Source organism: Acipenser ruthenus, chromosome 52 (assembly GCF_902713425.1).
Source record: "Acipenser ruthenus chromosome 52, fAciRut3.2 maternal haplotype, whole genome shotgun sequence".
Lineage (NCBI taxonomy): Eukaryota > Metazoa > Chordata > Actinopteri > Acipenseriformes > Acipenseridae > Acipenser > Acipenser ruthenus.
The window spans coordinates 6,449,301-6,521,389 of record NC_081240.1 but is presented as its reverse complement, the minus strand read 5'-3'; the positions used below and the strand labels follow the sequence as shown (position 1 = coordinate 6,521,389).

Sequence of the window (72,089 nt, the reverse complement as noted above, 5' to 3'; positions counted from 1 at the left end):
GTAAAGTACCTTGCTCAAGGGTACAGCAGCAGTGTTCCCACCTGGTATTGAACCCACAACCCTCCGGTCAAGAGTCCAGAGCACTATCCACTACTCCACACTGCTGCCCACAATTAATCATAAGCTTTCAGTCCTTCAAAGGTCTCTTCTTCAGATGAAAGTAGGACACTGATGTTTACATTCAAAGGTGGCATCAGAATTTTAACAGAAAAGAATCCGTTTTGAATCGCTACTAATTATAATGCAAGGGGAAAGAAGTTGTGATGAAAAAAAAACAGGATTAGTGGCTGCATAAAAAACAATGACAATAACAAAGACTAAATTAATAAAATTGCTGCGATTTACAGCATTTTGAAAGCTTCCCAATCAATTTTTAATTGTAATACTATGGTTTTTCCTTAATGTGTATATAATTTTGGAAATTTTTAAATTTCGTTTGCTTTGCATTTCAACCCCGACAGTTACAGTTCCTACCAGTAGATTATGTTGGTTAATTCAGTTAGCTTTAGCTGAAAAGCGTTTGGAGGAAATACAAATGTCACACCATAACTGTAAAAAGCAACGTACATGCTTTGAAGTTAATGTACTGTAGATTATTGTGAGTGTTTTGAAAGTATGTAGTGTGAGATTTTTAAAAAGCAACGTACATGCTTTGAAGTTAACGTAGAAGTAGAATGGTATGATCAGTGTTTTGAATATACGGTTTTTTTTTTTGTTTGTTTTTTGCGTGAGTGATATGAGCGCATTACACCTGTATTGTAAAATATCGCTGTGATGTATCTTGACGTCACGTCCCAGCTGCCACATCCATGCTTTTTTTTACCTGTCTCACACTTCCTCATTTGGAAAAGCGTCGTTAAAGCGCCATTGTACTGGAGAGGTGGCTGCAGTTTTCATCCCGGTGCCGGTGAGTTGAAAACATTACTGTTTTATTAAGGTATACGGCGATGTGATAAATACCAGACTGTATCGAAATAAAAATAAATAAAGTTTTATTAGGTTGTCAAAGAAAATAAAAAAAAGTTTACTTTCGGTTTCAGGTGCAAAAGAGCTGCACAAACCCAGTTGTTACAAGTCGTAGTTTTTATAAACTTATATGATAAAATAAAGATGTTTAAAAAAAAAAAAAAAAAAAAAAAATCTCGACGTTGCCAGCTTTGTTCAATCGGTTAGTCTGTATTAGTAACCTTGTCCGCGGCTCATTTACATTTGCCAGGAGTATCTAAATACGATAAAAGTGCACTGAGAATCAAAAGTGTATTCTGACAGTCGAACTTGACTGTTTCATATCGACCCCTTCTCCAGACTGGTCTTTGATTCTGTGGTGGAAAACATTCTGTCGTTTTCCGACAGGTGGAAAGGGTGAAATGAACATGAAAGTGGCGGAGAAACGAACCTATATGTAAATGAGGAAAGTCGTATGGTAATGACGCAAATAACAGTTGTTAATCATTCCAGGATGTCAAACAAAATGCACATCTTTGAAAGGTAGAATAGGCAGAGTAAACGGAACAGAGGTGCTGGGTAAGGAGAAAGATAGATTGAAGAGCAGGGCGAGTAATGGAAGAAATAAATGAAGCATCAGAACAGAGAGAATCAAATACACTGTACACACTACAGAACAGAGAGAATCAAATACACTGTACACACTACAGAACAAGAGAATCAAATACACTGTTCAGACTACAGAACAGAGAGAATCAAATACACTGTACACACTACAGAACAGAGAGAATCAAATACACTGTACACACTACAGAACAAGAGAATCAAATACACTGTACACACTACAGAACAAGAGAATCAAATACACTGTTCACACTACAGAACAGAGAGAATCAAATACACTGTACACACTACAGAACAAGAGAATCAAATACACTGTACACACTACAGAACAAGCGAATCAAATACACTGTACACACTACAGAACAAGAGAATCAAATACACTGTACACACTACAGAACAAGAGAATCAAATACACTGTACACACTACAGAACAAGAGAATCAAATACACTGTACACACTACAGAACAAGAGAATCAAATACACTGTACACACTACAGAACAGAGAGAATCAAATACACTGTACACACTACAGAACAAGAGAATCAAATACACTGTACACACTACAGAACAGAGAGAATCAAATACACTGTACACACTACAGAACAAGAGAATCAAATACACTGTACACACTACAGAACAAGAGAATCAAATACAGTGTACACACTACAGAACAAGAGAATCAAATACACTGTACACACTACAGAACAAGAGAATCAAATACACTGTACACACTACAGAACAAGAGAATCAAATACACTGTACACACTACAGAACAAGAGAATCAAATACACTGTACACACTACAGAACAAGAGAATCAAATACACTGTACACACTACAGAACAAGAGAGTCAAATACACTGTACACACTACAGAACAAGAGAATCAAATACACTGTACACACTACAGAACAAGAGAATCAAATACACTGTACACACTACAGAACAAGAGAATCAAATACACTGTACACACTACAGAACAAGAGAATCAAATACACTGTACACACTACAGAACAAGAGAATCAAATACACTGTACACACTACAGAACAAGAGAATCAAATACACTGTACACACTACAGAACAAGAGAATCAAATACACTGTACACACTACAGAACAAGAGAATCAAATACACTGTACACACTATAGAACAAGAGAATCAAATACACTGTACACACTACAGAACAAGAGAATCAAATACACTGTACACACTACAGAACAGAGAGAATCAAATACACTGTACACACTACAGAACAAGAGAATCAAATACACTGTACACACTACAGAACAAGAGAATCAAATACACTGTACACACTACAGAACAGAGAGAATCAAATACACTGTACACACTACAGAACAAGAGAATCAAATACACTGTACACACTACATAACAAGAGAATCAAATACACTGTACACACTACAGAACAGAGAGAATCAAATACACTGTACACACTACAGAACAAGAGAATCAAATACACTGTACACACTACAGAACAAGAGAATCAAATACACTGTACACACTACAGAACAGAGAGAATCAAATACACAGTACACACTACAGAACAAGAGAATCAAATACACTGTACACACTACAGAACAAGAGAATCAAATACACTGTACACACTACAGAACAAGAGAATCAAATACACTGTACACACTACAGAACAAGAGAATCAAATACACTGTACACACTACAGAACAAGAGAATCAAATACACTGTTCACACTACAGAACAGAGAGAATCAAATACACTGTACACACTACAGAACAAGAGAATCAAATACACTGTACACACTACAGAACAAGAGAATCAAATACACTGTACACACTACAGAACAAGAGAATCAAATACACTGTTCACACTACAGAACAGAGAGAATCAAATACACTGTACACACTACAGAACAAGAGAATCAAATACACTGTACACACTACAGAACAAGAGAATCAAATACACTGTACACACTACAGAACAAGAGAATCAAATACAGTGTACACACTACAGAACAAGAGAATCAAATACACTGTACACACTACAGAACAAGAGAATCAAATACACTGTACACACTACAGAACAAGAGAATCAAATACACTGTACACACTACAGAACAAGAGAATCAAATACACTGTACACACTACAGAACAAGAGAATCAAATACACTGTACACACTACAGAACAGAGAGAATCAAAGACACTGTACACACTACAGAACAAGAGAATCAAATACACTGTACACACTACAGAACAAGAGAATCAAATACACTGTACACACTACAGAACAAGAGAATCAAATACACAGTACACACTACAGAACAAGAGAATCAAATACACGGTACACACTACAGAACAGAGAGAATCAAATACACTGTACACACTACAGAACAAGAGAATCAAATACACAGTACACACTACAGAACAAGAGAATCAAATACACTGTACACACTACAGAACAAGAGAATCAAATACACTGTACACACTACAGAACAAGAGAATCAAATACACTGTACACACTACAGAACAAGAGAATCAAATACACTGTACACACTACAGAACAAGAGAATCAAATACACTGTACACACTATACATTTCAGTTATACTGTCCGGGAGCCAATTGAGCATTTCCAATCAGTCCTAATCAATAGATAAGTAAGATGCAGAAGCTTGAGATTATGCATGGATACTAAAGGGAATGTGTCTTGTGGGATGCAATGCCCAGTTTGTATTAAAAAAAAACCGTATATGACACACCGAGTGTACTAAAAGAGTCTTTATTAAGCACAACTGAACAAAATTACAAAAACGTTTAATAACGCGAGTTAACAAAAAATATGCTGGAGTTTCACAATACTTGGTCAGAAAGGAGAGCCTTAATGTTACATTAACTCCAAATAAACTGTACAGGAATAACAGAAAGAGGGGCGTTTGATTCTTGTTTTTAAAATGTCTTTACTTACCTTCTTATTATTATACTTACACTTGTTCTACACACAAAACATTGACTGTGCTAATGGAACAGCGGATTAGTATACAACTGAACAGAATCTTAATAATGGGATTAATAACTGAACAGAACTAAGCTTGGAGAAAGAAACCATGCCTAGGTTTTCGGATATGGTGTTACCTGAACCCTGTAAAGTGACTCATTCTTTTTCATTGACCGGAACGCCTTAGCCCTGACACTACATCGATTCTCCAGCTAATGACCTCACTTCTGTCAGAACACATTCAAAAGAAAATAAACAAAACATGTACAGGGCTCCTCACCCTGTTACAGCCTCTTTATTATTATTATTATTTATTTATTTAGCAGACGCCTTTATCCAAGGCGACTTACAGAGACTAGGGTGTGTGAACTATGCATCAGTTACAGAGTCACTTATAACTATGTCATGCTGTAAATGGTTCATGTTCAATCAGAAAGTATCTGAGTTTTTTATAAGCACAAGTTTCAAACGCCAATAAGACCACATTTAATGGGTAGAATATATTAATGTCGATTACAGCTGCTTGCCTAACAATAACTTTAATATATATTTAAGGAAAAATTACTATTTAATATTATTTTTAATGTAAAAAAGTAAACTACTGGTCCATACTTATTTCTTGTTTTTATCCTTATATACAACACCATCTCAAATGTATAGCCTTCAAGAACTTGAAGGATATACATGGACTTCAATTGCCAGCATCTTAAACATAAGTGTTTGCACTTTGTTTAACCACAGGGCACAGCTTGGTCTCTTGGCAAATGAGTCATTTAGTAATATTTCTGATGATGAGCTGGACTCCCTTATCCAACAAGTGCTTTCTTCAACGGCCAATGTTGGTGAAACCTATGTTTCTGGAAGCATTCAAAGTCATGGTCTAAAGGTTCAGAGACGAAGAATACGCGAACGCCTCCGTGTCATAGATCCAGTTGGGAGAGCAATTAGATGAAGACAGGCCATTCGAAGGATAATTTACAACATTCGCATACCCAGTCAACTCTGGTGAGAGCTTTTTTCTTAACAGACATTCTGCTTAGGCCTGGATTTTTATCAAAATTAGTATTGCCCAATATAAAATATTCAAATATTTAAAAAAAATATTGACAGCGGGGAATCCTTGGGCAGACCCCATAAGTATATAGCAGGCAGGCTGAGGGAGCCATGAAGTGTAGGATGGGGACCCGGGCCGTGCAGGTAGTGACGGTCGGGGTAATGCTGCCGAGTGCAGCACCTTTTCTTAGTAGTTTTTGATTACTGTGTTTTATTTTCTCTTTTTGATTTCGCCTTTTGTTATTATTATTATTTGAGAGCACCTGTGAGTGCGTCAACGGGACTGTTTACCTGTGGGTATTTCTGTGGTCCTGTCTACCATCGCTGGTATTCAGGCCATGGACAACAGACAAAAACCCCAAGGACAAAAAACCCAAAAGTAATAAATAAAACTAGGCACCTGTGCGGTGTTGTCAAATACACTTCTGTCTCTCGTGTCAGTGAATACCCACACCCTTCCACAGGGAACGAGAACCAGTTCTTTACTAAACATGGGACTTTCCCTGCTGTTTTTCCACAATGCTGAACTCGAACTATGACGAAAGAAAAAATAATTTGTATTTTTAGAATTAAAATACACCTAACCCTGTGAGGCTCGCAAACATTTCAAGAGATGAGACATTGGTGTTTGGGATTCTCTGCTATATAGGGTTATATGATTTGTGCCACAAACCACATGATATATTATTAATGATGCTGGTAATAACATTGCTTACAGAATTAAGATAATTAGTAGGTAGGGACTTTTGTTAATAATAATAATAATAATAATAATAATAATAATAATAATAATAATAATAATAATAATAATAATACACACAGGAGCGCACCTGCACTGTATGCCATTCTGTTTCAAAGACACCTTCCTCACTTAATAGCATTGTAGAGTTTTGTATAAAATAAGATGTATGATGAATTTTCTGACACACCGTTTATTTGGGGAAATGTTGTGAAAGTTTCTAATTTGATTGGAACAAATCTGTCATTTCATTCTAAGTTAGCTTTCATTTATTAAAGAGATAAGCTAAGACTGCTATTTATGGCTATTACTGAGTGTCCTTAAACTTTGATATTTTTTCAGAATATTTGAAAAGTACTGGAAATAGTTGTTAAACCTCAGATTTCTTGGGGGTCTAAAACTGAATAAATAATTTGTGTGAAGAAATCTAGTTCTGAGTGTTCTGAGCTTCTCTGGACAAATTATTAGGACACTGTTACACAGCACATGAAAGAACAAACAAGAAATCAAACTGCTAATGCTACAAACATGCTGACAAGCAATTCAGACACTTCACTGATTCTCTTTATTAATGTGCACTATTTATTTGAAGAGCTTGCTAGTTGTGTCTCTGTACAGCAGCTCCACACATACAGGAACATGCCAGTGCTGTGTGTGACAGAGAGTGTTCTTTCAGCACAGCATGACAACAAGAGGAGAAAACGAATCCAGGGCTTCACATGGAAGGCTTTCATTTCTAAGAGGAACAAACTGTTCTTTGTCTTTAACAGGGCAGGGAATCATGGCTGCAAAACAAGAGGCTGAAGAAACTGTTTCTAAAGATCTGCACAGCCCCTCTGAGCTGAGGATCGTGCTGCTTGGGGGACGCTGGGCTGGGAAGAGTGAAGCAGGAAACACCATCCTGGACAGAGAGGAGTTTAGATCTGGATTCAGCCGCTCTGCAGTAACTAGGAAGTGTGAGAAGAGAACAGGAGAAGTGGCTGGGAGACGGGTCACTGTGGTCGACACTCCAGACTTCTTAGACACAGACCGGGTCGAGATTGACAGATGTGTGTCTCTGTCTGCCCCGGGACCCCACGCTTTCCTCCTGGTGATACCCGTGTTTCCAAAAGAAACTAATGACACTCACTGTGAGTCTATATTAATAAAGGATTGCAAATCATTTGATAAAGTCCAGCAGCTGAATAAAGTGCAAGAGCTGTTTGGTGAGGGAGCTGTGAGGAACATGATGATCCTTTTCACCCGTGGGGATTATCTGGAAGGCAGGTCGATTGAGCAGTACATTTATGAAGATGGTGAGGAGCAGCGTGTTCAGAAATGTGGGAACAGGTATCATGTTATCAGCAATGTGGACAGGAGCGATCACACTCAGGTCACACAGCTCCTGGACAAGATAGACAACATGGTGAAGAGAACTGGAGGCTGCTACCTCCCAAATGAGATTTACCAGGAGGTAGAAGAAAGGATTAGACTAAAGGAACAGGAACTGAATGAGAAACACAAAGAGGAACTGAGCAAAAAAGAAGAGGTGATGTATGAGAAATATGAGGAGGAACAGTGTAAGAGAGAAAAGGAAATGAAAAAGAAATATGAGAAGGATAAATGTAGGAGAGAAGAGGAGATGAAACAGAAATATGAGGAGGAACAGAGTAGGAGAGAAGAGGAGATGAAACAGAAATATGAGGAGGAACAGAGTAGGAGAGAAGAGGATGTAAAACAAAAATATAAGAAGGAACAGAGTAGGAGAGAAGAGGATATAAAACAGAAATATAAGGAGGAACAGAGTAGGAGAGAAGAGGATGTAAAACAAAAATATAAGAAGGAACAGAGTAGGAGAGAAGAGGATATAAAACAGAAATATAAGGAGGAACAGAGTAGGAGAGAAGAGGAGATGAAACAGAAATATGAGGAGGAACAGTGTAGGAGAGAAGAGGAGATGAAACAGAAATATAAGAAGGAACAGTATAGGCGAGAAAAGGAGATGAAACAGAAATATGAGGAGGAACAGAGTAGGAGAGAAGAGGAGATGAAACAGAAATATGAGGAGGAACAGAGTAGGAGAGAAGAGGAGATGAAACAGAAATATGAGGAGGAACAGAGTAGGAGAGAAGAGGAGATGATGGAGAAGCTGAGGAAGCAAATGAAGGAAGAAGAGCTGGAGAAAGAGCCAGAGGACTCCAACCTTCCTGTCAGGAGAAGGACAAGCAATGAAATCTTACCTCCCAAGAGTAAGTTTGTTTAAAATTGTTCTACAGATACAATACTGTACAAAATTTCACTGGCTCTCACAATGCCACCATTGAACTGAAAGAGTCTTACAGTTTAATAACATTTTGAAAACCTTAACTGAGTTATTAAGTTACATGTATACATATTGTCTTGAGTGGAAATTGACCTGTCTTCCAGTAGCTAATAAGAACATAAGAACATAAGAAAGTTTACAAACGAGAGGAGGCCATTCAGCCCATCTTGCTCGTTTGGTTGTTAATAGCTTATTGATCCCAGAATCTCATCAAGCAGCTTCTTGAAGGATCCCAGGGTGTCAGCTTCAACAACATTACTGGGGAGTTAGTTCCAGACCCTCACAATTCTCTGTGTAAAAAAGTGCCTCCTATTTTCTGTTCTGAATGCCCCTTTATCTAATCTCCATTTGTGACCCCTGGTCCTTGTTTCTTTTTTCAGGTCAAAGAAGTCCCTTGGGTCGACATTGTCTATACCTTTAAGGATTTTGAATGTTTGAATCAGATCACCGCGTAGTCTTCTTTATTCAAGACTGAATAGATTCAATTCTTTTAGCCTGTCTGCATATGACATGCCTTTTAAACCCGGGATAATTCTGGTTGCTCTTCTTTGCACGCTTTCTAGAACAGCAATATCCTTTTTGTAACGAGGTGACCAGAACTGAACACAATATTCTAGTTGAGGTCTTACTAGTGCATTGTAAAGTTTTAACATTACTTCCCTTGATATAAATTCATCACTCCTCACAATATATCTGAGAATCTTGTTGGCCTTTTTTTATAGCTTCCTCACATTGTCTAGATGAAGACATTTCTGAGTCAACATAAACTCCTAGGTCTTTTTCATAGTTCCCTTCTTCAATTTCACTATCTCCCATATGATATTTATAATGCACATTTTTATTGCCTGCATGCAATACTTTACACTTTTCTCTATTAAATTTCATTTGCCATGTGTTTGCCCAGTTCTGAATGCTGTCTAGGTCATTTGAATGACCTTTGCTGCTACAACAGTGTTTGCCACTGCTCCTATTTTTGTGTTGTCTGCAAATTTAATGAGTTTGCTTACTATACCAGAATCTAAATCATTAATGTAGATTAGGAATAGCAGAGGACCTAATACTGATCCCTGTGGTACACCACTGGTTACCTCGCTCCATTTTGAGGCTTCTCCTCTAATCAGTACTTTCTGTTTTCTACATGTTAACCACTCCCTAATCCATGTGCATGCATTTCCTTGAATCCCTACTGTGTTCAGTTTGAGAATTAATCTTTTATGCGGGACAATGTCAAAAGCTTTCTGGAAATCTAAATAAACCATGTTGTATGCTTTGCAGTTATCCATTTTCAATGTTGCATCCTCAAAAAAATCAAGTAGGTTAGTTAGACATGATCTCCCTTTCCTAAAACCATGCTGATTGTCTCCCAGGATATTGTTACCATATAGGTAATTTTCCATTTTGGATCTTATTATAGTTTCCATAAGTTTACATATAATAGAAGTCAGGCTTATTGGTCTGTAGTTACCTGGTTCGGTTTTTTGTGGATCGGTATTAAATTTGCTATTTTCCAGTCTGTCGGTACGACCCCTGTGTCAAGAGACTGTTGCATGATCTTGGTTAGCGGTTTGTAAATAACTTCTTTCATTTCTTTGAGTACTATTGGGAGAATCTCATCCGGCCCAGGGGATTTGTTTATTTTAAGAGCTCCTAGTCCCTTTAACACGTCTGCCTCTGTTATGCTAAAGTTATTTAAAATTGGATAGGAACAGGTCGACATGTGGGGCATGTTGTCCGTGTCCTCCTTTGTAAAAACCTGTGAAAAGTAATCATTTAATATATTTGCTATTTTTTTTTCTTCATCTATGATTTTGCCATTTGTGTCTCTTAGACATTTAACCTCCTCTTTGAATGTTCTCTTGCTGTTATACTATTTGAAAAACATTTTGGAATTGGTTTTAGCCCCCTTAGCAATATTGATTTCTATCTCTCTCTTGGCCTTTCTAACTTCCTTTTTGACTTGTGTTTGCAGTTCCAAGTACTCTTTCTGTGTACTTTGTTTTTAGTCCCTTTTTTCGCTGAATATTTTTTTAAATTGATCTATTAAACCATTTTGGCCATTTTGTTTTAGATTTACATTTGTCTACTTTTGGGATGTAATTGTTTTGCACCTCTAGTACTACATTTTTAAAAAACAGCCATCCTTTTTCTGTGGATGTTTTATCTATTTTACTCCAGTCTACTTCTGTTAGTCTCTGTTTCATACCTTTATAGTTTGCTTTTCTAAAATTGTAAACCTTAGCTTTAGGTTTAGTCATTACTTTTGGGGTTTTAAAAAATACTTCAAATGAGACCATGTTGGGGTCTGAGTTTGCCAATGGTTCTCTGACCTCTGTTTTAGTTATTCTGTCTTCATTATTTGAAAAGACTAAATCAAGGCATGCCTCCCCTCTAGTCGTTGCCTTGACAAATTGCATTAGGAAGCAGTCATTTGTCATTTCCATCATTTCAATTTCATCCATCGTGCCCCCATCGGGTTTTCCCCTTTTATATGGGGGAAGTTGAAATCCCCCATTAGTATGGCTTCTCCTTTTCTACACGCATTTCGAATGTCATTGTATAACAGATTATTTTGCTCAGCATCTGAATTTGGCGGTCTATAGCATGCTCCTATTATTATGCCCTTTGAATTTGTGTCCATTATTCTGACGTATATTGATTCTGCATTGTTTTCTTTGTCCTGATTTAACACCTGGGCTTCAAGACTCTTTCTTATGTATAGCGCTACCCCTCCGCCTCTTATGTCCTGCCTGTCTTTCCTATACAGTGTGTACCCACTAATATTATATTCGTCTCCATCACTCTCAGACAACCAAGTTTCTGTAACACCTATCACATCGTAGTTACTTGTGAGTGCAGTAGCTTCAAGTTCTAACATTTTGTTTCTGAGACTTCTAGCATTAAGATAAATACATTTAATAGTTGTCTTACCTGAATTGTTGCCCTTGTTTTGATGTAGTCTCCCTTCTGTTTTTTTGTTTTCTACCCTCTTCCTTTCTAGTTTAAATGCTTCTGGACCTCTTCAAGGATCCTTTCTCCGAGTAGATTGGTTCCCTTTTTGTTTAAGTGCAGTCCGTCCCGCCTATATAGATAGTCCTTGTTGTAGAATGTGCTCCAATGTTCAAGAAAGGTGAAGCCTTCTTGTGTGCACCACGATTTCAGCCATACATTTTGATTTTGTATTTCCAGCTGTCCATATGGTCCTTTGCAAGATGCCGGCAGTATCCCAGAAAATACCACAGTTTTGGTCTTGTCTTTTAATTTCCTTCCTAGCTCTCTGAATTTGTTTTGCAGGGATCTTGGTCTGGCTCTTCCAATGTTGTTTGTACCTATGTGGATGACTACTACCGGGTCGTCTCCTGTTCGTTCTAGGAGCCTGTCCACATTCTCAGTGATGTGCTTGACAGAGGCTCCTGGAAGGCAGCACACTGTTGTAGTAAGGGGGTCCAAACTGCGAACTGAACTTGCTGTGTTTCTCAATATGGAGTCCCCAACAATCATGACCTCCCTTCTTTTTGCTGCCTGGCCAGCACTGTTTATAGGGTCCGGGATGTTGTTTCTTTCATTCTCTTGATTTTGGTTTTGGTCATCTAAATGTTGAAGTGGCTCAAATTTGTTGGATGTCTGGATTTCTGGTGGTTGTGTTTTACTAAGTTTCTTTTTTTCCCTGCTTCTGCCTATCTGAGCCCAGCTGTTTCGACTCTCTTCCATCTCCGTGGTGGCTTTCAGTCTGCTAGGGGTGCAGACTTCCATGAATTGTGGGTGTGTCAGCTCCTCAAGCTCCTGTTGCTGTCTCATTTCCTCCAGCTCCTTTTCTAGCAGGCTTAATCGCTGAAGCAAGTCCTGGATCGTGCGGCACTTTACACAAACTTGATAGAGCTCTGTTGGGTTTTCTTGGATTTCCCACATCATGCAGTTGTCACCATTTTTTTTTTGTGTGGAAGTTTAGTTTAGCTTCTGCAGCTGTCAACCTGCTTTCAACTGCTTCTAACTGCGTTGTACTTGTCCACTCGTACTTCTCACACGATGTTGCTTCCACACGCTCTAATAATGACTGCTATGTATATACAGTGTATACTGTGTGAGGTGGGAATGGACCTGTCTTGTTCTTTTGCAGTGTCTGAAAGCAAAGTGGAGATTGAATTAGAGGAATTCAAGCTGCCTGTCAGGAGAATAAATAGTAAGGAGTGTGACCTCACCTGCAGTGAGTGAAATTGAAATTGTTCTTCTATGGTAGAAATGAGTTTGTTCCATCAAGGTGAAATAATACAGAACTGAGACCTAATTGTAAAGTTTCAGCAGATGCTTATTCTGGTGGCAAGTAAGTTTGTTTCTCACTTTGATTATGATATATATTGTTTTGTTTTTTTCAGTGTCTGGAGGTGAAGGAGAGGCTCCCCTTGCAGATATCCAAGCGCCTCCCAGCCCCCCTGAGCTGAGGATGGTGCTGCTTGGGAAGACTGGGGCTGGGAAGAGTGCAGCAGGAAACACCATCCTGGGCAGAGAGGAGTTCAGATCTGAAGCCAGCTCCTCTGCATTAACGAGGGAGTGTGAGAAGAGAAAAGGACAAGTGGCTGGGAGACGTGTTGCTGTGATCGACACTCCAGAGCTCTCTCAGGACAAACTCCAGATTAGGAGCTGTGTTTCTCTGTCTGCCCCGGGACCCCACGCTTTCCTCCTGGTGATACCGGTGGGCCGATTCACAGAGGAAGAGAGGAGAGCAGTGGAGACAGTCCAGGAGATATTCAGTGAGGAGACTGTGAGGAGGTATATAATGCTACTTTTCACACATAGTGACACACTGAAAGGACAGAGCATTAAGAAGTACATTAAGAAACAGAACAGGGACCTCCGGCAGCTGCTTCAGAAATGTGGGAACAGGTATCATGTTCTCAACAATGAGGACAGGAGCGATCACACTCAGGTCACACAGCTCCTGGACAAGATAGACAACATGGTGAAGGGAAACAATGGCAGGTACTACACCAGTGAGATCTACTGTGAGGGGAAAGAAAGGGCCAGGGTGGGGTATGAAAAGAGCAAACTGCTAAAGGAGAGGCCAGGAGAGCTGGAGCTACAACTGGAGCTGAGGAGAAAGAGGGAGAAATCCAATACTGGAGCTGAAGAAAGAGATGGAGGGGGAATAGCTGAAGAGAGAGAGAGAAAGAAAAGGCGAGAGAGTGAGAAGAGAGAAAGGGGGGAGCAGAAGGGAAAGTTTAGCTGGCAGAAGTACAAGGAAAAGCCAACTGAAAATCAGTATCTAAGGCCATCAGTAGTAGTTACTGGAGGATCAGTAGGGGCAGCAATAGGGGCAGTAGCTGGAGCCATCACAGGGCCAGTAGGAGCTGTAGCAGGAGCAGTTTTAGGAGCTGCAGCAGGAGTGGTTATAGGAACTATACTGGGAACAGCAGCAGGAGCAACATTAAGAAGAGTGACAGGAAGTGAGGTAGGAGCAGAGGCAGTAAAAGAGCCATACAAAACACAGTGATGATAACATGGACCACACTGATGTGAAAACTGCACCAGGCTTCTAATGCTGAACTATTACAGCCTTTACTTGCTCTGAGGTTTGTCTTCTCTCTTTTCTATTTTCACCTGAAGAAGAGACCTTTTGAGGTCTTGAAAGCTTGCGATTAATTATTGTTTAGTTAGTCCAATAAAAGGTATCACCTCTCCTTCTCTTTGGCTACCATTCCATCTATAAACACAGTTTGAAAGATAACATTCAAGGTCCTTTATCAGAGATTTAAGCCCTCATATTGACCAATCAGGTTAAAGAAAATCTCTGATCCATTTTCTAATATGCTGTATATTATATATAATTTGTTCAATGGCTTCACAGATTCTACACAACTTTAATATACTGTATATTATATCTGTATTGTGTAAATTCCATATACTATATAAAAACTGTAATACTGAAATATATTGTAGCTACAGCAAAGTAATTAAAATGTTCAGTCCACTCAGGAGCTGTGCTTTCAAAATTAAGAAGTAAAACAACTAAATTATAATTACTCAATACTCAACTGTCAAGCTCTATTATATCTGTAATGGATTACTATAGATATAATAATGTACCAGAATGCAATGTGATTGATCAATATAAATGTCCCTGCTGATCTCACCAGGTAAATCACTAGAGACACAATAATGCTTTCTAAATAGGGACTCAATATCAACACCTCCTCGCTCTGTTTCACCTGTAACAATATAAACACTGAGGAACACTAACAAGCTGTTAAATAGGGACTCAATATCAACACCTCCTCGCTCTGTTTCACCTGTAACAATATAAACACTGAGGAACACTAACAAGCTGTTAAATAGGGACTCAATATCAACACCTCCTCGCTCTGTTTCACCTGTAACAATATAAACACTGAGGAACACTAACAAGCTGTTAAATAGGGACTCAATATCAACACCTCCTCGCTCTGTTTCACCTGTAACAATATAAACACTGAGGAACACTAACAAGCTGTTAAATAGGGACTCAATATCAACACCTCCTCGCTCTGTTTCACCTGTAACAATATAAACACTGAGGAACACTAACAAGCTGTTAAATAGGGACTCAATATCAACACCTCCTTGCTCTGTTTCACCTGTAACAATATAAACACTGAGCAACACTAACAAGCTGTTAAATAGGGACTCAATATCAACACCTCCTCGCTCTGTTTCACCTGTAACAATATAAACACTGAGGAACACTAACAAGCTGTTAAATAGGGACTCAATATCAACACCTCCTCGCTCTGTTTCACCTGTAACAATATAAACACTGAGGAACACTAACAAGCTGTTAAATAGGGACTCAATATCAACACCTCCTCGCTCTGTTTCACCTGTAACAATATAAACACTGAGGAACACTAACAAGCTGTTAAATAGGGACTCAATATCAACACCTCCTCGCTCTGTTTCACCTGTAACAATATAAACACTGAGGAACACTAACAAGCTGTTAAATAGGGACTCAATATCAACACCTCCTTGCTCTGTTTCACCTGTAACAATATAAACACTGAGCAACACTAACAAGCTGTTAAATAGGGACTCAATATCAACACCTCCTCGCTCTGTTTCACCTGTAACAATATAAACACTGAGGAACACTAACAAGCTGTTAAATAGGGACTCAATATCAACACCTCCTCGCTCTGTTTCACCTGTAACAATATAAACACTGAGGAACACTAACAAGCTGTTAAATAGGGACTCAATATCAACACCTCCTCGCTCTGTTTCACCTGTAACAATATAAACACTGAGGAACACTAACAAGCTGTTAAATAGGGACTCAATATCAACACCTCCTCGCTCTGTTTCACCTGTAACAATATAAACACTGAGGAACACTAACAAGCTGTTACAATAGGGACTCACTATCAATGAAGGTTTAAACACTGCTGTCATTGTTAATACTGGACTGGACCACTAGATGTCAGTATACAACCAAATAATAATATACATGAGGCTGCAGGGGGTTATGAAGGCATGTACCTGGATTTAAAGAAACAGCACCCTCTTCTCTGGTCTCATCCAATTGCACTGTAACGTCCATATTCAGAAACCACACTTGAGGGTGAGTTTTCACTTCAGTGCACATGGCCAGTAGGAGCCACACTTGAACACTTCAGTGACACAAACAAATAAAAAACTCCACCGCTGCTGCTGAAAGACGAGTTTCAACAGCAGCTTCAGTTGTTGTTGTTGTTAAAAAATATATTTTTCAGTCTTTCACTATATTACTGTATCTGATACACACCGGGGCCAGGTGAAAGCAATAAAGAAAAAAACCTTAATTTCTAAAGGAATGTCCCTGAAATGAAGACGGACACATTACTAAGAAAGATTTCTGAAAAGACTGAACAGTAACATTTTCAGGTAAGAATATTATTATTATTATTATTATTATTATTATTATTTTTATTATTATTATTATTATTATATAATAAAATGTTATTCATATAGACCTATAGCTATATTTATATCTCTATCTCTATATATCAGTTATAATAGCAATTAATAATAACAGTGTTAATTAAGACACAATTAGGACTAATGTAAAAGGCTAATTTGGCTGGTGGCACTACCAGGATAAAATGCACCTGGTCCAGGAAGTTAAAAAAGCCTAAGCCAGTCTTTAAGTACATTAACAGCCCATGCTGTCGTTTTTTTAAAAATGTTTTTTCAATCTTTGTTTTCTTCTATTTCATTTAGCTGTTATTATTATTATTATTATTATTTATTTCTTAGCAGACGCCCTTATCCAGGGCGATTTACAATCGTAAGCAAATACATTTCAAGTGTTACAGTACAAGTAATACATAACGTGTGTGTATTGTTTTGATTTCTTTACATTTTGACCACTTTTTATATCATCCTCCTGCTCACATATGTAACTGAGATGGATTTACCAGTGAGTAGGAGGGTGATGGGAAATGTCGTTCTGAGAGGTCCATGTGGGTACATGTGAAGCCATCTTGAGGCAGGGAATTTAAAAGTTCAAAAAAGTGATCAACATGTAAAAAAAATAATAATTAAAATAATACACACACCTTACGTAAACAGTTGTAGCAACACATGGGAACATGTAACACAGTAAAATAAAAAGGTCCTTATGTACCCTTTAACCAATCAGAGGTTGTTATTATTCAAAGCAGTGTATATGTATAATAGAGGGGCTTCAGTGAATTACAGGAAAATAATTTCATCTACGGTTTCTGTGATGGTATAAACTACGAGAGTGAAGGTGGAGTTTCTAAACTGTCACAGAAACCTGAGACGGAATTGTTTTCCTGTGACTCACTGAAGAGACCCCTCTATTATACACATACACGGCTTGAAATAATAACAACCTCTGATTGGTTAAAGATAAAAAAAACTATTACATATTTTTTGTCCACTACAATTACACACATATGTAGTATACAGAAATGAATTCAAATGTTTTTATGTACATAAAAGGTTTCAATGATTAAAAAATAAATTAAATAAATTATCCTTTTTATCATTTAAACTTTCTGTGTAAATCTAAAAAAAAAATTTCATCTATGTATTTTGTATCTCTGTCTCTATATATCAGTTATAATAGCAGTGTTAGTCAAGACACAATTGGGACGAACTTAAAAGGTTCATTTGGCTGGTGGCATCATGGACACACCCTAAACAGTGTAAGGAAATCAACACATTCTTCAGAGATCGGAGCCACAGCAGGTCTTAACAAAATGTTAACACAGTGTTCCCATCTAGTCTTTAAAAAGCCATTACAAAGTGAAAGGAAAAGAAACACTCCATTGCTTCTGGAGCAGCCAAACAGGTTTGAAACCCGATCCATCCACTCTGTGTCTTTACCTGTCTGTTATGCTGGGCTCGCAGTGTTCCCATCTAGTCTTTAAATAGATTACAAAGTGAAAGGAAAAGAAACACTCCATTGCTTCTGGAGCAGCCAAACAGGTTTGAAACCCGATCCATCCACTCTGTGTCTTTACCTGTCTGTTATGCTGGGCTCGCAGTGTTCCCATCTAGTCTTTAAATAGATTACAAAGTGAAAGGAAAAGAAACACTCCATTGCTTCTGGAGCAGCCAAACAGGTTTGAAACCCGATCCATCCACTCTGTGTCTTTACCTGTCTGTTATGCTGGGCTCGCAGTGTTCCCATCTAGTCTTTAAATAGACATTACAAAGTGAAAGGAAAAGAAACACTCCATTGCTTCTGGAGCAGCCAAACAGGTTTGAAACCCGATCCATCCACTCTGTGTCTTTACCTGTCTGTTATGCTGGGCTCGCAGTGTTCCCATCTAGTCTTTAAATAGATTACAAAGTGAAAGGAAAAGAAACACTCCATTGCTTCTGGAGCAGCCAAACAGGTCTGAAAAAACTATTTGAACAAAACATGTTAAATGTACAAAAAGCCAGGTTAGAAAAATTAGATCAGCTATTACCATTTAACACCCGATACGCATGCCAGCGTCAGTGACACACTGTCGGTTGTGGTGAAAAGCGTACAGTGTTCACTGGTGCTGATGCCTAACACCTTTAATATGCATACCAAACTTAAACCAACGATCAGTGTAGCACCGTCGCTGATCAGCAGCCAACAGCAAGCTAGCAAGGGCCATACGTCAGTAGTTCATGTGATGTTTTCACTTACTGAATTGATCTACTTGAGATCATTATTATGTTCCCCAAACTTTAAAAGTCTATACAATATGTTGACATCGTTTTCGTTCCATTTACATTGCTGGATTATGTATTTAGTTATGTGTTAGTATTAAAGATAGCTTTCTTTTCACGGCGCCATGAAAATAGTCACTTCGTATTTATTGTAGGACTGTACAGTTTAGAGCAGCAGTCTGAATTTTGTCCCTTTAAACATATATTGTGTTGTGGTTGACCTGAGCAAGCCAAATTAATTAGTCAGTTTATAGTATAGCGTGGTGAGTATCTATCTATCTATATATCTGTCTGTCTGTCTGTCTATCTGTCTGTCTGTCTATTATGTAATGTAATTATTACAAATCTGGAACAAATATTACACCAGGTTGCACAAAACAAACCATCAATGAATAATATATGGAATGGATAGATTGTGTAAACCTTTTCAACAGATAAAATATTACAAACTTATTATTATAAGGAATTCTACGTCCCTTCAATAGTAAAGCCACCTCTGCTATTAAGGCCAGATTTTGTCGCCCCCTTGAATGTCCTTAGTAGCACTGTGTAGGACCATGAGAGGGTTTAAAGGGTTAAACTTTGCTGTAATGATATAGCACAAGAAATAAAGCCGAGGAAGAGTGCAGGTTGGAAAGAAATAGGTCCCTGGTCACCATAGTAACATCTGATAAGTTATATATACACTCACAACCACGATTCATTTACTCCTCCTCTCTAGCAGGTTTGGCTTGTTCTAGTCATTTGTAGTAATTACCCTGTAATGTACAGTATTCCATTTCATTATCTGTATTTCTCAATCAGGAATGTGCAGGCGATGTATTGAACTGTGATTAGATCAGTCTGCAGCAATGTGAATTACGTCTTGTAATATGAGCTGAGTATTGTAACTCAATCAGCCTCTTGTAACTTTGGCGTCTCATGTCTCTCATATGAGCAGCAGGTATGTTCTGTGATTTTCTTTGGCATCTCACTGTCTCTCATGTGAGCAGCCGGTATGTTCTGTGATTGTTTTAGATACAATCAAGTTGAAATGGGGGAGGTTTGGGGAGGGGGAGGGGTGTAGAAAGTTAAAGTCAACATGATGCTCAGGATGAGGAATGAGGGATGGCAGAAAATCAACAATTACAAAACAAATTAAAAGCCTAGATCTTGGTGTTGTGTCTTTTTCCCCCTTATTATTCCTGTTATGCTTATATTGTTTTGTTTATTTTCCACTGAAATATAACACTAGAACTGCCAGGCCGGTCACAGTTTGACCGGTTTGGATTTAAAATGTAAGCGACTCTGCGTTTGTGAATGCATCGCGCTTGTCCTTTTTTATTTCGTTTTTTCGTTTTTAAACGGACCACCACATTGCATTCACAAACGCAGAGTCGTTTGCATGTTAAATCCCATTAACCCTGCAGTGGTTACCGCGGTAAAGTTAGCTTGACTTTCGATATTCGTTTGATATTCGACGCTAACCCGACATGAATGAAAATGGCTTTATCTCCCCAACCACAGAAGCTAAAGTGCTCAAACCAACTTTAATTTAAAGGAGACCAGTTGTGAATTGTTTCACAGTCTCTGTTTTACATGTGAAGCCTAAGAATAATGTGTGAAAAGCAATGACATACAGCATATATACACCCCGGTCCTGGCATCAACCACAGCAGCTAGCGTTTCCAAACCAACTTTAATTTAAAGGAGACCAGTTGTGAATTGTTTCACAGCTTCTGTTTCATATGTGAATCTAACAATAATTTGTGAAAAACAAATGGTTGGGGATATCAAGCCATTTTACACATGTCAGGCTAAGTGTGTGTGCATATGCGATATGTTTTGTTTTTTAGGATTCCCATGTAAAACAGAATGTGCACCCAATTGTACAAAATATAGATCGAGTCTTGATATATTTTATAATATATGGTGACATAATTTAAAAATGCTAAGCGGGTCTGTCCAGATTTCTTGTGCACCGTGTGTTTCATCAGCTTCTCTGAGGTCATTTCTTACTACATGTCTGTGATTTATCGTTCTTCTTTTAATAGTACTTGCACAAACGTCTCCCTCAGACACAACTATTAATGTGCAGGCCATTGTTGTTTGTTTTGGTGGCGATGTTGTTTTATTGTGTGCTTTGAAAAACTGACTTCAGACAGCTGGACGTTTTGTGTTTGACGAGTGTTTGAAGTGCAAGGGGCGCATGCAATCTTACTATCAGCGAGTAGTAGACTGTAAAGTAGTAGACTGTAAAACTCAGGAGTGTATAGGAACATTCGAGTTTACCATGTATTATAAAGCAGGAATTGACTCATACTGCAGTATGCATCAATGTGTAATTACTCAAGAAGCACTACAGTATGTGACACTGAATGAATGTTATTGCATGTTTTGTGGCTCAATACATCTTTGGACTTAATGAGATGCCTGCTAGTCTGCTCTTTGTTTGCATAGGTAATGAACACATTCAGTGTCACGGCAGTCCGGTTGAGGGCGGGGCCTCTAAAGGGCAGGGTTAAGGCCGGCCCAGCCTGCTTGTCTCCTCTCTCCTGAGCTGTTTTGAAGATGCTGAGAGCTGCTGTGGAAAGTTAGCTGTAAAACTAAAATATCTGTGTGCAAACAGGAACAGAAAGAGACAGAGTAACTCTACAGATTGTGCAGCCTCCTCATTGGAAATGCAGAGCACCTCTCCATGCATCAGCTCTGCTCTTTATATAGATTGCATCACGCAGCCTCCTCATTGGAAATGCAGAGCACCTCTCCATGCATCAGCTCTGCTCTTTATATAGATTGCATCACGCAGCCTCCTCATTGGAAATGCAGAGCACCTCTCCATGAGGCAGCTCTGCTCTTTATATAGATTGCATCACGCAGCCTCCTCATTGGAAATGCAGAGCACCTCTCCATGCATCAGCTCTGCTCTTTATATAGATTGCATCACGCAGCCTCCTCCTTGGAAATGCAGAGCACCTCTCCATGCATCAGCTCTGCTCTTTATATAGATTGCATCACGCAGCCTCCTCATTGGAAATGCAGAGCACCTCTCCATGCGGCAGCTCAGCTCTTTATATAGATTGCATCACGCAGCCTCCTCATTGGAAATGCAGAGCACCTCTCCATGCAGCAGCTCTGCTCTTTATATAGATTGCATCACGCAGCCTCCTCATTGGAAATGCAGAGCACCTCTCCATGCAGCAGCTCTGCTCTTTATATAGATTGCATCACGCAGCCTCCTCATTGGAAATGCAGAGCACCTCTCCATGCAGCAGCTCTGCTCTTTATATAGATTGCATCACGCAGCCTCCTCATTGGAAATGCAGAGCACCTCTCCATGCATCAGCACTGCTCTTTATATAGATTGCATCACGCAGCCTCCTCATTGGAAATGCAGAGCACCTCTCCATGCATCAGCTCTGCTCTTTATATAGATTGCATCATGCAGCCTCCTCATTGGAAATGCAGAGCACCTCTCCATGCATCAGCTCTGCTCTTTATATAGATTGCATCACGCAGCCTCCTCATTGGAAATGCAGAGCACCTCTCCATGCATCAGCTCTGCTCTTTATATAGATTGCATCATACAGCCTCCTCATTGGAAATGCAGAGCACCTCTCCATGCATCAGCTCTGCTCTTTATATAGATTGCATCACGCAGCCTCCTCATTGGAAATGCAGAGCACCTCTCCATGCATCAGCTCTGCTCTTTATATAGATTGCATCATGCAGCCTCCTCATTGGAAATGCAGAGCACCTCTCCATGAGGCAGCTCTGCTCTTTATATAGATTGCATCACGCAGCCTCCTCATTGGAAATGCAGAGCACCTCTCCATGCATCAGCTCTGCTCTTTATATAGATTGCATCACGCAGCCTCCTCATTGGAAATGCAGAGCACCTCTCCATGCGGCAGCTCTGCTCTTTATATAGATTGCATCACGCAGCCTCCTCATTGGAAATGCAGAGCACCTCTCCATGCATCAGCTCTGCTCTTTATATAGATTGCATCACGCAGCCTCCTCATTGGAAATGCAGAGCACCTCTCCATGCATCAGCTCTGCTCTTTATATAGATTGCATCATGCAGCCTCCTCATTGGAAATGCAGAGCACCTCTCCATGCATCAGCTCTGCTCTTTATATAGATTGCATCACACAGCCTCCTCATTGGAAATGCAGAGCACCTCTCCATGCATCAGCTCTGCTCTTTATATAGATTGCATCACGCAGCCTCCTCATTGGAAATGCAGAGCACCTCTCCATGAGGCAGCTCTGCTCTTTATATAGATTGCATCACGCAGCCTCCTCTTTGGAAATGCAGAGCACCTCTCCATGCATCAGCTCTGCTCTTTATATAGATTGCATCATGCAGCCTCCTCATTGGAAATGCAGAGCACCTCTCCATGCATCAGCTCTGCTCTTTATATAGATTGCATCATGCAGCCTCCTCATTGGAAATGCAGAGCACCTCTCCATGCATCAGCTCTGCTCTTTATATAGATTGCATCACGCAGCCTCCTCATTGGAAATGCAGAGCACCTCTCCATGCATCAGCTCTGCTCTTTATATAGATTGCATCACGCAGCCTCCTCATTGGAAATGCAGAGCACCTCTCCATGAGGCAGCTCTGCTCTTTATATAGATTGCATCACGCAGCCTCCTCATTGGAAATGCAGAGCACCTCTCCATGCATCAGCTCTGCTCTTTATATAGATTGCATCATGCAGCCTCCTCATTGGAAATGCAGAGCACCTCTCCATGCATCAGCTCTGCTCTTTATATAGATTGCATCACGCAGCCTCCTCATTGGAAATGCAGAGCACCTCTCCATGCATCAGCTCTGCTCTTTATATAGATTGCATCACGCAGCCTCCTCATTGGAAATGCAGAGCACCTCTCCATGCATCAGCTCTGCTCTTTATATAGATTGCATCACGCAGCCTCCTCATTGGAAATGCAGAGCACCTCTCCATGAGGCAGCTCTGCTCTTTATATAGATTGCATCACGCAGCCTCCTCATTGGAAATGCAGAGCACCTCTCCATGCATCAGCTCTGCTCTTTATATAGATTGCATCATGCAGCCTCCTCATTGGAAATGCAGAGCACCTCTCCATGCATCAGCTCTGATCTTTCACTTAGTTTCGATAGCTCTGTAGATCTAAAGCAATGACTCTGGCAATACTGCATACATCTGATTTAGAATTTCAGCCGGGTGGGGGACAGGAGAAATATCACCATAAGATATTGCCTTGCTTTTAAATGCTGCTATTGAATCTACATGTATAGTATGCTGTGTTAAATTGGAATACAGGCAGAAGAACGTGTTTTAAAATCACAAGGCCAACACTTTAAATGTGATATCTTTCCCCCTTTCTCTTCCCTGGACAAAATTCTGCTCTAGTGGCTGAAACACAGAGACAATATTTTAAAAAGAAGGGGCTTGTATAAAGAGAACACTTTCTCTGCAAGTGATGTTTTCATATGTGCGCAGAGCACAAGAGATCTCAGAGAATGATAAACGCTAACAAACATCTCAGTTTCTGCTCAATCTGTTTATCAAAACCTCAGCCCAAAACCCACCTCTTAGAGGTTATATAACTCCTGGAGTTCAGAAGCACAGGTAAGTTTCATTTCTTGTGAAACCCATCCCTGTCTGTGTATCATTTCAACAGAAACAGCAGAAGCACATATTGTGATTCCAGCCCAGGATCACACTTCATGCTGAATCGAGGTTTTAAATCAGAAAGAGATGGTTTTACACAATCTGCATTGGAATCTGGCTGCATGTGTGATAATGCACATCTGTATCTGAAGAGTAACTCTCCTGTTAAGCCTGTACTATATGTGCTACCTGAGCTCCATAAATCACTTGATAATCCACCAGGTCGTCCCATAGTTTGTGGTCTTGGTTCTCTCATTGAACCTCTCTCAAATTACATTGATTTGTATTTCAGACCACTAGTGGTGGAGTTACCCTCATCTCTAAGGGATACAGGTGCGTTCATAAGCCAACTTTATAAAATGAAGTTACAAAGTTAGAACGTTATCCTTATTTCCCTTGATGTAGTGAGTTTGTACACCAAAATCTCACATGAAGATGGCTTAAATGCTTTGAGGTTCACAATGATATGCCTGACTTCATTGTGATGCTCCTCACTATAAGAGCACAGCAGATGCACTGAGAGGCTGCATGAGGTGGCTGCAGAATGCAATATATTGTGCAGTTATTTCTGCTGCTTCTCCCTCTGCTATAGACAGGAGGCTGGACACTGTCCTGAGGGCTCTGAGCACCTGTGTGACCTCACAAGTAAGGGGTGTGGTGCAAAATGACATCACACACCATGACATCATGTGTAGAGTAGTGGTTAGGGCTCTGGACTCTTGACCGGAGGGTCGTGGGTTCAATTCCAGGTGGGGGGACACTGCTATTGGAGCAAGGTACTTTACCCAGATTGCTCCAGTAAAAACCCAATCATATAAATGGGTAATTGTATGTAAAAATAATGTGATATCTTGTAACAATTGTAAGTCGCCCTGGATAAGGGCGTCTGCTAAGAAATAAATAATAATAATAATAATAATAATCATAGTGAAGTCAGAGAAAACTATCATGCAGCCTCTTAGTGCATATGCATATCAGGGACTCAGCATCAGGACCAATTATTAAATCAAGATTAAAATCCTATTTGTTCAACAAGGTATTATTATTATTATTATTCCATGTACAGTGCTTTCAGGTGTTTCACAGAAGGCTCTTTATAAATCCCTATTGTATTGTATTAGTGTATTGTTTCCTAATCTTTGAAATAGTATATCCCTGTTAACCCATTCCAGCATCCCTGCACTGCTCCTAGATTCACTCCAGCTTGATATTTCTCTTGAGCCTGTTAGAACACTCCACTATGGTGTCTTTTTCTTATAAAGTTCTGGTAGACGTTCCAGCTGAGATTCTGGTCTAGTGTCTTAAACACACAGCTGCTCACAGTGTGGAATGCATGGCTTGTGTGCACTGAAATCAGAGAGCTGAGCAGGAGAGATCTCAGGAAATGAAACATTCTTGAGACATAAGTCAGTTTCTGCTCAACCTGTTTATTAAAACCTGGCCTCAGACCAAAACCTCACCTCTTAGAGCTTTAAACAGTTCTGTTTTTTGTGAAATCGTCAGTCTCTCTGCCTCACTGAAGCAGGAATGGCTTCAAACATGTGGTCAGAGGAGCACTTGATCTGTCCAGTGTGTCTGGATATATTGAAGGACCCAGTCACTACAGCCTGTGGACACAGTTACTGTATGAGGTGTATTAAGAACTGCTGGGATCAGACTGATCATACAGGTATCTACAGCTGTCCCCAGTGCAGAAAGACCTTTACCCCAAGGCCTGATCTGGGCAGAAACACAATTTTAGCTGAAGTTGTGGAGAAATTAAAGAAGACAGGACTAAGTCCTCCACCTGCTCAAAGTTATGCTGGACCTGAAGATGTGCCATGTGATTTCTGCACTGGGAGAAAGTTCAAAGCTGTGAAATCCTGTTTGACGTGCCTGGCCTCTTACTGTGAAACACACGTCAAACCACACAGTGAGGTTACTCCATTAAAGAGGCACAAGCTGGTCAATGCAATTGGAGATCTGGAGCAGAAGCTTTGTGCTAAACACCAGAAGGTTTTGGATATCTTCTGTAGAACTGATCAGACGTGTGTTTGTGCGTTATGTATTGTCAAGGAACACAAGAGCCACGATACAGTCTCAGCTCAGACACAAAGGAGTGTGAAACAGGTAAGAGTCTGAATGATTTCCTTGTAGCTATCCTAGAAAATAAGAATTCACAGGCATATTTAACATGTCTGTATACTAGGTTATACAGTCAAACATCAGATCAGTTTTTTATATATATATGTGTGTGTGTGTGTCATGGATTCAAATGTATTTCAAGCTAAGTTGGGTAGTTTGTGGTACATTGGAATTGAATGTAAAAATAGTATAATTTATATTCCTAGTATTTTGGAGTAGTGTGGAGTAGTGGTTAGGGCTCTGGACTCCTGACCAGAGGGTCGTGGGTTCAATCCCCAGTGGAGGACACTGCTGTTGTACCCTTGAGCAAGGTATTTTACCTAGATTGCTCCAGTAAAAACCCAGCTGTATAAATGGGTAATTGTATGTAACAATTGTAAGTCGCCCTGGATAAGGGCGTCTGCTAAGAAATGTAATAATAATAATAATAATAATTTTGTATATTTGGTTATTTTATAAAATCATAGCTCAGTTTCATTGTTTAAGATAGTATAGTTTAAATGGTTAAACTGTGTAAACATAAAGTTCTCAGCAAAGCCAAGCAGCTATTTTAAAACTCTTTAAGGTCCGAGCCAATTTTTGCTTGTTTTCAAATTTGTGCGTACATAACTGTAGGGGTGACATGCAAGTGTCTCACATCAAATGAAAGGGAACAAACTGGGCTTGCAAGTAAAATAACGCTCAGCAATCTCACACTCACCCTCTTTGTTGTAGGTAACTGTGACAGAAATATAATGAATCTTGGTGGTAAATCTCCCTCCCGACCTGTGAGGGCGCTAAGCAACCAAATCAGAAACTCAATATTTGGATTTTTAATACGGAATGGAAGGGTGAAACCCATTGTCACCAAAATCCAGGCTTTGGTAGATGTGGCGATCCCCAAAACCAAGACTCAGGTGAGGTCGCTACTGGGATTAGCCGGTTATTACCGCCGCTTTATCCCCGAATATGCCACAGTGGTTAACCCTTTAGTAGACCTCACCAAAAAGAGTGCTCCAAATTTAATTAACTGGTCAGCTGAGTGTCAGGGGGTGTTTGATACTGTTAAGCGAAGACTCTGCCAGGCCCCTATTCTCATCACACCAGATTTCACCAAGAGAGTGGGTTTGGGTGCAGTCTTGTCTCAAAAGGTAGACGGAGTAGAACACCCGATACTGTATCTCAGCACAAAGATGCTACCTTGGGAGTGCAACTACTCCATATTCAAAAAGGAGTGTCTGGCCATTAAATGGGCTACTCACTCTTTACGATACTACCTGCTTGGACATTTATTTGATCTTGTCACAGACTACGCCCCACTCAAGTGGTTAAGCACAATGAAGGATAGTAATGCCTGGAGAACTTGGTGGTATCTTGCACTGCAACCCTTCATGTACCACATGGTACACCGTGTGGGGAAAGACCATCAAAATGCGGATTATTTTTCCAGAGAGGGGGAAGTAATGGGAAAGATAGATTCAGCCGAGTGTTCCTTCATCTCCACTCTGAGCGGTGGGGTATGTGACAGAAATATAATGAATCTTGGTGGTAAATCTCCCTCCCGACCTGTGAGGGTGCTAAGCAGCGAGGACATAGTTCTTTTGACGGGCTGGACTGACAGTTCTTTCCCGGTTCGGGGAGTGGGCTAGTCTGGAAGAAGGTGAGACTCTGTTGCAAGAAAGTATTGACCCGGAAGGTAAACAATGTAGCAGCCGCAGATTGTAAAGGCAGCTGCATTCGTTTATCAAGGGGTCATGCGTGACAGCATAAAAAGGGGACAGAGACTCGTAATCAGTTACTTCGCTTGGTTTTTATTGAGAGACTGGAAGGACCATGTGAGACGCAGAGAAAGCGTACAGGAAAATATTCGTGAGTGTTTTGTTTGTTTGTTCATGTCCGTTTAGTAACTGTCTGTGTTTTTGTTATATAGCACTAGACAGCTTACACATTCTGGAGCAGTCGCCAGAGGTCAGCACAAACCCGGAACAGCACTGCACTCGTATCACTATAAACTGTATTTTATACCAGTAGCACTAATTCACGCACTAACGGACTTGTGTATGTGTTTTGTGTTTTGTGTGGGTGTATAATAAAAACAGGACTATTATTTGCGGGGCAAACCCGGGGATTATAAATGAAGTAACACACGCTGCTGTATTACTTACCTTCATTATTATTTACTGTTTGTGTTGCTGTCAGAAACGGGACAAAAACAAATAAAACGAACCTTTTCACCTGGATTACAATTGTCTGTCTGTTCTTTAATCACCTGCACCTGCACACTATTAACCACTTCACCACAGTAACAGAAAACCCCAAAAAACACTTTAGAAAAAATCTTCATTTATTGTTTATTAAAGAAATCAGCAGTACTGGCTACAATCTAACACTGCTGAATGAAACTTGAACTTGAAATGAACATTGGGTACATTCTGAATAGATTGAGCTGAAAACAAAGAAAAATATGAACATTTTACAAAAGGGCTGCTTGTTGGTCAGGCTCTGCTTCTGTGTTCCTCTTCTCATGTGAGAGAGCTGCTGTGGGGGTGGGAGGGGAGGGTGTTCTTTTGGGTGCAGATATGCTGGAGCTTCTGCACTGTAATTATAAAATAAAACACAAATACATACAATGCTTACGTCACCACTCACCAGAAGCCTGTAACTCGACACCAAGATCAGCTGACAAGCTGCTGCAGAGAAGTGTGTCTTTCAGTAAACAAGCACAGACTTACTGTTGCACACACACACCCTCATTCACACATTAGAGAAATAGCTACATTCTACGACACTTGAAATATGTATTTACAAGCTGCAGCAGATTTGAGAAGTGTGTCTTTTCAGTAAGCAAGCAAGGCACGAAATAAAAATACTTTTCACGCACACTCACACACACAGAGAGACACACACACACACTGACACACACTCTCACAAATACGCAGAGATCAGAAGAATAGCTAAAAGATTTCTACTACATTCAAAATATTGATTTTATAACCTGGAAACAAGGCAAAAAAGAAATGGTAACAATGCCATAGACACACATACTTTATTACTTCAAAAAATATGAAAAATATTAAAAAAAAAATAAAAATAAATAAACAGTAAAAATTTTAATTTTTAAATAATATATATTTACATCATATAAAGAGAAAACAATGCTATGCTTATAAAGGACCTCGTCCTTGTACAAAGCCCATCTCCTTCAGTATCATAGCTCTCCAAACACATCCATCACTGTCACTACATGCCTCAATCTTCTTCCAACCTCCTCTGCACTGAATCGGTTTGTTTTTTGTTAGCTCTGAAGGTTCATTTTCATTTCAAGTAGCCATTTCTTCTCTATATTTTAAATCTACGATGTCTGCACCATAAATCCAATGCAGGCTTGCAAAAGCCAGAAATGCAGGAAATGTACAAGGCTGCTGTTTAAAAAGATATAGGACTTGCAAGGGTGTCCATAATACTGCCTGATTAAAATGCCTTTAAAGTTATGACTGCCAACAGTGATTTTCTCATTATTTACCTAGTTGCTTGACAACAAAAAGTGACAGATGCTAGATGAGCCATCACTCACTGTTACTAGTACGAAACAGTGCTATCTAGTGGACAGCTGCTGTGGATCAAGTATCCTTTTGTATTGCTGGCAGCTGTGCACTAGATGGTGTTGTATCTTACTACTATACACACGTTGTCTGATCTAGCCTGTGCTACAGATGTCTATGGCGTGTAACTAGAACTGAAGAGCAAAATATATTCAAGAAGCACTCAGAATTATTACAAACATTGTAGAGATAATGGAAGAAGAAAACAGAAAAATATATTTGAGCTAAAATTATTCTGTCAATTTCAATAGCATACTTAAACAGGCCTGTGCTGGGTGTGACAGGATATCACTAAATACCTCATCAGAAATGTCACTGTGTTTCTACACAGAAGCAGCTGAGAGCGACACAGACAGAAATACAACAGAGAATCCAGGAAAGACTGAAAGAAGTGGAGGAGCTGAAACAGGCTGTGGCGTCACTGAAAGTGGGTATTGACAAGAGGGTGTTATTATTATTATTATTATTATTATTATTATTATTATTATTATTATTATTATTATTATTAACAGATGGAGTGGAACACATCTACAGAAGTTTACTGTCTATGTAACAATCTGTGACTTAGTGAACCATTGTTTGGGTCTCAGTTACCTAAGTAGATTAAACAATCAGTGTATTCTACAAAAATATTAACCGTCCCCCATCATAGAAATGTTTTATCTTTTACCCAGGGTGCATGTACTGAAAATGTAATTAGTATTAAAACACGAGCAGGGAGTACACTGAAGAGTATTACACAAAACCCTTCATTTCATCAACCTGATCATATTGAAGTAGCTGTTGATGAGGGTAATAATAAAATTGAAACCCTTATTGCAAATTGTAGGGATTATTCTGTTAGATCTATCCGCACCCAGGGGCTGATTTCCAATAATCTTTATCTCAGTGCAATAAAATACACGTAGTTCTACTTAATGTGCGGTCCCTATCTAATAAAGCTCTTTTAATTAGTGATCTCATCACTCGCTATAAACTTGGATTTTTATTTCTGACTGAGACCTGGCATAGTGTGGATGATAATACTTCTTTAATTGCAGCCTCACCCTCCAGCTATACTTTTACCCAGCAAGCACGTGCTGGGGGGGAGGGACTAGCTAGCATTTTCCTTGATATCTACAATTGGCAACATAATAGCTTTGGAGAATATTTATCCTTCATACTTGGTAGTCGACTTCCTGTACTTATGGTAAATATCTATCGCCCACCTAAACCAAGACAATCTTTCTTCCTACAATCTTTCAGTCTATAATTTCCACTAAATATGATAGGATTCTTATGCTTGGAGATTTTAATTTGCACACTGATATTCTATCTGATTCGACAGCTATGGACTTTTTAAGTCTATTAGATTATTTTGAGTTTACTCAGCAAGTAACAGGGCCTACACATAACCATGGTCATACTTTAGATTTAGTTATATCTCGAGGACTAGAAATGATCATGTCCCCAACTATCAACCCTGCATTATCAGAACATTTTTTAATTTCATTTGAGGCTATATTACCTATATGTAAAAAGACTGTAGTGAGTTCTGTTAAAAGGTGCATTATAAATCCTGCAGTTGTTCAAAAGTTTTCTGAAGTAGTTAGTCTATGTCCACCCATCTCAACAAGTTCTCTATCAACTGATGAGTTAGTTGACAGATACAACCATCAACTAAAAACTGCTCTTGATGCTGTGGCTCCAGTAAAAATTAAAACAGTCTCTGTAAATGTAGGACACCGTGGCTGAATAATGATATCATCAAATAAAAAGAAATTGTCACAAAGCAGAGCGTAATGGAGAGATACAAAATTACAAATACATTATGATATTTTAAAGCACTGCCTATCAAAGTATAATGCAACATTAATATCAGTAAGAAGTGCTTACTTCTCCAGTCATATTGCAGAAAATAATAACAATGCTACAGTCCTTTTCTCAGCTATTGATAGATTAGTAAACCCATCTCCTTCACCTGAATATTGCATTGTGGCCTCACCTATCAAGTGTGAAGAATTCTGTGATTATTTTGATGGAAAAATACTTAGTATTAAGGATCAAATTCCACAAAATGATTTTGAGCTCTGTGTACCACCAAAAACAATCGAAACAAAATTACATTATTTTTCTTTGATTAACTTACAAGACTTAAATAAAATAGTTATGCACATTAAATCTTCTACGTGTCTTTTGGATTCTATACCAAGCAGTCGCTTGAAGAAGGTGTTTAGTAAGCTGTCCAATGATGTCCTTGATATAGTTAATAGCTCTTTGTCATCAGGAAGGTTTCCTTCTTCTTTAAAAAACACTTTAGTGAAACCTTTACTTAAGAAATCTAATCCGGATAGTTCAGTTCTAAGTAATTTTAGACCTATTTCAAACCTTCCTTTTTGAGCAAAGGTACTTGAAAAAGTCGTTTTTAAACAAATTAATAGTTTCTTTGGAAATAATAACATCTTTGAGAAATTTCAATCAGGATTTCGCGCTAACCATAGCACTTAGACTGCACTTGTCAAAGTAAATGATCTACGTATAAGTACAGATTCTAAGTGTTCATCTTTACTTATCCTTTTAGATCTGAGTGCTGCTTTTGATTCTGTGGATTACAAGATTTGAATTAATCATCTTAGAGAATTGGTGGGCCTTTCTGGTAGTGTCATAACTGGTTCATATCCTATTTAATGAATAGACAGTATTTTGTTGCCTTAGGAGAATCTACATCTGGACTAGCTAATATTACATGTGGTGTCCCGCAGGGCTCCATTCTTGGTCCCATGTTATTTTCTTTATACATGCTGCCTCTTGGGGAGGTTATTCGTAAACATGGGGTGAATTTCCACAGCTATGCAGATGACACACAGATTTATATATCTGTTAAACCAGGTGAATCAATGTCCTTTTCAAATGTCTAGCCAATATTAGAAACTGGATGTCTCAGGATTTCTTACAGTTAAATTCTGATAAGACAGAAGTCTTACTTTTAGGCTCTAATCAACATATGGACTCGTCAAATATTGATCTAGTTATGTTAAAATCAAATGTAAAATCTGAAGTGAAAAACCGGGGGGTTATTTTTGATTCTGCACTTTCTTTTGAACCACATATAAAATATATTACTAGAGTGTCCTTCTATCATTTAAGAAACATTGCAAAATTAGGTCATTCTTGTCCTTGGATGATGCAAAGAAATTAGTACCTGTTTTTATTTTTTCTAGGTTAGATTACTGTAACGCTTTATTCTCTGGACTTACAAGTCATGCTATATCACGTCTACAGCTAGTGCAAAAAGGTACTGCTAGAATGCTAACTAAAACAAAAAAAGGGCTCACATTACGCCTGTGTTGGCATCATTGCATTGGCTTCCTGTGCATTACATAATTGATTTTAAAAGTCTATTACTAGTTTTTAAAGTACTGAATGGACTAGCTCCACAATATCTAAATGATATGCTAATTCCTTATCAGCCTGAACGCACTCTGAGATCTGCAAATGCTTGCCTTTTATGTACTCCAAAGGTGAATAGTAAAATGATGGGAGAGGCTGCTTTCTGTTTTAATGCCCCCACACTCTTCTATCAGAGATTCACCTTCAATTGCAATCTTCAAATCTCAATTAAAACATACCTTTTTAATATAGCTTTTCCATAACATTTTATGTTTTATTCTGTGTTTTATTTATTTTTAAATAATTGTACTCTTTTCTTACTGTTTATTATTGTATTTTTTTTCAGTATGTAAAGCGGTTTGAATTGTATTGTATATGAATTGTGCTATATAAATGAAAGGTTTATTATTATTATTATTATTATTATTATTATTATTATTATTATTATTATTATTATTATTATTATTATGCCTGATGTGTTTTTTATTTCAATTCTAACCATGTCTCCTCTACTGTGTTCTTTCAATCAGAGATCTGCATGCATAGAAATAAAGGAAAGTGAGAAGATCTTTACTGAGCTGATCCGATCCATTGAGAAGATCCACACTGAGGTTATTGAGCTGATTGGAGCTAACGAGAAGGCTGCAGTGAATCAGGCTGAAGGACGCATGAAGAAACTGGAGCAGGAGATTGCTGAGCTAAGGAGGAGAAACGCTGAGCTGAAACAGCTTTCAGAGACACAGGATCACATCCATTTTCTACAGGTAACATCACTGCTTGTTAGAAAATCTCAAGTACATAACTGGGACGGTTTCAGACAGACCTCTCCAATTGAATGAATCCTTGCTTTTCCCCAGGAATGTTTTGGACCCCATTCTGTTTCACTGAAAACTCCTTTTCTCCACTTTCCTGTTGTAGAATTTCCAGTCTCTCTGTGCCCCTCCTGAAGCTGGAGACTTACCCAGCGTTACTGTCAACACAGACATCTCTTTTGGGGCTGTGAGGAAAGCTGTATCTGAACTTAAAGACCATATTGAGGACTTCTGGAAGGGGGAATTAGTCAAAATAACCACACCAGGTTGGTGTGAAATAGATTCCTTTGGTAGAGATTTCTCAAATAGACCATGGCTTGAGGAGGGACAGGACTTGTAAGACATTAATAAAGACCTCTTGCAGATTTGTTGGCTATATGAATATTGCAGATGTTTTATTTCAAAAGATTTCCCCAGGTTGAAATGCCCCACCTCATTTACAGTGACATCCCGAGTGATGAGAGCAGGAAGGAAGAGAGTTTCTAATGCATTACATGACAAAACAACACAATAGCATTCAAACAGAGACAGAGGGATTCACACATTAAATAACACATTCATTCCATATAGGATGTTAACTTATAGTCCTGCACTTTCAATTTCAAAGATTTATAGGAGTTGGAGGTCATGTTTGTATTGCAAATCCGCTACAGTAAAGTCTTTGGTGTAAAACAGTTTTCTGTATTTTATTTAGTGAATGAAACACCAGTTTATACCCTGGGGTCTAGGAGCCATGACAGACGTTTCAAAGGTAAGGCTTTTCTTCTAATAAAGCATTTTATCTCTAGAGACATTCTCCCTTTTTGGAAGGCCCTAACACCTCAGTGAAAGAGTGGCTGGAGATGTATTAGATTAGTTCTTGGGTGAAAGATTCCTGATGAGGGTGGAGTTAGCTAGGTTGTTTGCTACACCGATAAACTGAACAGATGCACTTTGTGTTTAAAGATTAAGAGCATGGAGGATTGCTGTTTGGAGTCTGTGTGTGTTGTGTATTAATCCACATGTTTCAATTCTGTTTCTCTCTTTTTTCTGCCCAGTGAATAAAGTTGCAGTTTACAGTCTGCAGGCTCCAGAGCCAAGGAACAGAGCTGAGTTTCTAAAATGTAAGTCTGTTTTCACTGAAACATTTCATTGAAAGATGTGTCACTCCATTGTGAGAAGAGCTAACATTACAGAACAGGGAGGGGTGGAGCTTGAGGGCAGCAATTATTATTATTTATTAGTAATTGTGAAGCCATTAATCTACACTCCTCTCCAGCAAGTATTGGTTCAGATGAATACATGCAGAATGACTGGGGGTGGGGCATTTGTTGCCTGTTTTTCCACTCAGACCTTTCTCTCCCTAAATATCCTGGTATCCCTGAATCGATAATCATCCCATCTTTTAATACATGTACAATGCATGTGAAACCAGTTGTGGGGTAAAATGAACAGCTATCCCTCCCAGTCATCCTGTGCTCGTAGTAAATGTATATTGCAGTATCACTGCACTTGTGGGATGGATTGCTCATTATATTAGACAGATATTTGAAGAGTGGACAATACTCTATTGAAGATATTTAGTAAGCAAGGGGTCTGTGTGGGTAAAATGACAACACATACCCTGTAGGAACATTAAGTGAAATGTAATTGTATGCAGAGTTGCATTTGATTGGTTCCGATTCAAGAAGTTTGATAAGATCGATTAATTATAATGAACAAAACAATCAAACAGCACTTTATTGAAGACAGAAAACTAAAGAGAGAGAACTCATCTAAAGTCAGAAATCAATCTCAAGTAAGAATTATAGATGAAATATATTGATTACACTGTGTAACAATTTTTTTTTTTTTTTTGTTCCTGGGTAGTAAGTGTTATTTCCTAATTGCTTATGCCTCAAAAGTATACAAAATGGCTATTATTCCCCACAAACTTTGCTTTTGTGACCAGGACAGCGATATTTTGAAATTTACCTATTTTCCAGAACATTCCAGATAGATTCAGTGCTGAGTAAACTTGGAGTAACTTCTAGAACTTTCTAGAACTTTCCAGTAATATAAATAGTAGTATAAATACAGGGGCCTTAAGCCCACCAGTTCAGTTTAGTTCCAGCTGCCTAAGTGGATACATATCTGCATTTTTCTGAGATGGCATCAAGGTCATAGGAGACTTCAAAATGGTGGCGTTCCTGATGGGTCTCCAAGGCGGTTTTACCAAGTTTCCCTGCTATCTTTGCCTTTGGGACAGCAGGGACACCAAGGCGCACTACCACAGGCGGGACTGGCCACAGCGGACTGAGTTCTCTGTGGGGAGGAACAACGTCAAGTGGGAGCCACTGGTGGACCCCCGGAAGGTGCTGATGCCACCACTGCACATCAAATTGGGCCTTATGAAACAATTTGTCAGAGCTCTAGATAAGGAGTCGGCAGCCTTCAAGTACCTTCAAGACTTCTTCCCTAAGCTGTCTGAGGCAAAGGTCAAAGCCGGTGTCTTCGTCGGACCACAGATAAAGAAGATCCTGGAGTGCAATGAATTCCCCAAGAAGCTCACTAGTAAGGAGAAAGCGGCTTGGAACAGCTTTGTCGCAGTGGTTCGGGGCTTCCTGGGCAATCACAAGGCCGAAAACTATGTGGAGCTGCTTGAGACTCTGGTGAAGAACTACGGCACAATGGGCTGTAGGATGTCCCTCAAAGTCCATATCCTTGATGCTCATCTTGATAAATTCAAGGAGAACATGGGAGCGTACTCGGAGGAGCAAGGCGAGCGCTTCCACCAGGATATACTGGACTTTGAACGCCGCTACCAAGGACAGTATAACGAGAACATGATGGGAGACTACATTTGGGGGCTGATTCGTGAAAGTGATTTACAGTATAATCGTAAATCTCGAAAAACTACTCACTTCTAAATCTTCTGTAGTCATTTTTGTATTACTTTAGTATAAATACATGTTAATTTGGATTCATATGTTGTTTTTTCTGACGAAAAGACACAAATTTGCCCGTTTTCTCATTGGAAATAGGTACATTTCAAAATATCACTGTCCTGGTCACAAAAGCAAAGTTTGTGGGGAATAATAGCCATTTTGTATACTTTTGAGGCATAAGCAATTAGGAAGTAGATGAGTACATGAGAAAGTAGGGAGGAGGGAGTAAGGAGGAGGGATCATGAAGGAGGGAGCAGGGAGCAGAGATTTTAATGGATTATATGCTATTCAAGATATATAGTAAGCAAGCGTTCTGCTTGGGGAAAATGGGAACAAATGCGGCACCCCCAGTCATTCTGCATGTATTCATCTGTCCCAATACTTGTTGGAGGGGAGTGTATAATATTTAACAATGAATTGCATCATTAATTTGTGCATTGATTGCCAGCTGCAAAATGAATTCTCACAAATTCATATAATAATATAATAATATATCACAAATAATCATTTTACACCCTTCTATACCTTTGTACCTCAATGCCTCTTCTGTTTTCAAGTTGTAGCCTTATGTCAGAAAAAGCCATTAAAAAAAGAACCTGCTGTAATATGTATGTATCAGTCTTTTTGTTGGTTCTGTACCATTCAAACCTAGTGGAGATTTTTTCAGTGACTTGACTTTTCCAACCATCTCTCCTCTAACAGTTCTCTTTTCTTCAATCAGATTCCTATCAGCTCACACTGGACCCCAATACAGCGAATATAAACCTCTGTCTGTCTGAAGGGAACAGAAAAGTGACATACACTAGAGACATCCAGATATATCCTCATCACCCAGAGAGATTTGAGAGCTATTCGCAAGTCCTTTGCAGAGAGGGTTTGTCTGGGACTCATTGTTACATGGAGATTGAGTGGAGTGGTGGATGGGCTGATATAGGAGTCACATATAAAGGAATCAGCAGGAAAGGAGTGGATCGATCCTGTGGCCTTGGATACAATGACAAGTCCTGGAGTTTGTTCTGCTCTGGTTACAGTTACACTGCCAGGCACAATAACAATGAAACTGAAATAACTGGCCACCGCTCCCCCAGAATAGGAGTGTATCTGGACTTTAATGCCGGCACACTGTCCTTTTATGGCGTCTCTGACACAATGACCCTCCTGCACAGATTCCAAACCACATTCACTGAGCCGCTCTATCCTGGGTTTAGACCTGGTTATGATTCCACTGTAACAATCTGTCAGCTGAACTAGACTGTTTTGTGTTGTAAGAAACCCTTTGTATTGAACTCCCTGTCTGTCCTCTCCACTCCTCGGGTGAAGGGAATGTTCAATCTGACACAACTTTGGATGAAAGTTAGGGGGTAAAATGGCGCTACCTGCAGAGCGAAACAAGGTGAATTATTTGTTTTTACACTTGGGGCCGAGGCAGCCTCATTTTTACAGTTTAATCTGTCAGGTTAGTGTTTTTGTAATTGTAAACACTCACAACTGGACAGCTGTTTCAGCATAAAATGTTCAATATGTCCTGCGTATTTATTGATTACAAATACATAAATAGCACCAAGTGGCAGACTTAGTTGGCATCTCTGCACAGTGCTAGAATTCCACAGCATGTACTGATAAGTATCTCTTAAGGTGATTGTAGCTCACTAAATAATTCCACAATGTGTTCCTATATTGCACTTCCATTGGCTCCATAGGACTCAAATGTTCAGCTTTGAAAAGCATGAGATCTGGTGTTACTTGAGGTTAAATAAAGTTCTCAGTTTCTATGCCTTATTCTCAGGGTGCATGTTTACTATAGCAGGTGTTTCTTTCAACACAAAGGATCCTTCAGGCGGTCCAGAAGCATTTAAACTAGAAAGGAAGGGGGGAGATAACAAAAAAACAGAAGGGAGACCACATCAAAACAAGGACAACAACTCAGGTAAGACCACTATTAAATGTATTTATCTTAATGCTAGAAGTCTCAGAAACAAAATGTTAGAACTTGAAGCTACTGCACTAACAAGTAACTACGATGTGATAGGTGTTACAGAAACTTGGTTGTCTGAGAGTGATGGAGACGAATATAATATTAGTGGGTACACGCTATATAGGAAAGACAGGCAGGACAGAAGAGGCGGAGGGGTAGCGCTATACATAAGAAATAGTCTTGAAGCCCAGGTGTTAAATCAGGACAAAGAAAACAATGCAGAATCAACATGGGTCAGAATAATGGACACCAATTCAAAGGGCATAATAATAGCATGCTATAGACCGCCAAATTCAGACGCCAAGCAAAATAATCTGTTGTACAATGACATTCGAAATGCGTGTAGAAAAGGAGAAGCAATACTAATGGGGGATTTCAACTTCCCCCATATAAAATGGGAAAACCCGATGGGGGGCACGACGGACGAAATTGAAATGGTGGAAATGACAAATGACTGCTTCCTAACGCAATTTGTCAAGGCACCGACTAGAGGGGAGGCATGCCTTGACTTAGTCTTTTCAAATAATGAAGACAGAATAACTAAAACAGAGAGGTCAGAGAGCCATTGGCAAACTCAGACCACAACATGGTCTCATTTGAAATATTTTTTAAAACCCCAAAAGTAATGACTAAAGCTAAGGTTTACAATTTTAGAAAAGCAAACTACGAAGGTATGAAACAGAGACTAACAGAAGTAGATTGGAGTAAAATAGAGAAAACATCCACAGAAAAAGGATGGCTGTTTTTTAAAAATGTAGTACTAGAGGCACAAAACAATTACATCCCAAAAGTAGACAAATCTAAATCTAAAACAAAATGGCCAAATGGTTTAATAGATCAATTAAAAAAAATATTCAGCGAAAAAAGGCACTTTACAGAGCGTTTAAAAGGGACCAAAAACAAAGCCCACAGAAAGAGTACTTGGAACTGCAAACACAAGTCTAAAAGGAAGTTAGAAAGGCCAAGAGAGAGATAGAAATCAATATTGCTAAGGGGGCTAAAACCAATTCCAAAATGTTTTTCCAATATTATAACAGCAAGAGAACATTCAAAGAGGAGGTTAAATGTCTAAGAGACACAAATGGCAAAATCATAGATGAAGAAAATAGCAAATATATTAAATGATTACTTTTCACAGGTTTTTACAAAGGAGGACACGGACAACATGCCCCACATGTCGACCTGTTCCTATCCAATTTTAAATAACTTTAGCATAACAGAGGCAGAAGTGTTAAAGGGACTAGGAGCTCTTAAAATAAACAAATCCCCTGGGCCAGATGAGATCCTCCCAATAGTATTCAAAGAAATGAAAGAAGTTATTTACAAACCGCTAACCAAGATCATGCAACAGTCTCTTAACACAGGGGTTGTACCAACAGACTGGAAAATAGCAAACGTAATACCGATCCACAAAAAGGGAGACAAAACCGAACCAGGTAACTACAGACCAGTAAGCCTGACTTCTATTATATGTAAACTTATGGAAACTATAATAAGATCCAAAATGGAAAATTACCTATATGGTAACAATATCCTGGGAGACAGCCAGCATGGTTTTAGGAAAGGGAGATCATGTCTAACTAACCTACTTGACTTTTTTGAGGATGCAACATTGAAAATGGATAACTGCAAAGCATACGACATGGTTTATTTAGATTTCTAGAAAGCTTTTGACAAAGTCCCGCATAAAAGATTAATTCTCAAACTGAACGCAGTAGGGATTTAAGGAAATGCATGCACATGGATTAGGGAGTGGTTAACAGGTAGAAAACAGAAAGTACTGATTAGAGGAGAACCCTCAAAATGGAGTGAGGTAACCAGTGGTGTACCACAGGGATCAGTGTTAGGTCCTCTGCTATTCCTAATCTACATTAATGATTTAGATTCTGGTATAGTAAGCAAACTTGTTAAATTTGCAGACGACACAAAAATAGGAGGAGTGGCAAACACTGTTGAAGCAGCAAAGGTCATTCAAAATGATCTAGACAGCATTCAGAATTGGGCAGACACATGGCAAATGAAATTTAATAGAGAAAAGTGTAAAGTATTGCATGCGGGCAATAAAATTGTGCATTATAAATATCATATGGGAGATAGTGAAATTGAAGAAGGGAACTATGAAAAAGACCTAGGAGTTTATGTTGACTCAGAAATGTCTTCATCTAGACAATGTGGGGAAGCTATAAAAAAGGCTAACAAGATGCTCGGATATATTGTGAGAAGTGTTGAATTTAAATCAAGGGAAGTAATGTTAAAACTCTACAATGCATTAGTAAGACCTCACCTAGAATATTGTGTTCAGTTCTGGTCACCTTGTTACAAAAAGTATATTGCTGCTCTAGAAAGAGTGCAAAGAAGAGCAACCAGAATTATCCCAGGTTTAAAAGGCATGTCGTATGCAGACAGGCTAAAAGAATTGAATCTATTCAGTCTTGAACAAAGAAGACTACGTGGAGATCTGATTCAAACATTCAAAATCCTAAAAGGTATAGACAATGTCAACCCGGGGGACTTCTTTGACTTGAAAAAAGAAAAAAGGACCAGGGGTCATAAATGGAGATTAGATAAAGGGGCATTCAGAACAGAAAATAGGAGGCACTTTTTTACACAAAGAATTGTGAGGGTCTGGAACCAACTCCCCAGTAATGTTGTTGAAGCTGACACCCTGGGATCCTTCAAGAAGCTGCTTGATGAGATTCTGGGATCAATAAGCTACTAACAACCAAACGAGTTATGTTCTTATGTTCTTCTTATGTTCTTATGCACATTTGAAACCTATATAACGAATGGAAGTGCACAGCAGCTGAGATTCATGGGATTATTTTGTCAGCTCCAATCCCTATCATTGTAAGGTCGTGTAAATAGCAGCTCACAATACTTGCCATGTCAAAGGCATGTCAGTATAGTTTCTAGCAGATTCCTGTATATAGTAGAATCCTGTTGGCTGAATAGCGTTTGAACTTGATGCTGAAGTTTATGGTGACACTTTACATGAACGTGTCATTTCTAAATAGTTTATTAACACGTTATAGATGCTTAAAATATGAGTTTATAATGCATTATAGAACAAGTCATACAGGGTAGTAACAGGATTTACTAGTTTGTTATAAATACTGAATAGATGATAAGAAATCTGCAATACATGAGAATATAAAACTGTATATTAGCTGTAAAGAAATCAGGACAAATCACATTAAACACACATGATTTACACTTCATTGTCTGGGTCATTTATTTTGTATTTTAAATTAATCTGCTTATTGAAAAAGGTTTTTCATTATTTGTGCAAAAAACAAAAACACCTGCCACAGCAGTGTCGATATGGTGTAGGGCCTCCATGGGCAGCCAGCACGGCACTGATTGGACGTGGCAGGTAGCGATTCTGCAAGGTGCTTTTTAAATTGTGCTGGAATGATACGGGACCATTCCTCAATGATTACCAGCCTCTGATTCCTTCAGGTTGTGTTGTATTGGGGGTGGAAATCTGCAGTCAAGTCAGAGTGGCCCATACATAGAGAGAGTCACATCACTTTAGAGACTGTTCCTTGACTGTGCCTTCTTGAAAACAGAAGCACCTGCCAACCAAGCACCTCTAATCAGCCCTCTATCAAAGTGTGTCAGATCTGTGGTCCTGTGGTCCCATCGTGGTTATAGAGCTTTTAACCTCATCTCATCTCACCGACAGGAGACAGAATCCGTAACGCAGAGCATCACACAGCACTGCCTGTTGCATAGTCTCATCAGTAAGTGCTTGCAGATATACAGACACTCCCCAGCTCTACACTGTATCACCGCACTAAAGGGTTTTCTCTTAGAGATTATGAATAATGTAACTGATGTCAGAGTTCATGTTATTGTGACACAGCAGGACCAGTACACTCTCTGGTTATTTCTTTTTCTTTTCCAGTCTACTTTATTTTCACTCTGAGTTTTTATCCTGCCCAGAACGTTACTTTGTTTCCTCTCCCCACTGACTTCCTTCCTGTGTCACAGGTAATAGGGCCCCCCACTTGAGTAGGGAGAGGAAACCAAGTACGACCAAGTCTGGAAAACAAAAATAATGTTTAGATCAGGAGAGGGCTCTGCATAAATCTATTGTTAAGGTTCTATGTATAAACAGTGTGTAACCCCAGCCTGGGATTTGACAGTACGGTTTTCTGAAGCTTCAGATGAATTGTTGACAAACACTCTCCAGCTGCAACAGGTGCCCAAAGTCTTCATTGTATCACTTAGATTATATGAATCATTTTATTGAGCAATGTAAACTTTCCATTTGGCACAGCAGGTCCAGTAAATGCTGGTACTATTTCCCCTTGTTATTGTACCACAGAGCTGTGTTTTGTTTCCTCTCTCTCTTCACTTTGTTTCTTCCTGTACCAGGACCCCTCTGGAGTCTTGCACTGAGGTCTGGGGTCCTATTACCTGTAACACAGCAGTGAAGTGAGTGGGGAGAGCAAACCAAGTACTGCCAAGTATTGGGGCAGATTGATAAATGCACTGGGTCTTTTGCTGTGGAACTCAAATGCAGAACTCAAATGTAGTGCCGTGTTTAAAACAATAAGATCCCAACAAGGCTTCTGAGTTCTTTCAACTCATTACTGGATAAGGAACAGATTTACACACAACTCAACTCATTACTGGATAAGGAACAGATTTACACACAGCTCAACTCATTACTGGATAAGGAACAGATTCACGCACAGCTCAACTCATTACTGGATAAGAAACAGATTTACACACAGCTCAACTCATTCCTGGATGAGGAACAGATTTACACAAAGCTCAATTCATTACTGGATAAGGAACAGATTTACACACAGCTAAACTCATTACTGGATAAGGAAGAGATTTTCACACAGCTCAACTCATTACTGGATAAGGAACAGATTTACACACAGCTCAACTCATTACTGGATAAGGAACAGATTTACACACAGCTCAACTCATTACTGGATAAGGAACAGATTTACACACAGCTCAACTCATTACTGGATAAGGAACAGATTTACACACAGCTCAACTCATTACTGGATAAGGAACAGATTTACACACAGCTCAACTCATTACTGGATAAGGAACAGATTTACACACAGCTCAGCTCATTCCTGGATAAGGAACAGATTTACACACAGCTCAGCTCATCACTGGATAAGGAACAGATTTACACACAGCTCAACTCATTACTGGATAAGGAACAGATTTACACACAGCTCAACTCATTACTGGATAAGGAACAGATTTACACACAACTCAACTCATTACTGGATAAGGAACAGATTTACACACAGCTCAACTCATTACTGGATAAGGAACAGATTCACACACAGCTCAACTCATTACTGGATGAGGAACAGATTTACACAAAGATCAATTCATTACTGGATAACGAACAGATTTACACACAGCTAAACTCATTACTGGATAAGGAACAGATTTTCACACAGCTCAACTCATTACTGGATAAGGAACAGATTTACACACAGCTCAACTCATTACTGGATAAGAACAGATTTACACACAGCTCAACTCATTACTGGATAAGGAACAGATTTACACACAGCTCAACTCATTACTGGATAAGGAACAGATTTACACACAGCTCAACTCATTACTGGATAAGGAACAGATTTACACACAGCTCAACTCATTACTGGATAAGGAACAGATTTACACACAGCTCAACTCATTACTGGATAAGGAACAGATTTACACACAGCTCAACTCATTACTGGATAAGGAACAGATTTACACACAGCTCAACTCATTACTGGATAAGGAACAGATTTACACACAGCTCAGCTCATTCCTGGATAAGGAACAGATTTACACACAGCTCAACTCATCACTGGATAAGGAACAGATTTACACACAGCTCAACTCATTACTGGATAAGGAACAGATTTACACACAGCTCAACTCATTACTGGATAAGGAACAGATTTACACACAGCTCAGCTCATTCCTGGATAAGGAACAGATTTACACACAGCTCAACTCATTACTGGATAAGGAACAGATTTACACACAGCTCAACTCATTACTGGATAAGGAACAGATTTACACACAGCTCAACTCATTACTGGATAAGGAACAGATTTACACACAGCTCAACTCATTACTGGATAAGGAACAGATTTACACACAGCTCAACTCATTACATCCTTATATTCCTGAACAGAACTAGACACTCTACCACTGCAGTCAAACACATTGTTAATACTGTGATAAATCAGGAGAAATGGACAGTCTAAACATGGAAACAAGCTTGTTCTTGTTATTCCACTTGTTCTCCTTGTTGAAGAAGAAAACTCCCCTCCCCTCCAAAAACAATTGAGAACTGAAGTGGAGGCATTTCTGTCCATTTTACCCACTCAGATCCCTCGCTATCTAAATATAATGATGCGTCTGAAAAGATAATAGCACCGTCTTCAAATACAAGCTAAAGATTGTCAGATTGTCAAAGTATTTTAATTTAACAATGAAAATAAATAAATAAACTAATTTAAAATGAATAAATAAGGTTGTATTTAAGTTTTAATATAAGATATATGATTTTCAATTTGCACTTTAATCAAAACAATTTAATGGTTTTAAATTTGATCAGCAATAACTGAATGTAAATATTTTTTATATAAACAATACAATTGAAAATAGGTTGATTAAAGTATTGTTTATATTATCTATATTTTCTAAATATTACATGTCTGATCTTTAATATCCTAGTATGTGTGTGCTGAATGATTCAATGTGATTTTTGCTTAGATCTTTATTTAAAATGCTTACTAACTATTCCAGCAATAATTGCCTCTGAAAACTCTTGTCCAGGTTGATTGTGGGGAAACGAGGTGGGGAAGCATATTGGTGGTGCGCTGGGCACTGAAGTCCACAGGGTAAGCATTGTGCACTGCAGCCCGTGCAACAGTCATACGATTCCCCACAATCAGCCTCCAGGAGTCTTTTCAGAAGCAATGTTTTGCTGGAATAGTTAGTAAAAATGGTGAATAAAATCTAATCAGAAACAGCGAGAGAAAATCCTCATCAGGTAAGAAATGTAAAGAACATGATGACATTTAAACCTTTAACCTCAGTGTGGCCCCATGAGTGTTCATTAATATCTATCTATCTATCAGGAGAGTTTTCAAAATGACCAATTATATCTGTTCATGAAAACACAGCAGCATGGCTGATTGAAATGAAATCTCTTTGAAATGTTTGATGAAGGGGGTCAGGAGGTGGGGTCCTATTACCTGTAACACAGGAAGGAAGGAAGTGAACGGGGAGAGGAAACCAGTGTGGGGGCTGCAGGATCAATGGGCTTCACCTGAGTCAAAGAGAGTGGAAATAAAGAAGTGTGGAAAACAAAACGAGCAACAGCAAAACAAGAAGGGACTTAGGAGGACGATGTTCTGCTGATGAGAGGGAAGACATTGTCTGAAATGAATAAAACAAATAGTGCACAGATTTGAAAACCAGTGTGGGGGCAGCAGGATCAATGGGCTTCACCTGAGTCAAAGAGAGTGGAAATAAACAGCAACAGCAAAACAAGAAGGGACTTGAGAGAGCGATGTTCTGCTGATCAGAGGGAAGACATTGTCTGAAATGAATAAAACAAATAGTGCACAGATTTGAAAAGTAGGTCCCTTGATTGTAAGCTTTGTTTGAGTGTCTGTTCTGTATAAAATGGTTTTAACTCATGAAATCAGCACTGTAATAAATGAGTATGTCAGTAACATACACACCCTGTCTGATAACACTAGAACATGTCAAGTTCTCATAATATACAGCCTCGCCTGGACTGGAGGGACCACCCTTCACGTTCTCTTAGGGGGTGAGCAGACCTTGTTCCTCAAGCTTGCTTTGAACTGGAGAGAAGAAAGCCATTGGTGCTCAGTTTGTGGTTGAGGACTAATGGACTTTGAGATGTGGATTAATGCCCACGAAGATCAAACTCCACCAAACTCCGCCTCTTAGAGTGTTACACAATTCCAGGAAATCAGCACAGTTAAGTTTCGTTTGTCGTGAAATTGTCAGTCTCTCTGTCTCACTGCAGCAAGAATGGCTTCAAACTTGTGGTCAGAGGATCAGTTTAGCTGTTCAGTGTGTCTGGAGCTATTGAAGGACCCAGTCACTACATCATGTGGACACAGTTACTGTATGGGGTGTATTAAGAACTACTGGGATCAGACTGATCATACAGGTGTCTACAGCTGCCCCCAGTGCAGAGAGACCTTTACCCCAAGGCCTGATCTGCGCAGAAACACCATGCTGGCTGAAGTTGTAGAGGAATTAAAGAAGACAGTGCTCAATCCTCCTCCTGCTCAAAGTTATGCTGGATCTGGAGATGTGTCGTGTGATTTCTGCACTGGGAGAAAGTTCAAAGCTGTGAAATCCTGTTTGACGTGCCTGGCCTCTTATTGTGAAACACACGTCAAGCCACACTATGAGGGGGCTGCTTTCAAGAGGCACAAGCTGATCAATGCAATTGGAAATCTGGAGCAGAAGCTTTGTGCTGAACACCAGAAGGTTTTGGAGGTCTTCTGTAGAACAGATCAGACATGTATTTGCTTGTTGTGTACACAAGATGAACACAAGAGCCATGATACAGTCTCAGCTAAGAAAGAAAGGAGTGGGAAACAGGTAAGGATTTGAACCAATTCCTTGTATCTTTCCTAGAAGATAAGAATTCCCAGGGATATTTAACATGTCTGTTTACTAGGTTATACAGTTTCACATTAGATCTGATTTTAATTGTATATTAAAAGCTATTTAAAGAGCCCTAGTTTTTTAATTGCTCTATCTAAACTATGATGTACTAACATGTATTTCAGGGTGTAACAGGGGTGTTGTTACAGGTGTGGCTATCGCTGATTGACAGGAGAGACACAGGAGGTTTTCTTTGATACAAAAAACACGAAACATTCAAATCAAAACGCTGCTCGAAAACAACTAGAAAATAAAAGTTGACCAAACAAGAAAGGAGGTCCCGCTCCAGGAACAGTCTCCCTGACACCTCCTGTCTAGACTTGGGTGGCATTAAAATCCTGGATTTGAATATGCCCTGTCATATCTAGCACACACTTGATTGGCAAAAACATTATTTACAATCAAACAAAAACACAGTATTTACACGTGCAAGACCTCAGCCCTGCCTCAAAGGGTAAGAAGGATTTGTTCAGCTGTTTTGAGGTGCATTGGAATTTGTAGTGTTTAATTAGCATGATTTATATTCCTAGTGTTTTTTATATGTATCTTACAACTTAATAAAATCATAGATCAGTTTCATTGTTTAAGATAGGTTAATTGGTAACATAAAAATAACATTCCCAGCAAAGTCACCTAATTTAAAAAATCAAAAAACAAAAAAAAAAAACCAAGATTATTATGATATTCAATGTAAAATATTAATATGATATGCAACATACAAGATTAATATGATATTCAATATTCACAGGGCTTCTGTTTTTCTGTGTTTATTAATTTCATTAAACCAAGAGGCAGCCATGCTTGTGTTTGTAGTGATGTGGTGGAAATATGATCCTCGCTTGGAAAATTGGTGCTGCAGCCGGAGGACGGAGCGAGCTTCACCCAGTACTGCCTCTATGATGCAGGGCCTCTTTAATATATTGTAATAATGATTGCAGCACAGGGATCATAAACAAAACTTTAATAATTATGTTTTGATATATAGTAAACAAAACCCATGCCTTTAAAAGTGACACATATGCATCTATCTGCCCTGGCAGAGCTGCTGTGCCCGTGCCTTTAAAAGTGACACATATGCATCTATCTGCACTGGCAGAGCTGCTGTGCCCGTGCCTTTAAAAGTGACACATACGCATCTATCTGCACTGGCAGAGCTGCTGTGCCCGTGCCTTTAAAAGTGACACATACGCATCTATCTGCACTGGCAGAGCTGCTGTGCCCGTGCTATGCCATTCTTGCCAGTCTGCCCACAGTGAGGGGGTGTGTTTTTGGGAGGCTTGCTTGTACACTTAAAACGTTTGATCTTTCAATTTATAACCACCATCTAGCTGAGAAGAATTGTTTTTATTGGTAAAGTGTTCATCTTTTTAATTATGAAGGCTCAAAGTCAGTAGAGGGCATAACTCAAATCCAAGATGGCTGCCAGGCAGAAACAGTAGCTGAATTTTTGGTGTGTTATTATTATTATTATTATTATTATTATTATTATTATTATTTCTTTCTTAGCAGACGCCCTTATCCAAGGCGACTTACAATTGTTACAAGAAATCACATTAAACATTATTCAGATATCACATTATTTCTACATACAATTACCCATTTATACAGTTGGGTTTTTAGTGGAGCAATCTAGGTAAAGTACCTTGCTCAAGGGTACAACAGCAGTGTCCCACACTAGGGATTGAACCCACAACCCTCCGGTCAAGAGTCCAGAGCCCTAACCACTACTCCGCACTGCTGTGTTAAAAAAAAACATTTTTTACATGATTAAAACAGAAATGTTTAAGTTAGTTAAAAACGAAATTTAATAACCTATTTGAAAATTGGTTTGTTGAAATCTACAATTTCTTTCTCTCACCCTACTAATCCCCTCTTTCCTTTGCTCTCTTCCACAGTGAAGTCCTTCTGCTCACGGGCTCATTCTTCTGGGGATTTTGTGTGTTGAGGCATTTTTTACATTTCTTCACAATTTGCAATTCTGTTTTAAATTCCACGAGTGTGTGAATTCTCCCTATTGAACTGTAATATAGTTTTAAATCCCACGAGCAAGAACAACCCTACGTTTCTAATTGTAATCTCGTTTTAAATCTCACAAGCGTGTGCAATCCTCCAATAGAAATGCAGGAATGTGCTGCCACTCAGTTTAAAGTATTCAGAATGAATCAATGATAGATTCAAGTCAGGAAGGAGGAACATTGCCCGACTGCGCTGGGAAAGGGATTTTTTTTGTTTGGTTTTAGGTTATTTTATTGTATTTTTTCACATGGAAAGGGGTGAAGTCAACATGAATTGAGAAACCATGTCCAGTGTTTTTCCGGTGTTTATTGGGTATACACTGATTTCATTGTTTTGTATCAGGGGTGTTTTATCTGTGTTTATCGATTAAAAATGGAAATCAGAATATCTATTAAAGAGAAAGCTGCTTCAGTTTCCTAGGTGCTTTACAAAACAAATATGTAACACATGCTAGATCAGCCATCATTCACTGTTACTAGTATGAAACAGTACCATCTAGTGGACAGTTACTGTGGATCAAGCGTACTTTTGTATTGCTGGCAGCTGTGCACTAGATGGTGTTGTATCATACTATTATACACACATGTTGTCTGATCTAGCCTGTGCTACAGATGTCTATGGCTTGCAACTAGAACTGAAGTCAAAATATATTTGACTCAGAATTATTGCACACATTGTAAAGAGGTAAGGGGACAAGAAAATATAAAATATATTTGAAATAAAATGATTCTGTCAGTTTCAATAGCATACTTAAACAGGCCTGTGTTGGGTGTGACAGGATATCACTCAATGCCCCATCAGAAATGTCACTGTGTCACTGTGTTTCTACACAGAAGCAGCTGGGAGAGACACAGACAGAAATACAACAGAGAATCCAGGAGAGAATGAAAGAAGTGGAGGAGATGAAACAGGCTGTGAAGTCTCTGAAAGTGGGTATTGACAAGAGGGGGGTATTATTATTATTATTATTATTATTATTATTATTATTATTATTATTATTATTATTATTATTATTAACAACAGATGGAATGGAACAAATCTGCAGAAGTTTACTGTCTATGCCTGATGTGTTTTTGATATCAATTCTAACCATGTCTCCTCTACTGTGTTCTTTCACTCAGAGATCAGCACAGAGGGAAATAAAGAAAACCACGAAGATCTTTAGTGATCTGAGCCGATCCATTGAGAAGATCCGCACTGAGGTTATTGAGCTAATTGGAGCTAACGAGAAGGCTGCAGTGAATCAGGCTGAAGGACGCATGAAGAAACTGGAGCAGGAGATTGCTGAGCTAAGGAGGAGAAACGCTGCGCTGAAACAGCTTTCAGAGACAGAGGATGACATCCATTTTCTACAGGTAACATCACTGCTTGTTGGAAAATCTCAAGTCCCTAACTGCGACAGTTTCAGACAGACCTCTCTAATTGAACGAATCCTTGCTTTTTCCCCAGGAATGTTTTGGACCCCATTCTGTTCACTGAAAACTCCTTTTCTTCACTTTCCTGTTGTAGAATTTCCAGTCTCTCTGTGCCCCTCCTGAAGCTGGAGACTTACCCAGCGTTACTGTCAACACAGACATCTCTTTTGGGGCTGTGAGGAAAGCTCTATCTGAACTTAAAGACCATATTGAGGACTTCTGCAAGGGGGAATTAGTCAAAATAACCACAACAGGTTGGTGTAAAATAGATTCCTTTGGTAGAGATTTCTCAAATAGACCATGGCTTGAGGAGGGGCAGGACTTGCAAGACATTAATAAAGACCTCTTGCAGATTGTTGACTATATGAATATTGCAGCAAGGAGGAGGGAGAGGGAGGAGGGTAAATGGAGGAGGAAGCATGGAGGAGACAGGAGGGAGGACTGTGGAGGAGGGAGCAGAGAGGACGAAGCAGGAAGGAGAGAGCAGGGAGGAGTGAGCAGGGGGCATGAAGGAGAGCATGGAAGAGGGAGGAGGGAGCAAGGATTAGGGAGCATGGAGGTGGGAGCAGGGAAATAGGAGGGAGCAGGGAGGACGAGGAGGGAGCATAGAGGGAGAAAGGTACTCAGAGGAGAGAGGAGGGAGCGGGGAGCAGGGAGCAGGGATGATGCAGGGAGGAGGGAGTGATTTGAGGATTGGCCAGACAATGACTGTTGTATGTAATCATGAACATCTTGAAGTACAGATTTTTACATCCTGAAATGAAGTGAATAAGCCTTGTTTCTTTACAGATTGCTGTTTGGAGTCTTATGTGTGTTGTGTATTAATCCACATGTTTCAATTCTATTTCTCTCTCTTTTCTGCCCAGTGAATGAAGTTGCAGTTTACAGTCTGCAGGCTCCAGAGCCAAGGAACAGAGCTGAGTTTTTAAAATGTAAGTCTGTTTTCACTGAAACATTTCATTGAAAGATGTGTCACTCCATTGAGAGAAGAGCTAACACTACAGAACAGGGAGGGGTGGAGCTTGAGGGCAGCAATTATTATTATTTATTAGTAATTGTGAAGCCATTAATCTACACTCCTCTCCAGCAAGTATTGGTTCAGATGAATACATGCAGAATGACTGGGGGAGGGGCATTTGTTGCCTGTTTTTCCACTCAGACCTTTCTCTCCCTAAATATCTTGGTGTCCCTGAATAGATAATCATCCCATGTTTTAATACATGTACAATGCATGTGAAACCAGTTGAGGGGTAAAATGAACAGCTATCCCTCCCAGTCATCCTGTGCTGGTAGTAAATGTATATTGCAGTATCACTGCACTTGTGGGATGGATTGCTCATTAAAATATTAGACTAATATTTGAAGAGTGGATGATATTCCTTTAGGAACATTAAGTGAACTGTAATTGTATGCAGAGCTGCATTTGATTAGTTCCAATTGAAGAAGTTTGATAAGATCGAGGAATTATAATGAGCAAAACAATCAAACAGCAAGAGGGCTTAATTAATAGCAGCAGCAGTTTATTGAAGACAGAAAAATAAAAAGAGAGAACTTATCCAAAGTGAGAAATAAATCTCAAGTAAGAATTATAGATCAGGGGGCTCCCGAGTGGCGCATCCAGTAAAGGCGCTCCTCGCAGGATGTGCCCTATAGCCTGGAGATCGCTGGTTCGAATCCAGGCTATGTGACCGAGAGTTCCTAGGGGGCGGCGCACAATTGGCTGAGCGCTGCCCGGGTAGGGAGGGCTTAGGTCGGCAGGGGAATCCACGGCTCACCGCGCATCAGCGACCCCTGTGGCCGATAGGGCGCCTGTGGCTCTGCAGCGGAGCCGCCAGATCTGTGTTGTCCTCCGGCACTATAGGTCTGGTAGCACTGCTGTGGATCTGCAGTGCGAAAAATGACGGCTTGGAAGTAGCACGTTTCGGAGGACGCGTGTTTCAGCCTCCGTTTCCTGAGTCGGTGGGGGGGTTGCGAGCGGTGAGCCGGGGATACAGATAATAATTGGGCATGCTAAATTGGGGTGAAAACCGGGGTAAAAATAATTGGCGACGACTAAATTTGAAAAAAAAAAAAAAAAGAATTATAGATCAAATCTATTGATTATCAATGTTAATTATTACAGTCTAAATATACTTGTCAATAAAAAAAGCAGGGACAAGGGAGCAGGGAGACTGGAGCAGGGAGGAGGGAGCATAGAGGAGGGAGAAGGGAGCAGGGAGGAGGGAGAATGGAGTAGGGAGGAGGGAGCAAGGAGTAGGGAGCATACAGGAGGGAGCAGGGTGGAAAGAGGATTGAGTAGGAGCATACAGGAGGGAGCATGGAGGAGAGAGGAGGGATCAGGGAGCATACAGGAGGGAGCATGGAGGAGAGAGGAGGGATCAGGGGGCATACAGGAGGGAGCATGGAGGAGAGAGGAGGGATCAGGGAGCATACAGGAGGGGGAAGGACCAGGAAGTAGGGAGCATACAGGAGGGATGAGGGTGGAGGGAGGATGGAGTAGGGAACATACAGGAGGGAGCATGGAGGAGGGAGCATAAAGGAGGGAGAAGGGAGCATAAAGAAAGGAAAAGGGAGGAGGGAGCAGGGAGGAGGGAGCATACAGGAGGAAGCAGGGAGTAGATAGCATACAGGAGGGAGGAGGGACCAGGGAGTAGGGAGCATACAGGAGGGAGCAGGGTGGAGAGAGGATGGAGTAGGGAGCTTAAAGGAGGGAGGAGGGAGCAAAGAGGAGGGAGTAGGGAGCATAAAGGAGCGAGGATGGAGGAGGGAGCATAGAGAATGGAGCAGGGAAAAGGGAGGAGAGAGGATGCAGCGGGTCCATGCAGGAGAGAGGATGGAGCATAAACAAGGGAACAGGAAGGAGGGAGCATATAGGAGGGAGTAGGGAGCAGGGAGGAGGGAGCATGGAGGACAGAGGAGGGATCATACAGGAGGGATTAGGGAGGCAGGAGCAGGAAGGATTAAATATAGATGGAGGAGGGAGCAGGGAGGAGGGAGCATATAGGAGAGAGCAGGGAGGAGGGAGCAACAAGACGGAGGAGAGAGCATAGAGCAGGGAGGAGGCAGCAGGGAGGAGGGAGCAGTAGGGAGCATACAGGAGGAGCAGGGAGCATAGAGGTGGAGGGAACAGGGAAGAGGGAGGAGGGAGCATACAGGAAGGAGGGGGGAGCATACAGGAAGGAGCAGGAAGGAGGGAGTATAAAAAGAGGAGGGAACAGGAAGGACAGAAGAGGGAGCAAAGAGGAGGTATTATAGCACAGGGACTATAGAGGGAGGAGGAAGCAGGGAGGATAGATCAGGGAGGAGAGATCAGGGAGGAGGGAGCATAGAGAAGGGAGGAGAGAGCATGGAGGAGGAGAGGAGGGAGGAGGGAGCATAGAGGAGGGAGGAGAGAGCATGGAGGAGGAGAGGAGGGAGGAGGGAGCATAGATGAGGGTGCAGGGACTGGTGAAGCAGGGAGGAGGGAGTGATTTGAGGGTGCAGTAGACAATGACTGTTGATTTTCTCAGTGATTTGACTTTTCTAACCGTCTCTCCTCTTCAATCAGATTCCTGTCAGCTCATACTGGACCCCAACACAGTGCATAGAAACCTCTGTCTGTCTGAAGGGAACAGAAAGGTGACATGCAGGAGAGAGACCCAGAGATATCCCACTCACCCAGAGAGATTTGAGAGCTATCCCCAAGTGCTTTGCAGAGAGGGATTGTCTGGGACTCGCTGTTACTGGGAGATTGAATGGAGTGGTAGAGGGGCTGTTATAGGAGTCACATATAAAGGAATCCGCAGGAAAGGAGGGGATCGTTCCTGTATCCTTGGATTCAAAGACAAGTCCTGGAGTTTGGAATGCTCTGATTCCAGTTACTCTGCCTGGCACAATAACAATCACACTGCAATAACTGCCCCCTGCTCCCCCAGAATAGGTGTGTATCTGGACTTTAATGCCGGCATGCTGTCCTTTTATGACGTCTCTGACACAATGACCCTCCTGCACAGATTCCAAACCACATTCACTGAGCCGCTCTATCCAGGGTTTTGGCTTCGTTATTATGATTCCTCTGTAACAATCTGTCAGCTGAACTAGACTGTTTTGTGTTGTAAGAAACCCTTTGTATTGAACTCCCTGTCTGTCCTCTCCACTCCTCGGGTGAAGGGAATGTTCAATCTGACACAACTTTGGATGAAAGTTAGGGGGTAAAACGGCGCCACCTGCAGAACGAAACGAGGGGAATTATTTGTTTTTAGAAACAAATGGATTTCATACGAAATAACTGTATTTAATTTCGTTTTTAATTGTTATGTTTTAAATATATTTAAAAAATGGCATCCAATAGTCAGTGCTGTAATGGTTTTTAAAAAAGTGAACTTAAGTTTGCTTTATTGTGTGTGTGTTTTTGTTCTTTGATTTCCATAAGATATTTGATTTGTTTATTTTTTCAGATTTTAGTAATGTGATTTAATAAAAAAAAATAATTTGATTAACTGACTTTTCTTATTTATTAATATTCATAGGGAAGCATTGTAAAGCATAGAGAGATCTGATAAAGCATAGGGAAGCATTGTAAAGCACAGAGAGGTCTGGTAAAGCAAAGGGAAGCATTGTAAAGCACAGAGAGGTCTGGTAAAGCACAGGGAAGCATTGTAAAGCACAGAGAGGTCTGGTAAAGCATAGGGAAGCATTGTAAAGCACAAAGAGGTCTGGTAAAGCATAGGGAAGCATTGTAAAGCACACAGAGGTGTGGTAAAGCATAGGGAAGAATTGTAAAGCACAGTGGTCTGGTAAAGCATAGAGAAGCATTGTAAAGCACAGAGAGGTCTGGTAAAGCATAGGGAAGTATTGTAAAGCACAGAGATGCCTGGTAAAGCATAGGGAAGCATTGTAAAGCACAGAGAGGTCTGGTAAAGCATAGGGAAGCATTGTAAAGCACAGAGAGGTCTGGTAAAGCATAGGGAAGCATTGTAAAGCACAGAGAGGTCTGGTAAAGCATAGGGAAGCATTGTAAAGCACAGAGAGGTCTGGACTCTAACCCTGGGCTTGAGACTCAGCTCAGTGGTTTGGATTCCTGAACAGCTTCTTAGTAAAGGTATTATTCAGCATGCCGCCGCACCGTGAACTAATAAGAAAAGACTTTCAGTACCTGGCAGGCTCTTGTGACATATCAGGAGGGTCATTCTCTTTACTCCTTCTTCTTCTCCTTGGAGTCGGGTCCATGCCTCTCTCTACTGAATCACTCGTTCCTCAGTTAGCTGTGTTTCTCCTCTGCAACACAATTGAAACAAGTCCATTGTTAAAGAGTACAGCGCTTCAAATGTCATTTTTCTTTCTCTTTCTTTAGACCGGCCCCTTATCTTTTCATGCTGTTTGAAATCATCCCGACCGCTTCTTGTTATCACAGTTACTCAAATGCTGGGTTCGTTTTTGGAAACGTCTGTGTTGCTAATTGAGTGCCATGGTAGCATTGTATTTTAAACAATTTTGTATCAATTAAGATTATGTTTCATTTTGAATTATTCATTTTGAACTTTAAATATACATGTTAATACTAACAGTTACAACAGCATTTAATAGGAAAAAAAACTATGATCTTTTTGTATGTTTTGTCCAGTTGTTCTGCTTGGATTTTGGTGTCTGACCAAATTTATATTAGAGCTTGAGTTTCTCGCACTGTTCATGTCGTTAGGGTTACCCTAAATAAGTAAGACGTTCTTTTTCTCCAAGTCACTGACGCAGTACCAAAATAACAGTATTGTGCAGTAAAGAAACAAGGACCAGGGGTCGCAAATGGAGATTAGATAAAGGGGCATTCAGAACAGAAAATAGGAGGCACTTTTTTACACAGAGAATTGTGAGGGTCTGGAACCAACTCCCCAGTAATGTTGTTGAAGCCGACACCCCAGAAGCTGCTTGATGAGATTCTGGGATCAATAAGCTACTAACAACCAAACGAGCAAGATGGGCCAAATGGACTCCTCTCGTTTGGAAACTTTCTAATGTTCTTATGTATTTAACACAATAATAGTTTTACCAAATTAGAGTGAAATAGTTGTATACTTGTGTCTTAGGAAATTTCAGTTTACAAAAGCTCCCTTATTTTGAAGACTCCATGTTCACAAGTATGCGGAAGCCCCTTTGGCAGTCAGCATACGCTGTCATCATAAGTCACATGACCACAACCTGCGTGACGTCGAGTTATTTTGCTTAAACATCAATAATAACCGAACAACGAAGAAGAAGAAGCGAAAAAGACAAAAAATACAAAGAGAAAATGATGTAGCCTATCATTGTGATAAGTTGAAATATTCAAGTACCTTGACAAGATGTTTTGCCGGTACACAGTTCCGGGCCGTACCGGCTGACTTTCAACTCTGATTATTAGTATTACATTGATGTGTATTATTATTATTATTATTATTATTATTATTATTATTATTATTATTATTATTATTATGATGAATATAGTTTTATTAACCGCTATCATCAACAATACGAAGTATAAAATCGACTCGCCACAAGCACTCCTCTTCACTGCCTCCATTCACAAAACCTATAGCAACGCGATCATTAACGAGGGGTGCACAGAGCACCCCGATATACTCACAGCAGAACAGCCTCCATTCACAAAACCTATAGCAACGCGATCATTAACGAGGGGAGCACAGAGCACCCCGATATACTCACAGCAGAACAGCCTCCATTCACAAAACCTATAGCAACGCGATCATTAACGAGGGGAGCACAGAGCACCCCGATATACTCACAGCAGAACAGCCTCCATTCACAAAACCTATAGCAACGCGATCATTAACGAGGGGAGCACAGAGCACCCCGATATACTCACAGCAGAACAGCAACCATTCACAAAACCTATAGCAACGCGATCATTAACGAGGGGAGCACAGAGCACCCCGATATACTCACAGCAGAACAGCCTCCATTCACAAAACCTATAGCAACGCGATCATTAACGAGGGGAGCACAGAGCACCCCGATATACTCACAGCAGAACAGCCTCCATTCACAAAACCTATAGCAACTCACTCATTAACGAGTGGAGCGCAGATTTGTAATTTCCAGTAAAATGTAATGTTTCTATATTCCAATCTGTGCCAAACGTCACTTTTAAAACCCGTGTATTATGGATGTAAAGCCTAGTCCGGGTATGTCCCGCGACACATCCGTTTCATTTACACTGTAATGCGGACTCACAGGAACACAATATTTCTACCTGTGCTGAGTGGGAGCTGCAGAGGGACTGTGTTTTACGTAACTTTAGTTAAACTGCAATAAAGACACTGTCAGACTTTCTGTGTCCTCACCTAGGACTGTATAAAGCAGGATAGGACAGTCAATCCCGTGATGCAGTTCGGTACTCCATTACAGGCGCCATTTGTGGAGCCCACGCAGTACTGAATACATTGCGGAGATGCTGTGCTGCAGCGCCAGGATATACCGGTATTTTTTAATAACAATACAAAATATCGTTAATATAAATTGCCTGTTATTTATGTGAATTAATACTTGATAATGTCAAGAAACATTTTGCCAGGGCGAGCGTGAATACGTTAAAAGCATTGCGAGCGCGCTGTGAAAGAGCTCTACGGGCTCCGGAAATGCGTCACTGTTTACTAACTCCGCCCCCTTGTGACGATAGGACTGACACACACACACACACACACACACACACACACACACACACACACACACACACACACACACACAGGTACTGACACACACACACACACACAGGTACTGACACACACACACACACACACACAGGTACTGACACACACACACACACACACACACACACACACACAGGTACTGACACACACACACACACACACACACACACACACACACACACACACACAGGTACTGACACACACACACACACACACACACACACACACACGCACACACACACACACACACACACACACACAGGTAATTTGCAATACTGTACAACTTTATTTTTGCTTCATTTTAATTTTTACGAAGGGAATTGTCCTGGCTAGTTTTTAATTTATATCGTGTGCAATTTGAGAGTTGCCTTGCAGTTAATTCAATAATGCCCTTGATAACACTGTAAAGTAAAAATGCATTATTTTCTTAGAGGTGGATCGACAATTATAAAAAGAAGGTGAAGAGGGGAGAGCATTCCAGTGAACCCAGAGTTAAACTTGAAAAAGGGCTAAGAGAGGCATCGATGTGTTCGACAGTGAGAACTTATCAAAACAAGTACGCACAGGGTTTTATTCCTTACAGAACACATTTTTAATGTATTAAAGGCATTTAAAAAAAAAAAGCAAAATACAAAACATAGATGATGTGACTGGATATAATAAAATACAATATTGTGCTCTTTACAGAGGGCAACACTAACAAAGAGAAGGTGCAGGCTTTACACAGGACCTGGAGGAGCACCACAGCTGAGGAACAGGAGCGGTACTCTGAAACGACGAGGAAAATGCCCCCTCCACAGCGACCTGCAGACCACAGTCCTGATCAAAAGAAGAGCCTCTACAAGGACACCTTAAAGAATATTGCACAACAGGTCATCTGTGTGGTCAGCTTATACAAGAGATGGGCAACTCTAGTCCTCAAATTTGCAGCTTTCGTTCATGTTCTACCTCAGTTATCAAGCTTGTAAATGCTTGTTGTCTTTTTTGTACTTATGTTTCTACCAGTTGCTAATCAGAAAATAAAACAAAGATTCCAGCCCCTCAAAGACTGAAAGAGCCAGTTCTTTATTTGCACCAAACAAACAATCGAAAACTCAGAATTAAAAAACAAATGTTACTGTCACACTCTGATGAGATGTTCTATCTTAAATAGGTGTCAATCCTACAAGAATTAGGAAGAAGGGGGTCATAGTTCTCGCTGTAGACTGCAGCAATAAATGATCATGCTTTGGGACAGACAAGTGCCTGGACTGGCTGAACGAGCAAATGGAGTTGCAGTGTTGCTTCCTTTCCACCTGCATAGGTCAGGCTTGTCTCTCATCTATAAATTCAGAATTGAAATATCTCTTAACTTGTTTAATTGAATTGAAAAGTATGTTTTATAATAAACAGTGTGTGTTCTCATACTCACAAGCATTATATTGAAGGTTAAAGGTATACTTGACATTTTTGAGAACATATGTAAACACCACTTACAAATCAGTTTCCTCATTTGAGTTAAGATTTTTTTTTTTTAATTAAATTAAATTAATATTATTTTATACGTTTAATTTACTTTTAAAACTATATACTATTGTTTTTATTTTCCTCAAATTGGCAAGTTCCCTCAAAACCGCTGAAAATTCCAGACACATTCCGAAATCGGACTAGAGAAGCCTGTTTTTAAATAATTCAAAATGAAGCTCCAGAAAGGTAAAATAGACAAAAACAGCCATGGATCTTAAAGGGTAACAAAGGATGTTTTTAGTGTCACATGTCCTCATGTGTTGCTGCAGCTGCTAAAGTATGGTGAGTCTATTGTTTGTTTTTCTTTAATATTGATCACTTTTTTAAATTGCATTCTGTTTCCAAGATGGCTTCACATGAGAGCGCACATGTGCCTGCTCAACTACATTTCCCATGATCCTCCTGCTCACATCGTAACAGGTAGATTTACCAATGACCAATAGGATGATGGGAAATGTAGTTCTGAAAATTGCATGAGAAGACATCGTTGAGCTATCCTGGAAACAGCAGGGAATACTGCAATTTAAAAGTGAAAATGGTCAAGATTTAAAAAATAATAATGAACACAACACACACACACTTTACTTAAGCTTGAAGAAGGGAACTATGAAAAAGACCTAGGAGTTTATGTTGACTCAGAAATGTCTTCATCTAGACAATGTGGGGAAGCTATAAAAAAGGCTAACAAGATGCTTGGATATATTGTGAGAAGTGTTGAATTTAAATCAAGGGAAGTAATGTTAAAACTCTACAATGCATTAGTAAGACCTCATCTAGAATATTGTGTTCAGTTCTGGTCACCTCGTTACAAAAAGGATATTGCTGCTCTAGAAAGAGTGCAAAGAAGAGCAACCAGAATTATCCCGGGTTTAAAAGGCATGTCGTATGCAGACAGGCTAAAAGAATTGAATCTATTCAGTCTTGAACAAAGAAGACTACGCAGCGATCTGATTCAAACATTCAAAATCCTAAAAGGTATAGACAATGTCAACCCGGGGGACTTCTTTGACTTGAAAAAAGAAAAAAGGACCAGGGGTCATAAATGGAGATTAGATAAAGGGGCATTCAGAACAGAAAATAGGAGGCACTTTTTTACACAGAGAATTGTGAGGGTCTGGAACCAACTCCCCAGTAATGTTGTTGAAGCTGACACCCTGGGATCCTTCAAGAAGCTGCTTGATGAGATTCTGGGATCAATAAGCTACTAACAACCAAACGAGCAAGATGGGCTGAATGGCCTCCTCTCGTTTGTAAACTTTCTTATGTTCTTATGTTCTAAGCAGTTGTTGCAACACATGGGAACATGTGACACAGAAAAAAATCCTTTAACCCTTTAACTCAAATGAGGAAATTGATTTGTAAGTAGTAATGTTTACTTATTTCCCCAAACCTCCCAGGTATACCCTTTAAGTTGAATTACACAATATTTTTTTTGCTGGTATAACTTGTAGGAAGTACTTTTTTAATCTTTAGCTGTGCAAATGGCATTTGAAGTATTGAAAAATAAATGTATATATTACCATATTTTCCTTTGTGAGAATGTAGGTGGAAAATTGTAAACTTTTAATAAGCTGATTATAATATATGCCAGCCAATCATACCCATTTTTAGAATCCCTTATAACATATTCACAAGCACATAATACATCAAACTAAATGAATTTAATAAAGATGCTGTATTTATTTTTTCATTTTTTAGGAAATGAAGGGCCAATACTAAAAGAGAGAAGGGCAGCACATTCAACACAAAATACACAAGTTAGATATTTTATTCATTTGTACATTAAATTTAGTTTTGAATTAACTCACACACACACACTGTAAGTGTATTAAAATGAATGTATTCATACAACATGGTACTGCAATTACACATTATATTTCATAAATCATTTGTAATATTATACAAAAGCAAAAGAGAAAAAAAGCTGACTCAATATCAAAATCGTTGTTTTCTTACCGTCAAACAGCGAAGGAATTTTTCAAATCCGTCATTTCACCGCTGAGATATCCCCTTGGCAATGTGCCTAATACCCCATGCTTCAAAAACTACTGCGATCGACTAGCTGTGCGTTTTGCTGCTCTGGTCTTACAACTATCTGATGACGGTCAAATCTCCCTGATCACGTTGTAGGGGAGGTCACAAGCTGTCCAATCATACCTTGACTTGACGTTTGTAGTCCAATCCATTACAGAGCAATCGATGTGCGAAGTAAACAGAGCCACATCTATTGCAAGCAAGCGCCCTGCATTACGCACAACGGATCACGGTTTCTTAACATTTTCTGATCATTTTTTAATTTGTAAAATTTGTAAAATCGAACAAAATGTGGAGCAGTGTTCCAAAGCATCCCGAACAAAGTCGATTCAGTGTTTCTGAAGATTTGGAGGAGATGGATAGTAGTGAAAGTGACGGCGAAAGTGATCAACTTTCTGGGTTGGAGAGCGCTGATTCAATGTCTGAAGCAGCATTTGAAGATGGATTGGATCCTCTTCAGGATTTGTAAGTATAATGGATCCACACTACATTTTATTACTATTATTATTATTATTATTATGATGCATAATTTTCAATATGCATTTTTTTTACTGTAAGTATGTTATTAGAAAATGCAACCATTTGACTCTCAAGGGACACATAGAAATAACGTTTTTTTTAACAATTTTTTAGCAACACCATGTCTCATCTGTGCTGTGCTGCTCTATACAGTCTCTGATCTGTACATGCAATAAAAGATGTAAGAAATAATAGTTGCTTCCTGAGCGTCTTTATTATTTTCTCATTGATGTTCACTGATTTATTGCATGGGAGTGTTTAGCAAACTTTGTTTTTTTTTATAATTCCATGATTACAAGGAGTGATGTTACTCACCTAGAGACAGTGTAGGTTTTCTTAGCCTTTCAAGATAAGCTGTCTGCCTGCCCCAACAATCACTCACTCAGTTCCATTGTTTGCCAATCAAAGTAAAGATGAAAGGAACTGAGGTGTTTTTAGTCTGGCAGCTTGATTTGAGAGCAGCCAAGTTCTCTGCAATCTCATTATTATTAGTATTATTATTGTAGACATTTAGCAGACACCTTTATCCAGTAATCAATGTTCACCTCTCAGCAGGGCAAATACTGTGCTTGAATCTGTTGCTCATTGATATTGATAATGGAAATGTTATTCTAATTTTCAATACATTTCACTTTTTATTTTCAGTGAGGACACTGAAGAAAACCCTCCCCTCTCAACAAGTGAGAGTTTTGATGTTTCTCAGCAGAAAAGGAGACGATCCATTCCCACCCCTCTCCCTTATATCACCTCAAGCATGCCTGCAAGACCAGTTGAGAGCAGGCGGGCAAGCACACCCACCCCCACCCCTACCCCCACAACCTCAGACCCTGAGGAGAGGTGGAAATTTGTAACTGAGGACGACGTCGAACCTGTGCAGCACTGCTTCTGTCCTGCATGAGCACCTGGAGCACAACTGGATACTTCAAAAAAGTATTCCCCGCTAGACCTCTTCCAGCTTTACTTCAGCATGAACGTCGTTCAATCTTTGTGTACAAACACAAATAAAAATGGAAAAAAGCAGCAGGCCCAGGGGAAAAAATACCAGTGGGATCCAGTTTCAATCAAGGAGCTCTACCAGTTTTTAGGAATCCTAATTTTCATGGGGCTACTGACAACTCACACCGTGAGGGATTACTGGAGTCCACGTAGGCCTTATGGAATCCCATTCTGTCACACTGTGATGTCCAGGAAGAGATATGAAGCCATCGCTTGGACTCTGCACATAAGTGACCCAGAGGAAGATAAAGAGAATGATCAGAAGAAAGGAACTCCACAACACGATCGCCTCTTCCGTCTCAGACCCCTCTTGGATTCCCTCCTCCTGTCCTGCAAGGCATACTACCACCCCCGACAGAACCTTTCAATTGATGAACGCATGGTGGCCTCAAAAGCCAGGATCGGGTTCAAGCAGTACATGAAAGCAAAGCCGATAAAATGGGGCTTCAAGCTGTTCGTGCTGGCTGATGCCCACAACGGGTACACATGTGATTTCAACATCTACACAGGAAAATCCAAATCAGATTCTGGGAAAGGACTGAGTTATGACTCCGTTATGAACCTCATAAAGGTGTCATACTTAGGCACAGGGTACCATGTGTATGTTGACAATTTCTACACCAGCACAACACTGTTTCGGGACCTTTACAAGCTCAAATTTGGAGCATGTGGGACCATTAGAGAAACTCTTCAGGGCTTCCCACAGACAAAAGAAAACGCCCTCCCTAAAAAAGCTGATAGGGGGACAATTCGCTGGATACGAAGTGACAAACTGCTGTACACCAAGTGGATGGATACACGTGAAGTGACGATGTGCAGTTCCATTCATAAAGCGTACACAGGAGACAAAGTCCAGAGACGGGTAAGGAATGAAGATGGGACTTGGGGAATGCGGAATGTTCCTGTTCCTACTCCTGTAAAGGCCTACAATCAGCACATGGGAGGAGTGGATTTGTCAGATGCCCTTATAAAATACTACAACATGGCACAGAAAACACAAAAGTGGTACAAGAACATTTTTTATCATTTCATTGACATTGGTGTTGTCAACAGTTTTTTGCTCCATAAGGAATTGGCACAGGCTCAAACTACAAAGGCACTTTCACAGAAAACGTTTAGAGAGGAGCTATGCAAGCAGCTGGTGGACATCAGGCTTGTGGAGCAGGAGGCCAGTGTGAGTACAGGTAAACTCTGTGTCCCTGTAGCCATTACAGAGGGCAAGGAACTCGACCCCTCCATGAAGACCTCCTTCGGGCGTAGACACTGTGCTTTGTGCAATGAAGGGAAACTCAGGAACAAAACGCCCTGGAAATGCGAAGCCTGTGATGTGCCATTATGTGTCATTGTGGACAGAAACTGCTTCAAGAAATGGCACATGCGTTAGGAAAAAAAGACTTTATAGCAACTTAGGGATGTAAGTAGTTCATTTGTTCATTTTGTACAGTTCGTGGTGTTATTAGGTTTTTGTTCAGTTGTATTCATTGTTTGAAAAAGAAAATATTTGATTTGAAGTAAACACTTTTTTTTGAAAAAAAAAAAATCCCTTTGTTATTTTGCTTCTTGACATTTACATACTTTCAAGTGAGTAACAAAAATACAGAATCAAGTACTGAAAATTCAGAGCTTCAGAAAAGTCTTAGTAGCAACATTCTCCTGCACAAACAGACAGTTATGTGAGAGCAATGTGCCTGACAGTTGTGGCATATGGATTGAGAGGATTTGTCATGAATACTCATCATGGATACATTTCGGGCACCACAAAGCTCTCCAAAAAGGCCACCTTTTGAATGAAATATTGGACAAAAAAAAAAAGAGGATTACAAAATCTAATTCATGTGGCAATGGATAGCATGTGAGGTGCCAGAAGTTAACATCCCTTTTAGAACTTGCTCAAGAAACTAGTGTATCACTGGACATAAAGATTTACACAATGTTCATTTTTGGAGAGGTTTGGAGAGGTTTGTAAAAACTCCTGTAGAATTTGATCCCTTTGTTCAAACAGTTCCAAATTTACCCAGTATAGTAGACAAGTTGGTGAAGCACTGGAAAAAAATCTGGCTCTTTTCATATGCTCCAAGTTGAAATAATGACTATAGAACATAAAAAAATGAAAAGCGTTTGTTGTTTTTTTATGTATTTTTTCTGGATATCTCCTTCCAGTGTGGTACTGAGTAAGACTTTTATAACACCTGAGGTTTTAGTCCTGATGCCCAAGGGGTTACCTTGAATTCAAGCCCTGAACCATGCCTGTGCTGTCTATACTTTAGAAGATATTGTGATTTATTGAAGGGCACAGCCCCCCAGGTGGAAATTGCCTGTGAGGGGCTGGGGTTTTAACAAGTTAAATGCAGATTCAGTGCAGACTCTGACCAGTTTAACCAATGATCTTTTAAGAATGAGCTCTGTGAACGCACGCATTGGATAAATCGGTCAGAGTCTGCACAGAATCTGTTCTGAATGATCCCCGTGAACTCACCCAAAAATCTTCTATCAGCCGCACACACGCCGTTGCACAGCTGTGAAAACATTTTGTAAACTAGTCTCAAGTATGCTACCCCCGTTTGTAGTTATTTTTTTGACTTAATGAAATACCGGGCTGCATTAGGAAATGCATCACAGCGTCTTTCAATATGGAGAGTGCTGAATTAACGTCATTGTGTTTAAATGCATTAATCAACCTCCCACAAAACTATGTTATTAATGAGGAAATAAATGATTGACACAACATTATATGTTGTTGATGACATTAAGATCATAATCCCATCATGATGAGATAGATTATATATTTTATGTGAAAGCATATAGAAAACTGTATATTTTGTGATTTTCCCTGTATTTTAAACACAATATTAATAAAAAATACAGTCACAAAACACAAATTACAAAATACAATCACAACTCTAAGTCGCCCTGGGTAAGGGCGTCTGCTAAGAAAATAAATAATATGAGCTCCCCAGTGTCCCAGTGAGGAAATCCCCGGCCAGATCCTTAAAAGCACACCTCACCTGCGAGAGCTACCCAACTGGAAACTTTACATCGATTGCTTACAAATGTAGCAGCACTTGTAACTTGGCAGAAACGACAATAAGAAGAAGGGAGTTCCCATACGAGACCAGTATGTTTGTGTTACCATGTAGACATAACAATGCAAGTCTAATATTGACCAGACTGCACCCAGCTACCTCCACACCCTCATCTCTCCCTACACCCCCACTCGACCTCTCCGCTCCTCCTGCACTAGAAGACTGGCTCTACCTCCTCTATGCTCCCCTGCCTCCAGAGCCCGCTCCTTCTCCACCCTTGCTCCGCAGTGGTGGAATGACCTTCCTACAGAAGGACCACCTTCCAACACATCCTCACGGCCATACCACCTTGAGAATGCCCGATCTCGTCTGATCTCGGAAGCTAAGCAAGATCAGGCCTGGTTAGTACTTGGATGGGAGACCGCCTGGGAATACCAGGTGCTGTAAGCTTTTCTTTCTGCAGCTTGACAGGGGGCGCTATTTCCCTCGTTATTTATGGTACTAACCTGGAAGCTGTAAAGATAAACATTGTTTTCTTTTTTGTTTTTTATTGTCCCATCCCACACAGGAACAAATCTGATAGTTTAATATGTTGCACACACCATTCTTAATTCCTCAATTCGTGACGAAATGTGACCCAGAAAGTTAAAAACAGTACATAAAATAAAATAGAATAAAAAAGATGTATAGGGACACTGACATGCATACAGAGATATTATTATTATTATTATTATTATTATTATTATTATTATTATTATTATTATTATTATTATTATAATAATAATAATAATAATAATAATATAGTATTGAACATGCCCCCTGCTGGAAGCTTCTGGGAGAGCTGTCAATTTGTTGTCCTGTGCGTGAGTGTAGTGCTGCTTGAAAACTCCCGCCCCCTGCTGGATTGAAACCGGACATTTACATAATCTGTGCAGGGAGGTGCTGTTTCCCTGTATTTTACTTCATGGCTCACATTTCTTAAAGAGTAAGGGTTTCTGCATGGATCACGTGTGTTAGGTTTAATTTCGAGGTTTATGTTTTGTTTTATAGTTGTATTTAATGATCTTTTGGAATACTGAAGTTATTACAGTAATGATGCTGTGCACAACGGTAGGAGTAGCTGTGTGTGTGGTCCTGTTGGATGTGCCTAATCTTGTTCTGTCTAGGAAACAGAATTAAGGGGCAAACGAATAATACAGTAGTAAGCTACATCTGTAAATCATAACCAGTCTAATAAACAGATGTTTTCTGCTTATTATGCAAAGGCTGCCCTTCGAATCGGTGATATGATGGGGCAAGTTCAGCATGGAAGAGTGGTTCTTGGTCTCAGTTCAGCTCCTCCTACATGGCACAAGGCAGCCTCAGCTCAACAGAGGAAGCTGGTGGTAAACAAGATGCAAAAACAGGAGGAGAGGATGAGGTGCGTAAAGGCCATTTCCCAGGCCAAGCAGGGAGAATGGATGAGATGGGAGAGTGTGGAACAATGCAAGATTGGCTGGCAAGACCTATGGACAATGGAACAGAGCAGGATCAGTTTCCTCATCAATGCAACATATGATGTTCTCCCATCACCACAGAACCTAAACCTCTAGGTAGAAGAGGATCCCTTATGTCCTTTGTGTTCATCACCTGCAACATTAAGGCACATTTTTACAGGATGTAAGGTGACTCTTAGCCAAGGACGGTTTACTGGCGCCATGACCAGGTGCTGCGATGTTTGGCCTTAGCATTGGAAGACGAGCGTAACATGACCAATAAGTTGTCACCTGTTCCATCAAAACATTACACACAAAAGACAACATTCCTCCGCCCAGGAGAGCATCCACCAAGAAAAGGTGTTAAAACCAAGCCTCTCCCAGGACAACTGGAAGCTGTTGGTCAACGGCTTATTTTTCCACCGACAGCTTAGTGCCTGCTCACTAGTGAGTACTAAACACTTTAGATTGTAAATCTTCTAATGCGCACATTTCATTGAAAATGCCTCACAGATTGTCAAAAATTGATAAAACCCCAAACTCAAGGGGGCGCTGCAAGAGAACCAAAATTTGCAGACCCTTATTAGATATATTTGGAATCTGACATCCAGATAAAAGAGAGGTTCTTTGCTGAGCTTTCTAGACCGTCCAGAACCCTCTCAGCAACCATACATAGATAGTGTATTGAAGCCTAACAAAGCAGTCCGTATTTTCCAATCTTTTTTGGGATAACATTTGTATTACAGTATTGATCTTTCTGATATCTGGCAAACGTATTCAGAGCATCACTCTGATGTCAGAACACTTTGAATGGTGTTTCTATGCCAAGGGGTTGCTGAATTAGGGTAAAGAAGGTAGAAAACGAGTAGTATTTCATAAGAGTTTTTTTTCCAGGTTCTATGGGAGGGTCCTACAGCCAAACCACTGAAGCTACAGGTCAGAGATTCGGTTTGCACAATCTACTATACACAAGGGTAGTCTGTACCAACTTCCAGCCTGTTAGACCTAAAGATGATAAATTAATAGCCCTTCAAAAATGCTAAAAAGGTGTGTGGTCATTATTCTCAATGGATTTCGGCATCTGGTGGATAGGGTTAGCAAATATGACCCTCTGTCCTGTTTATTACATCACAAATAAAAATATTTTAAGCGTGTAAACTGTTGTCCTGGAAACAATGCACGATAGCAGGACTAACTAATAATAATAAGAAACCTGGGGGCTTCAAATGGATGTTTGAAACATGCATGTCTCTGCTCATACAGGCAGTCCTCTCACTGCAAAATATTATTATTATTATTATTATTATTTATTTCTAGCAGACGCCCTTATCCAGGGTAACTTACAGTCGTAAACAAAAATACATTTCAAGAATCACAGTACAAGTATTAATATAATTAAGAGCAAGATAAAATACAATGACTTTGGTTCTAGCAAGTACAAGTGTGACAAAATACGATTCAAAAACGGAGCAGATAACAGTGTCAGTGATAGTTACATCAGGATATAACTAAATACAAAATACTACAGATTAAATAACACTTGTGACAGATTACAGTAATCTAAAGTACAGGATTAAATGCAGTAAAATAGGGAGCAGATAAGAGCAAGTAAATCGCATTTAAGGAAGAGTGGTAAGTGTCCAGAGGGAAAAAACAGAGGAGTTCTACAGGTGCTGTCTGAAGAGGTGAGTCTTGAGGATGCGTCAGAAGGTGGTCCTTCTGTAGGAAGGTCATTCCACCACTGCGGAGCGAGGGTGGAGAAGGAGTGGGCTCTGGAGGCAGGGGAGCATAGAGGAGGTAGAGCCAGTCTTCTAGTGCAGGAGGAGCGGAGAGGTCGAGTGGGGGTGTAGGGAGAGATGAGGGTCTGGAGGTAGCTGGGTGCAGTCTGGTCAAGGCATCTGTAGGCGAGTACAAGAGTGTTGAACTGGATGTGAGCGGTGATCTGGTCTGTGCATTTTTTTAGGCATTTGTTAATATATTATGCATTTTTCTGTCGTCTGGAAGGTGTCAGTCCCCAGGATGTCGTTGCTGTCACCTGGAAGAAAGGAAATGATGTTGTTGCTCAGGTGAAACAGCATTCTACTGTACTACCCCACCTAATACTCCTGCAGGAATTATGCACACTGCTTTCAACCTGACTCCAGCATGGAATGAACCTAATGTTTGAAGTCTCTGTGAACTCAGCAACAAATTGACAGTAATAACAAGCCAAAGAGTCCCATATCTCTGCTTAATTTCTACATATTTTACACTGGTTCACAGGTGACAAATACTAAGCAAATACAATAAGTTTGTATCACACATGAGCAGTTAAGTTCTCTAGCATGTTTGTTATTGCTCAGCATAGTAACACAATAGTGATAACGTGTCATTCATTCTCACACGTATTTGTTTTTTATTCTGTGTACATCATCATGTTACTTGATAACAATATGACTAACTGAAGAAACACAGCCCCTACCAGATGCGATAATAGAGGCTGCCCTTGAATAAACGCCGCTGTCAATAAATAAACATTAGGGTATCTTTGTCTCCCCCTACAAAAACACACACACACACACACAGTAAAACAAATAAACGCGCAACACCCCCTCAATCCATCAATTACAAACTAATGTACACACACACAGTGAGCACGTTTTATTTAATGGTAGTATAGTTCTGAAAGAAAATCCCAGATAAACTGCTTCCAGAACAGCAGTGCTTCTGAAGATCCTATAGGTGGTTTTTAATTCAATTGTAATTCCCGTACAAATAGAAACAACGTGCTTACTATCTATGAGGAGATTTAGTATCGATTTCTCTTGCAGAGAAATTACAAACAAGCAAGTCACAGTGAGAAAAAAAAATAAGCGAGTAGGATATATTGTAGTTTTTACAGAAATCAAACTGATATTTTGAGGTGATTTTTTTGGGCAAAAGAACATCTACGTCACACTCTTGGACTCAAGAGCCACACCAGCATTGTCCTGCCCCTTAACAACCAATACACACTCCTGATTCGCTGGTACAGTACTCCCCTGACCTTTCAACTCCCACCTAATAGGCTCTCGGTAACTGTCATAGCCACACATGCTGCTACATACAGGTAGGCTACCGTATTACAGAAAATAAGCAGCCGCGTGACTTCTAAAATGTCACGAGTCATGTAATAAAACATTGACAGCGTTTGAAAATCAGATTAATAAAGATCACCCTCGTATAGAGGCAGCACTCTTAAGCACAGCAGTCATTGGGATAAATTTAAATTAAACGCAGCAGCGCCAAATTGAAGTAATACGGTATTACAGGGTAGTAACAGAATTTACTAATGTGTTATAAACACTGAATAGATGATATAAGAAATCTGCAATGAATGAAAATATAAAACTGTATATTAGCTGTAAACAAATCAGGACAAATCATATTAAACACAAATGATTTACACTTCATTGTCTGGGTCATTTATTATTTTTATTTAAAAATTAATCTGTTTATTGAAAAAGGTTT

The 72,089-nt window shown here is 39.8% G+C and overlaps 3 protein-coding genes and 1 non-coding gene across 4 annotated transcripts; all 4 read left to right on the top strand.

Moving 5' to 3' along the window:
* Nucleotides 1-833: 833 nt before the first annotated feature.
* LOC131696840 (trichohyalin-like) lies at nucleotides 834-14,585 on the top strand. The gene is made up of 3 exons (XM_059016287.1): nucleotides 834-907; nucleotides 7,113-8,570; nucleotides 13,015-14,585. Exons 2-3 carry the CDS (start codon nucleotides 7,124-7,126, stop codon nucleotides 14,127-14,129), a joined length of 2,562 nt encoding a protein of 853 aa, XP_058872270.1. The 5' UTR covers nucleotides 834-907; nucleotides 7,113-7,123; the 3' UTR covers nucleotides 14,130-14,585.
* Nucleotides 14,586-25,989: 11,404 nt separating this feature from the next.
* LOC131722947 (uncharacterized) lies at nucleotides 25,990-55,842 on the top strand. The gene is made up of 13 exons (XM_059016117.1): nucleotides 25,990-26,576; nucleotides 30,504-30,599; nucleotides 34,072-34,305; nucleotides 34,460-34,619; nucleotides 35,048-35,104; nucleotides 35,391-35,456; nucleotides 37,981-38,507; nucleotides 47,266-47,871; nucleotides 50,787-50,882; nucleotides 51,075-51,308; nucleotides 51,463-51,622; nucleotides 52,235-52,300; nucleotides 54,916-55,842. The coding sequence occupies exons 1-13, from the start codon at nucleotides 25,995-25,997 to the stop codon at nucleotides 55,446-55,448; spliced, it is 3,417 nt and encodes a 1,138-aa protein (XP_058872100.1). The 5' UTR covers nucleotides 25,990-25,994; the 3' UTR covers nucleotides 55,449-55,842.
* Nucleotides 55,843-62,761: 6,919 nt separating this feature from the next.
* On the top strand, nucleotides 62,762-66,860 carry LOC131723030 (piggyBac transposable element-derived protein 4-like). The gene is made up of 2 exons (XM_059016329.1): nucleotides 62,762-63,052; nucleotides 63,752-66,860. Exon 2 carries the CDS (start codon nucleotides 64,074-64,076, stop codon nucleotides 65,484-65,486), a length of 1,413 nt encoding a protein of 470 aa, XP_058872312.1. The 5' UTR covers nucleotides 62,762-63,052; nucleotides 63,752-64,073; the 3' UTR covers nucleotides 65,487-66,860.
* A 596-nt stretch (nucleotides 66,861-67,456) lies between these two features.
* Nucleotides 67,457-67,575, top strand: LOC117970074 (5S ribosomal RNA). Its single transcript, XR_009320120.1, has one exon. It is a non-coding gene; the product is annotated as a 5S ribosomal RNA (ribosomal RNA).
* The last annotated feature ends 4,514 nt before the right edge of the window (nucleotides 67,576-72,089 follow it).

Coding starts and splice junctions, on each gene's coding strand:
- LOC131696840 (XM_059016287.1), top strand. CDS start 7,124: ATGGCTGCAAAACAAGAGGCTGAAGAAACTGTTTCTAAAGATCTGCAC. Junction 8,571..13,014: donor TGAAATCTTACCTCCCAAGA/GTAAGTTTGTTT, acceptor TGTTTTTTTCAG/TGTCTGGAGGTGAAGGAGAG.
- LOC131722947 (XM_059016117.1), top strand. CDS start 25,995: ATGGCTTCAAACATGTGGTCAGAGGAGCACTTGATCTGTCCAGTGTGT. Junction 34,620..35,047: donor AGTCAAAATAACCACACCAG/GTTGGTGTGAAA, acceptor TATTTTATTTAG/TGAATGAAACACCAGTTTAT. Junction 52,301..54,915: donor CAGAGCTGAGTTTTTAAAAT/GTAAGTCTGTTT, acceptor CTCTTCAATCAG/ATTCCTGTCAGCTCATACTG.
- LOC131723030 (XM_059016329.1), top strand. CDS start 64,074: ATGAACGTCGTTCAATCTTTGTGTACAAACACAAATAAAAATGGAAAA.